This window comes from Camellia sinensis, chromosome 10 (assembly GCF_055761805.1).
Source record: "Camellia sinensis isolate YWXY chromosome 10, ASM5576180v1, whole genome shotgun sequence".
In the NCBI taxonomy this organism is placed as follows: Eukaryota; Viridiplantae; Streptophyta; class Magnoliopsida; order Ericales; family Theaceae; genus Camellia; species Camellia sinensis.
In genome coordinates, this window is record NC_138970.1 from 166,113,675 (window position 1) to 166,179,546 (window position 65,872).

Genomic DNA, 65,872 nt, shown 5'->3' on the forward strand with positions numbered 1-65,872 from the left:
GGCTCACCCTGAACAACCGGTGTTAACCATCAACTCTTAATCCCGTACAGTCTTTAAACCAAGACTCACCCCGAACAACTGGTATTAACCATCAATTGTTAACTTTGTATATGCCGTTAATCATTTCAGTTAATTTTGATATTAATCACAAATAATTCCAAATTTTTAATCACAAGTAATGTTATACCAACTCATTAAAATTCCCAATCATAAAATATTGCATGTGTCACACAATACTAAATAAAAGTACAGAATTTAAATAAACAATTTATTTAAACCATGGTATGAAATAATAACTTAGATACAAGAATTAAACCCTAAATACACACATGCACAAATTTTTGATTTACAAAATTAGACTAGCATAATATTATTGTGGTGATTTTATCCTGTCTAGAAAATTTTTCAGAATATATATCTTGCAAATAAAATTATAAATACATTACTTATACAACTCTAAAATTCATATCAATCTACAGGATACTCAATAAACATGTTATGGTTATTTTTCAGAAAGTATTTTCCAAAAATAACTTATAAATAATTCTAAACAAATTCCAAGGGTGTTTATGACACAGCTTTGTCACATTTCCTTACATTAATTCCGTGCTTAAATTTATAGATCAAACCCATAATCTAAAAATTTATCATGAAACTAGACTTCTCAAATTTCATCTTTTAGTTAGAAATTACCAGATTTGGCTTAGTATAGAATTTTAAATAAATTTTCAAATACATGGTAAAATCTGTCTCACAGTTTCAGATTTAGTTAGAAATTTGTATAAATTCGTAGAAAGCTTAAAAAGTGTTTCCAAAAATTTTTGGATAAACTAGACATCATTATCAACAATTTTGTAGAAGAAATCATCTCGAAATTTTGAGTATAAAATTATCTAAAAATTCGGGTAAACATGATGGCAGATTCAAAACAGATTATTCTCAACACAGTTTCAGATTTAGTTAAAAATTTGTATAAATTCGTAGAAAGCTCAAAAATTGTTTCCAAAAATTTTTGGATAAACTAGACATCATTATCAACAACTTTGTAGAAGAAATCATCTCGAAATTTTGAGTATAAAATTATCTAAAAATTCAGGTAAACATGCTGACAGATTCAAAACAGATTATTCTCAACACAGTTTTCCTACACATACATATAAAATTTCTATTTATGAGTAGTCATTTTAATCACAAGGAAGTAATCTGAAAGTTTCACTAATAAAAAGATATGAGAGGGTTGAAAAGGTTTTCTTACTTAGTTGTAGGGTGACAAAATGGTTGAGAATTTTGGCTTCCTTAATCTCCTACTCTTCTTCCTCTCATATCACTAAGCTTGGTTGCTTCAGGGATTTCTCTCTTCTTCTTTTTTTTTCTCTCCGAATGCTTGCATGCACCCTATAGACAATGAAGACTTGCATGCATATATATATATACAATGCTTGTTGCACAAATCTCTCTCTCTCTCTCTCTCTCTCTTTCTCTCTCTTCATTCTAAGTTTTCTTTCTCTCAATTCCAAGAGTATCATTAGCTCTTCTTCCCTAAACAAGCATGCAAATCAACACGTGGAAAGCATCCACCAAATTTCTGCAAAGGTTTGATTCCCTTTTTTTTTTTTTTTTGTATTTGTATTTGTGTGGGTTTCTGAAAATTGATACACTAAGATTTTTAACTAAGGTATTTAGTAAGAATAATTATTATATTGAATCCTAATTAAAATAATTTATAAACAACAAATATTGAACACTCACAAAATTATTATTCTTAATAATGCCTTTGTTAGTGATTGAATTGAGTTAATTTAAAACTAACTTTTACACTAAAATACAATTCAGATAGACTGTAGACAAAATTAATTAATTAATTAATTTTCTTTTAAGAATAATTAAATGATGGGTTTTCACAATCTACCCTCCTAAAAGAAAATTTCGTCCTCGAAATTAATTCGTACCTTTAGACTCGAAAAGTTGAGGGTAATTGACACGTATCATATCTTCTCGCTCCCACGTTGACTCTTCCGCCCCACGATGTCTCCAGAGAACTCGAACCAATGGTATAGTTTTGCCTCGTAATTTCTTCTCGCGACGATCTAAAATCTTGACAGGCTTTTCTTCAAAGGTCACGTCTTCATCAAGATTAATTTCCTCCCAATTGATGATGTGAGAAAGGTGTGGCTCGTATTTCCGTAGCATAGAGACGTGGAAAACATTATGTACTCCAGCCAGTTGAGGCGGCAGAGCCAAACAGTACGCCACTTCTCCTATTTTGTCCAAAATTTCGAAAGGCCCTATGAAGCGAGGTGACAACTTTCCCTTCTTTCCGAAACGAACAATTCCTCGGCGAGGCTGTATTTTCAGAAACACATGATCTCCAACTTTAAATGTTAAAGGTCTTCTCCTTTGATCTGCATAGCTTTTCTGCCTACTCTGAGCGGTCTCAAGCCTTTGCCTAATTAGTTTCACCTTCTCGGTAGTTTCTTGAACTAACGCTGGCCTTAAAAGAGGTGCTTCTCCGACTTCTGTCCAACATATTAGTGATCGGCAAGGCCGTCCGTACAAAGCTTCATACGGTGCCATACCAATACTTGCTTGAAAACTGTTATTGTAAGAAAATTCGACTAGTGGCAAATATTTCTCCCAACTACCTTTAAAGTCCATCACACAAGCTCGAAGCATGTCTTCTAAAGTCTGAATTGTTCTTTCTGATTGACCGTCAGTTTGAGGGTGAAAAGCTGTACTAAAACACAACTCTGTACCCAAGGCCTTTTGCAGACTTTGCCAGAACTGTGACGTAAAACGAGAATCACGATCTGACACTATTGAGACTGGTACTCCATGCAATCTAATGATTTCTCGAATAAATAATCGACTTAAAGATTCAAGTGTGCCTGCTGGTCCTATTGGTAGGAAATGTGCCGTCTTAGTTAATCGATCAACCACCACCTAAATGGCATCATGGCCTTGCGGCGACCGGGGTAATCCCGTTACAAAGTCCATTGTTATGTGTTCCCATTTCCACTTAGGTATTGGTAAGGGTTAGAGTTTCTCTGCCGGTCTTTGATGTTCTGCCTTCACTTTCTGACACGTCAAACACTTAGATACGAATTGAGCAACATCCTTCTTCATTCCACTCCACCAATACTGTCGCTTAAGATCCTGGTACATCTTATTTCCTCCCGGATTAACCGCAAAAATCGAATGGTGAAATTCTTTAAGTACTTCCTCTCTTAATTGTTCGATGTTTGGCACAAAAATTCTACCTAAATACCTTAAACTACTATCTTGATGGAGTGTCCAATCCGGTGAAGATTCCTCGGTCACTAATCGGGCCTTGATGAAGTCGGTCTCCTGATCAAATCTTTGGGCTTCCAACACTTTGGTAAGAAGTTGGGGTGTTGTAACTATTGTAAACAACCTACCCTTCCCATTCTGAGTCTCTGGTTATAACTTAAACCCATTCACAGTGCTTACCATTTCCCATTCTTTAATTGATATGTTGGCTACAATCTCCCTTGTCTTTCGACTTAGTGCATCTGCTACAACATTAGCCTTTCCGGGATGATAAGACGAGGTAAATTGGTAATCTTCAAGGTACTCCATCCAGCGTCTCTGCCTCATGTTCAAATCTCTTTGTGTGAACAAGTACTTCAAGATTTTGTGATCGGTAAATATCTCAAATTTTTTTCCATAAAGGTAATGTCGCCAAGTCTTAAGTGCATAGACAACAGCTACCAACTCCAGATCGTGAGTAGGATAATTTTTCTCATGATTCTTCAATTGTCTTGATCCGTAAGCCACTACCTTCCCGTTTTGCATTAACACACTACCTAACCCTTCTTTAGAGTCATCACAGTAAACAGTGTACCCAACGTCGCGTTCGGGTATGATTAATATTGGAGCGCTTGTCAGTCTCTTCTTAAGTTCTTGAAATGACTGCTCACACGCTTCGTTCCATTCAAACTTTACTCCTTTTTGCGTTAGGCGTGTCATCGGCTTGGCTAATTTGGAGAAATCCTAAATGAATCTCCTATAATAACCTGCTAATCCCAAGAAACTACGAATCTCAAACGTATTCTTAGGTTGTTTCCACCCCATTACTGCTTCTACTTTAGCAGGATCCACTGATATCCCTGATTCAGACACAACATGACCTAAGAACTTTACTTCCTTCAGCCAAAATTCACATTTGCTAGCTTTAGCATACAATTGGTTTTCTCTTAGAATTTGCAAAACGGTTCTCAGATGTTGCTCGTGGTCTTCCTCTGATCGTGAGTATATCAAAATATCGTCAATGAATACTACCACAAATTGGTCCAAATAGGGGGTAAAAATTTTGTTCATTAAACTCATGAATACCCCAGGCGCATTCGTCAAACCAAATGGCATTACCACAAACTCATAGTGGCCATAACGGGTTCGAAACGCAGTTTTGGGTATATCTTCTCCTCTGACACGAAGTTGGTGATATCCCGACCTAAGGTCAATTTTGGAAAAACATTTTGAGCCTCTTAATTGATCGAACAAGTCATCAATTCTGGGTAAGGGATATCGATTTTTAATGGTGGCTCGATTTAGTTGTCGATAATCGATGCACGATCTTAAGGTTCCGTCCTTCTTCTTCGCAAATAATGTTGGCACTCCTCAAGGGGACGTGCTTGGTCTGATGAACTTTTTATTCAACAGTTCTTGCAACTGTTCCTTCAATTCTCGAAGTTCAGCTGGCGCCATACGATGTGGTGTTATTGAAATCGGCGAAGTCCCAGGTTGAAGCTCAATCGTGAAATCTACGTCTCGTTTTAGGGGTAATCCCGGCAATTCGTCAGGGAAAACGTCAGCGTACTCGCACACCACATGGGGTAATCCTGGATCCTCTCGATTTTCGTCTACCAAAATTAGGCTTGCCAACCATCCGTTCAGTTGATCATGCCATCGCGACTTGCGACACGTTTGAGTTAGAGAATCTTGTCTATCTCCTTTAAATTGAACTTTCGTGCCGTTAAGGGGGGATACTGTCACTGTCTTACAGTAACAATCAATAATGGCTCGATGAACTGACAACCAATCCATTCCTAGGATGACATCAAAATCAGACATATCCATAACTCTTAGATCACAGATCAGAAATGAACCGGAGATTTCTAGCTCACAAGATTTACATACTAGATTTACTCGGGTTTGACCTCCTAAGGGTGAAGCGACACTCATAGCTATCTCTAACGCTTCTGGTTCTAAACCCAAACTTGTCACACATGCAGTGGATATAAAAGAATGCGAAGCTCCAGAATCAAACAATACTTTAACCCAGGAATTCATAAGGATTAACATACCTTGAATCACTGATGGGTTATCAACATCTTCTTCTTCTTGGAGAGCATACATTCTCCCTACTGCTTGTTGGTTAGCCTCTCCTGGTTTCTTCCCATTTCCAGCTCCTTGTGGTTGTGTTCTTGGTCGGCCTGCATTCCTAGAGGCTTGTGGCTGCCCTTTGTTGGTCTGAGTATTTTGAGTAGGCTTAGAACCTTGCCCAGGTTGGCATCTGTAGTATCGTTGTGCCCCTCGCTGATCCATAAAATACTCCCCACCTTGAGGACACTCACTTCGACGATGCCCCTGTTGACCACATCTGAAACATCTTCATTTCCACTCATTTACAAAGTTTTCTCCTTGTTGGTTTCCTCGATTCTGCCTTTGTTGCTGTTGCATTCCTCCGGCATAGAGTGCTGGCATAAGATGGTTTCTGGTGTTACGGACTGGGCCTCCTCCGCGTGGTTGGTTGTTGTTCCTTGATCGCTGATTTCGAATGCGTTCAGAATCTGCTAACTCTCGTTCCACAATTAAAGCTCGATCCACCATTTGGGCATAAGTGGAGAGTTGCACTGCGATCAATATTCCTGTAATGTCTGTGTCCAAGCCCCATTCAAATCGCCTAACCTTATCCTCTTTATTTGCTACTATGGCTGAAGCGTACCGTGAAAGAGCTTCAAAACGGTTCGCATATTGAGCGACTGACATTTTTCCTTGTTTCAGTTGAAGGAACTCTTGAATCATTTCTTGTCTTAGCAAGTTAGGAAAATACTTTTCCATGAACAGGTCTTCGAACTGTCTCCAAGTTAATGTCTCTACATGTCGAGTACTTTTGATCATTTCCCACCAATGATCTGCTTCCCCTTCCATTTGAAATGACGCCATGGTCACTCTATCTTGTTCATTTCGGATATCGGAAGTATCTAGCAACTTCTTAATTTGTCTTAACCAAGCTTCAGTTTCATGGGGGTTTGATCCACCAAGGAATTTGTGGGGACGTAGCTTTTCAAATTTTGCTATCATCTCCGATTTGTTTTGATCTTGGTTTCGGGGTGGTATATTGCCTACCCTATCAGTAATCGCGCGTATAATTCGAGCAACATCGCCATCAGGCACTCCATCACCATTACTGTTGTTATTATTTCTTATTCGTCCAGCCATTCTGCATGATGGGATTTTCTTGTGATTTATTCATTTATTTATTATCATTATTATTATTATACTTATGTGCAAGGATAGTTAAAAAAAAGACTTCATTAATTAGATTAGATAAGCTATAATTAGCAAATACAAATAAAATAAAGGAAAAGATTAAATAACATACTATGGGCAAAAGATAGTCCCTACAATTCGAGTTGACTTTTACACTCACAATTCTAAACTAGGAAATTTTTACATGTGAGCATACAAAACAATCAATTAGCCTAGCTTATAGTTCCCTTAAGACCCCTTAAAATAGCCAAGGAAAGTCTCTCCACACCAGGGCTTCCGGCTCCCATGTGGCTTGGAAAAGTCCCATGAATCGCCACAGCACCCTTACGAAGATAGCAGTTTCGCACACACGATGCCCTAGTAGCATCACCGGCTCCTCCCGATAGATCCTCCAGTCCCTGAAGTCCACTAACCCATCTCTCCTCACAATTCTGCTTGGGTCGGGCATGATATACTGAAGGCTCCAAAAGTCAAAAAGGTCGCCCACTCTTTCGGTGAAACCGTTCGGAAAGGGGCCTAGTTGATATACCTAGGGAGTCTCTTGTCTTAGAATCTGGATAGGTCCGATATAGGTGCCCACCCAACTCTCATTTTTCCAAGCACAACCTCCGAGGGGATAAAGTCTGACATTTACAAAAGAGCCAATCTGCAACCCGTTTTGCACATCCCAACCCTCAAACGTGGCTCCTATATCTCCAGGGTTGCCTTCGGTATTGCCTTCCATAGACTCATCCTCAATGTCTGACTCAATCACAATAACCTCCGGGGGGTGGTATATTGGTACAACTTCTTCAACTTCTTCAGACTCAGGTTCAGGCTCAAGTTCAGGATCAGGTTCAGGGTCAAGCTCAGGCTCAGATTCATAGTCTTCTATAGGCATTTCCACTTCTTCACTTGGGTCGGATTCTATGGATTCATAGTCTTCTATAGGCATCTCCACTTCTTCACTTAGGTCAGATTCTATGTCATAGTTTTCCACCGAATTTTCCTCGTTAGAGTTAATGTCTGATGACCCTGGCATCCTACAATAAAAAGATTCTAACTTAGTTAAGTCACCGAGAATTACAAATTAACTTAAGGTTTTTTTTTTTTTTTGTAAAAATAATAAACTACTACCCATGGCCCAAAGGTTCAAACCTAGGCTCTGATACCAAGCTGTGACGCCCCAAATTTTTTTCTGAAACGTCATAAGATTTAAATAACGATAACTTGCTAGATAAAGTTTTAACTACTAATTAGGAACTTTTAAGTTCTTACATAGTCAAAGTCCAACAACAAAATAAAACTACAAATTCACACCCAACGTCACAACATAGTTAAATCCTAATACAAGGGATAACAGGATTTTATTTCGATAAAATCTTGACTCTAAGTCAGCCAAGGTTCGATATTGGCAGCAGCTCCAATTTCAGCCTCAGTCCCTTCTTCAACATAATCTGGCATGAAACGCCAGAGCAACAAAATATATGCCATGAGTTTTGCAACACAGTAAGAAAACGTAACCAACCTACTATTCTTTTTAAGAGAAAAATAATATTCTAAACATGAGATAACAATATAATTATACACAGAAATTACAACCATTAGAATAATTTCAGTAATTTTTATAAATTAGGTGACACTCGAAATCTCACCAAAGAGATTTAACTTACCAACCACTAAGCATGGCAACGGTTAATTTGAAACCCTCTCTTGGTCAAATATTTAAGTGTTACCAACTGTAACTACTAGGGATGCCCACATCCGGAGTTATATACCCAAGTAGTGGCATCCGTGGTCTGCCCCAAGGAAACGGTCTGCCAGGGGTAAGTAACCTCCCTATGTGCCACCTGCACATCCACCCTTATTCCAAAACCGAATACCGAAAAGGGGTCAAATAAGTCCCGTGCCATCTTAGAGTTTCGCAACACAATCTACGTGAGAATTCTCAAAACCAGGGCTGTCACGACCCAAACCCGGCCCTATGGGTTTAGCACCGTAACCGGCCAGTAATCCGAGATTACCGAAGGCCTGCTTAACAGTAATACAGTAAAACAGAGTACAGGGCCTGGCGGAAGCCAATACAGTAATTAAACAATGTCCAATGAGCTGTGACAGTCTGTATGCCAAAAAGATTTTTCATGCATTCATACATATACAAACAGTACAGTCTATACAAAATTTACAGCCACACAGTACAGGGACCTAATCCCTTGATAACAGTACAGTAAACATTCAGTCTATACAGAACAGTTAGACAGTATGAAGACAGGCGGGGGGAAAACAAACAAAACACCCCCAAGCCATAGCATGGCAACTCGGAACCTCGCAGTGAGGCACAAAGGCTGGCTTGACAAAACTGGAGTCTAACCCACGCTCCTAGCTCCGATCTGGTGGCTGAGCACCTACATATATATATATAAACAGTGAGCTAAAGCCCAGTGAATAACATAAAGCGTAAAGAGGTTTAGAATGAATGTCCTTACGGTAATGAAAACAGTTCAATTCAATCAGTATTTCAGTTGTTCAGTACAGTAAACAGTCATATGTGGTACATCCATTAGCATAACAGTGACAGTAGGTCTTAAAAGACCGAACAGTAATGATGGCCATCAGTCAGTAAACAGTAGTGGCTCCACGAGGGAACCGACAGAGATCTCTGTAACAGTAAACAGTAGGTACTAAGGATGCCACAGTACAGTTCAGAAATAAAGGACATACATTCATTCAGTAATACCAGTTCAGTAAACAGTTCAGTTCAGTATTCAAAAGATATCAGTTGAACATATCTTTATACAATTGTTACTCACAGAGTTCTGGGCTACAGTATGCTAGAGCGTGTCTCCCCAGTTGCCAACCCTACACAGTTCACAGGTTGAACACACACTAAGCTACACAGTTGGGAAATATCGTAACTTAATCCCTAATTTGCCTTGGTGTGTTCTACAACGATATCCTCATCTAAATGTCTTAAACTAGGCCTAAGAATGCCTAGGATGGGATGAGGATGCAAAAATACACTTAGAAAACATTTTGCAAACTTTGCTGAAAATAGGAGCCTCGCTCGAGCGAGACTTTCTTCGCTCGAGCGGGCTTCCAAAATCAAAGGATTCGCTCGAGCGAGGAATCCTTCGCTCGAGCGGTCTGCAAAACAGTAAAAATACTGGATGTTGAGATTTTGCGCGCGATGGTCGCTCGATGGTCGCTCGAGCGGAGCCCTGGACAAAGGTGCTCGCTCGAGCGGGGAATCCTTCGCTCGAGCGAGGAAGCCAAATCTGGAATTTCCAGATCTGCCTCCCAAGCTCAAACCAAGCATTCTACCACTCCAAACTCGACCTCTTGGGCCCAAATTCTGGAAAACATAACTAAATTCAATGTATAACAAGTTTCAAAGCTCAATTTATGAATTCAAGCCCCAAAGGTGAGTCAATTAAAACCATATTCAAACCCATTTTCAAGAATATGAAGAACATGCAAACATGCATGAATTCAAATCAATTCAAAGCTTCAATTTGATGCTCTAAGGAGCCAAATCTTTCAAAACATGATGAGTTCATGGTCTCTTGTAAAAATATGAGCATGCATGTAACATTTTTGCCATGAAAACAACTCAAAACTCAACCAAGAACACATGCAAGCATGGAATGAGCTTCAATTCAACATGTATGCACCAAAACATGGCTTAACTCTACAATTAAAGCATGAATTGTGCAAGAATGGATTCTAAGACAACAACAAGAAGATGAATGTCCTACCTTAGTCTTGTGTTCAAGGTCTAGGAGCTCGAAGTAGCAATCAACACTTCAATTCCTTCAATTTCCAAGCAAAACCAAGCCAAAAGAGGTGAAATCTAACTCTCTCCCTTAACTCTCTCCCTCTAGTCGGCAAAAGCAAGAAATGAGCTGAGCAAAATGTTTGATTCAAGCATACCAAGGCTCTAACATGTTATAATAAGGGCCCACTAACAATGGCAAAAGTGTAATTACGTCAAACTCTTTAATTAGCTTATTTTAATCTAATTTAATCGTACCCAATCAATTTTCAGATAATTATACCATAAAATCACATTAATTCTGAGGATCATGGAACATCAATCGGTTTCTAATTCGGCCGCCGATATGGCCTTCAATTAGCAGTTTAAACATATAAGCATGAACAGATAATCATACAGTCAAACAGATAGAATGCAATTTAACTAACATATACTCAATCAATTCGGTTTCCAATTTCAGTCAGTCAGTTCAGTACTTTAATCAGTTCAATTATCAGTCATAATCAATTCAGTTTAACGGTAATCGATGGTTATCGGTAATCAATCAGTCATCAGTCGGTAAACAGTATGAGGGTTGTTACAAGGGCTCACCCTGAACAACCGGTGTTAACCGTCAACTCTTAATCCCGTACAGTCTTTAAACCAAGACTCACCCCGAACAACTGGTATTAACCATCAATTGTTAACTTTGTATATGCCGTTAATCATTTCAGTTAATTTTGATATTAATCACAAATAATTCCAAATTTTTAATCACAAGTAATGTTATACCAACTCATTAAAATTCCCAATCATAAAATATTGCATGTGTCACACAATACTAAATAAAAGTACAGAATTTAAATAAACAATTTATTTAAACCATGGTATGAAATAATAACTTAGATACAAGAATTAAACCCTAAATACACACATGCACAAATTTTTGATTTACAAAATTAGACTAGCATAATATTATTGTGGTGATTTTATCCTGTCCAGAAAAATTTTCAGAGTATATATCTTGCAAATAAAATTATAAATACATTACTTATACAACTCTAAAATTCATATCAATCTACAGGATACTCAATAAACATGTTATGGTTATTTTTCAGAAAGTATTTTCCAAAAATAACTTATAAATAATTCTAAACAAATTCCAAGGGTGTTTATGACACAGCTTTGTCACATTTCCTTACATTAATTCCGTGCTTAAATTTATAGATCAAACCCATAATCTAAAAATTTATCATGAAATTAGACTTCTCAAATTTCATATTTTAGTTAGAAATTACCAGATTTGGCTTAGTAAAGAATTTTAAATAAATTTTCAAATACATGGTAAAATCTGTCTCACAGTTTCAGATTTAGTTAGAAATTTGTATAAATTCGTAGAAAGCTTAAAAAGTGTTTCCAAAAATTTTTGGATAAACTAGACATCATTATCAACAATTTTGTAGAAGAAATCATCTCGAAATTTTGAGTATAAAATTATCTAAAAATTCGGGTAAACATGATGGCAGATTCAAAACAGATTATTCTCAACACAGTTTCAGATTTAGTTAAAAATTTGTATAAATTCGTAGAAAGCTCAAAAATTGTTTCCAAAAATTTCTGGATAAACTAGACATCATTATCAACAACTTTGTAGAAGAAATCATCTCGAAAGTTTGAGTATAAAATTATCTAAAAATTCGAGTAAACATGCTGACAGATTCAAAACAGATTATTCTCAACACAGTTTTCCTACACATACATATAAAATTTCTATTTATGAGTAGTCATTTTAATCACAAGGAAGTAATCTGAAAGTTTCACTAATAAAAAGATATGAGAGGGTTGAGAATGTTTTCTTACTTAGTTGTAGGGTGACAAAATGGTTGAGAATTTTGGCTTCCTTAATCTCCTACTCTTCTTCCTCTCATATCACTAAGCTTGGTTGCTTCAGGGATTTCTCTCTTCTTCTTTTTTTTTTTTCTCTCCGAATGCTTGCATGCACCCTATAGACAATGAAGACTTGCATACATATATATACAATGCTTGTTGCACAAATCTCTCTCTCTCTCTCTTCATTCTAAGTTTTCTTTCTCTCAATTCCAAGAGCATCATTAGCTCTTCTTCCCTAAACAAGCATGCAAATCAACACGTGGAAAGCATCCACCAAATTTCTACAAAGGTTTGATTCCTTTTTTTTTTTTTTTTGTATTTGTATTTGTGTGGGTTTCTGAAAATTGATACACTAAGAACTTTAACTAAGGTATTTAGTAAGAATAATTATTATATTGAATCCTAATTAAAATAATTTATAAACAACAAATATTGAACACTCACAAAATTATTATTCTTAATAATGCCTTTGTTAGTGATTGAATTGAGTCAATTTAAAACTAACTTTTACACTAAAATACAATTCAGATAGACTGTAGACAAAATTAATTAATTAATTAATTTTCTTTTAAGAATAATTAAATGATGGGTTTTCACATCAGCATCTATCTCCCGAAGAGTTTGATCAAGGCTCTTCTCAGCGATTGGCACCTCGGAGTTTGAAGGCAAGGATTGAAAGCAAGAATCTGGAAAAAAACACAGAAAACAGAAACAAGAATGTAATTCGTAATCAAGAATGGTGATGAAGCTATCAGGAAATTAAGACAAAAAGATTGCACAAGTGTGTCAAGCCAAGAACAGTGGTAGAAATCAACAGATGTGTGAACAGTGTGTATTCAAGAAGATGATTTGGAAACAACAGGTAAAACAACAATGGTGATTAATAATGAAGCAGAGCTTCTTGGAAAGCTACAAAAAATAAAACCAGGAGGAACAGTAGCTTACCAAAACGAGGGAAGCCGGAATGAGAATTGCCGAAGTCTGACGACAATGACAGAATGACGTAAGCTTCACCGGAGGAGAGGAACGAAGACAGTTGGAGAAGCTTGAAAGCTTGGAACAATGACGGATTTAAGCAAAAGAGCTAGAAAGAGAAAAAGCCAGAGGATTGAATGAAAAAAGAGAAAAATAGTCAAGAAGACGACAAAGTTCAAGAATAAAGCTAAGTGCATAGGCACTAAGTAAGTATGTGAAGAACAAGGAAGTAATGACCCAGACACGATGCTAGTAACAGAAAGCGGATATGACAAGAACAGTGCCAGGCATTCAAACAATTCAAAACTTGAAGACAGACGAAAATAAAAGACAACAGATGGCAAGTAAACAGATTCAGAAGAGTTATGAAAGATTGAGCTTAATAACAAGTAAAGAGTTTATGAACCTACAAAGTGAAATGAACGCCGATATGAAAATCGCCGGAGTCAAATAGATGACTGGAAATCGGAAACTGCTCACTTAGGATGAGTTCTTCTATACTTGAATGCCTGGCACTGTTCTTGGAAATATTAACTATGTTCAACTAAAACCAATTCTACTGTCACTAACAACTCACTGGCACTGTTCTTCTATACTTGAATGCCTGGCACTGTTCTTAGAAATATTAACTATGTTCAACTGAAACCAATTCTACCGTCACTAACAACTCAATGGTAAAGCTGAATTTGACAAAAACCTAGATAATATATATATGTGTTCAACTGAAACTGTAAACTTACAAATTGTTCTTGTTTACTTCTTTATTTTGTTTTATTTTTTTCTAATAAGTCTTCACTAAGAAGACCTAAAAGAAGGAAACAAAAATATAATCTTATATAAATGGGGGGTGCTACTAAATACACCAATCAAAGTTGGGATGATTTTGCTAGCTATAATACATTTTGCACTCGCCCTCTATTTGTTGATGTTTATCTTTGTATCTTTTATTTTTATTTTCATCAATACAGATTTTTTACTCCTCAAAAAAAAAAGAAAAAAATAGACCAATCAAAGTTCTCTCTACGCCAATTAATGTGAGACCACAATTTTTAATGCATATGGGAGGGAGGTGAGTGTATGACCTCCAATACGGACTATATTAATTAGTCAAAACTCATGTATCTCAATAAAAATTTAAAAGTGAGTCTAGTTAAAAATATGACTTTCCTTATAAGTTTCAGCTTTCAATTTACTAAAAATAAATAAACAAAAATTGTCATCATTTTTAAGTGCCATTACATTTTTTGGATAAATTACACTCACCACTTTTAAAGAATGAAAAAAAAAAAAAAAAATACAGTTAACACCACAATTTTAACATAATTGCTCCATGATTTCTTAAAATAAAAATCTCACATCACTTTGGCTCTTGTGGCTCTTGGTTATCCGTTGCCTTTCATTATCAATAAACTTGTTTGGTTTCATAACTCAAGATTCACTTTTCAGATAATTAAAATTTTTTATTTTCTGTATGTTTTTGTTTTTATTGAATTTTTTTAATATTTTAAGTAATTTTTTTAATATTTTAAGTAATTTTTTTAATTTTTAGATACACCTAACATAAATATACTCAAAAAATATAATATTTGTAAAAAAAATATTTAAAAAATTCATTAAATACCTAAAATATAAATAAAAAAATGTAAAAATTTAGTATATTTTTCATATTCTTATGTATTATTGATTTTTTAAAATATTTTTTACAAATATTTTATTTTTTAAATACATCTAAGTAAGGTGCACATAAAAAAGTAAAAAAAAATTGCTTAAAATTTTAAAAATATTCACGAAAAGAAGAAAAAACACGAAAAATAAAAAAGTCAATTTCTAAAAAATTGAATTCAAAAAATTAAAATCAAACATAGTGAATTTTTTTTTTTAATATTAGGGGGACTAACATATAGGTCGTAATAGGTGGGCTTATTGTACAATAGGTTCTGTGAGAACTAATAGCATTTTTCATCAAACACTTTAAAAAATATCATTAATTGTTAATTTTCAGTGACAGTTTAAAAATTGTCACAAAAAAGTCACTAATTATAAGTTCTAGTGATAGTTTAAAAAAAGTTACTAATTATAAGTTTTAGCCATAATTTATAAAAATTGTGACAAAAAATCAACTAATTGTCAATTTTCAGCGATATATATAAAAAATTATCACAAAAAATTATTTTTAGCGACTGTTTTACTAGGACTTGTTTCTAATAGGATTTGATAGGAATTAAATCTAACTATTAAGAACTATTAATAATTTACCCTATATATTACACACCGTTGAATTAACGAGGGTAGTTAGGTAAATTAACTAGGTAAGAGATAGTGTAATTATGTCATTTGAAATCAATATATATTTAAACACAACATATCTAAGTGTAATATAGCAATTTCATCACATCCATTAGCACTTTTAAAATTACCAGTATTGTAAGAGAGGTCAATATAATTCCTTAAAGCTGTGAGAAAAGAAAAAAAAATGTGAGATCTCAGATTGGCTATACTTTTTCATTACTTGAGGGATGTCAATATAATTTATTTTTATTTTTTTTTGGTAAATTACATATAACTCCTAATTGTTAGACTTAATTCATATCAAGTCCTATTGAAAATTAGTCTTAGTAAAATCGTCGCTACAAATAATTTTTTGTGACGATTTTTACATATATCACCAAAAATTAACAATTTGTTACCTCACAATTTTTATAGATTGTAACTAAAACTTACGAGTAGTGATATTTTTATGTGACGAATTTTTTAAATTATCGCTGAAAGTTGAAAATTAGTGACTTTTTTTAGCCCATTTTTTTAAACTGTCGTTAAAACTAATAATTAGTGACATTTTTTGTGATAATTTTCAAACTATCGTTGAAAATTAACAAGTAGTGATGTTTTTAATAGTGTTTGATGAAAAATGTCATTAATTATCATAGGATCCATTGGATAATAAATCTATCTATTAGAACCTACACATAATTTTTTTATTATTTATTTTTTAATTTTTTTATTTTATTTTATTTTTTTTTTTTTGGGTCTTACACCTTTTCTAATAAAAAGCCAAATTTAAGGTCACTATTTTGTCACAAAACTCAGAGCTTGAAGTTTCCTTTCCCCACAATAGTTTATCGGTTTGTATCAAACAAGCAATCTTTTGAGACAAAACCATGCCAATGTCAAAAGCTAAAGGACATAAAAAGCCATGGCCTACAATCCAGGCTTCATTTGCAGCCAAACATGCACTCCATGTTTGATATATATATATATATATATATATATATATATATATATATATATATATATGTTTCTGCCAATTTATTGAGTGTGCCCACAGGATTAGCTGGCCTTGTATACGTATCTACATGTTGATTATACGGTAAATGCGTTTTTAATCCCAAAAACAAAAACAAAAACAAAAACAAAAAAAGATTTGTGTTATTTTGAGGTAGTTCTATGAGAGAAATAGAAAAGTTATTTTTTTCAAAGGATTTTGTTTGGAAAGTTAAGCAAAATGCAAAAAAAGGAAAATCAATATGAAAAAATTCTTTGTATGCCTTTTGTTATTCGATTCCTTAAATTGCAATCATGGATGGCAAAGTCTTAAACTACCTGTGAATAAAATCAATACGTGCTAGATTAAAAATTTGGAATCGTTAACACTATGAAAATTAATACAGACAATTTTCAACTCTTAAATGAATTTTCAACAATAGTTACATACGCTATTAGAGTTATTGGAGCAAGCTCAAAAAACATTATTATGGTACAAATTGTGTCTACTTTAGTTTCAAAAACTGAAACTTGAGTTCCTCAACCTTGTCATATTCAATTTCTCTATCTTTCATCTTGTCCAAACCTCATCTCAAAGAAAGTTTACTAGTAGCAGACAAAGCAAAAGAACTGCTCCAAATGCTTAAAGACAAAATAAAAAAATAATAATAATAATAATAATAATAATAATGAAGTGCTAGATATCTCTTCAATTCTTTAGGAGCCGTATAAGATCAAGAGAAATGTCCGTATCCCTTACAATTCAATGTAAGAAATGAACATATGCACCTTTGGAAAATAGGACATGAATCTTGCAAGTGGATGAGATGCAAAGTAGCTAACTTATGGAAAAAGCCAAAAAGGTGGGCATACCCACTAAAAATGGATTAAACATAGTAGAGATTTCACTACAAAATTAAGTTTGTCTTTTAGTTTCACTTATATTTGTGTGTATTTTAATTTCAAATTTGAAATCTGATCTTTACCTATTAATTATACTGTAAATGCAGAGTCAAAACCAAGTCTTATTTAACAATATTCAACTCTTTTTTTTTTTCTTGTAATCTATCAGCTATATTTAATTTTCTAGAGATCTAACAATAATAATATAAGTAAAGTAATATTCACTGAGTGAAGAATTATGCTTACTGTTTACTAGTTGAAAGGCAAACAACCATGGCATCCATATCAAAAGCAAACAACCAACCAACAAATACAAATTTTTGTCCGACTAATTAAAGCACAAAGTTTATTTTCTTATGATTGCAATATTAAAACTATTGTGCTAATAGTGGTATTAATGGATCTGTCAACTGCTGAAGCCATGACAGCTTGAGAAAAAATATTTTCTCACGATTGCCTATCTTTCTCTTTTTTCGTTCATAAATTCTACCTCTTGTGTTTAACCCATAAAACAAAAACAAAAACAAAAACAAAAACAAAAGTTAAAAAAAAAAAAACAAGAGAGCTAAAAAAAAATCTTTCAATCACTCCAAGAGCCTTCATGCATTTTCTGCAATTGTGTACAAAGTCAACTTGAAAATTACAATTCAAATTTGATGCATATATTACATTTTTGCCATATAATTTGAATATATAGCAAAAATAAAGGTATTGAGTTAAAAAATTGCCGACTTTTACCAAAAAGAGAGCTCCTCAAGTTTCCAATATGTACCTCAAAAGAAAAATTGTAATTTCCGTATACCAAATATCTAATCATAATGTACACTAACCACCCTCAAACCAAAGAAAATAAGTTGCAAGATGAAGCATCGGATGTATCACATGCTCAAAATCACCCAAAATCCTAACCGCTACAAGCCACATTGCCCACCAGACAATAGAATCAAAATAAAAAAGATTGCTGCACTAACACTACAGACAGGGAGAAGACACTTCTCCTGGAAAAATAAAGAGCTCATACATCATCATCCTTCACAACTTTGAGGGCCAATCAACCTCACAATTCACTAGGGAAATTCTTGATTTGTCCTTCCTCCGAAACATCTTTGTTATTCGTCTTGTAACCTAACCGTATGCGCATGACAAGGGATTTCTGAAAATTAAAACAAAAAAAAATAATAATTATACAGTATACAAACCAAACCAAACCAAACCAAACTAAGCCTTGTGCCCCAATCGAGTGGGGTTGATTATATGAATCCTTTCTCGCTATTCAACTCTAAAGGGATGCTCAGTTAAATCATCAAGTTCATAAGAGATCTGACTGAAATTTTTATGTGCTGGCTGTAAGGCTACCTAACACACAACCAAAGACGTTTACTTTCTATACACAAATCCTGAGCCTATCATTATCAATCAGTGAAGTATGCTGAGCATCTAACAAGCGCTGAAAATCTTATGGCCAGAAACTCGTTTTATCAAGTTTATAAAATATTTGTGAAAGAAAAAACCAATGAAGAAGGCCAGTGGTGGCATCACATCAAAAGAATGAAAGCACTTCTAAGAAGCAATTAAGTTTATATACAATAGCATATGATGACAAATATCTGTTCAAGAGAAATGCATAAAGGTGAGGAATTGTAAAACCTACCTTGCCATGTTGACTGTTCGTAACTCGCATATTTTGTGTAATTAACCCATCACCACTTGCAGGCAGGGTATTACTGCTAGCTGGATCTAATTGCAGTTGAAGAAACTGTTGATTGAAAACATCAGAAAATAACACAACAGCATGTTGATTCAAACTTTTCTTTTTTTAATTTTTCTCTTTATGGAACATGTGGACTAAACTTGTTACTATGCCAATTGAATGACAAAATAGAAAACACTAAAGGAGCAAATACTAAATTGAAAGTCTACTTATGAATTGAAATTTGAAGTGTAAAAGGTAGTTCAGATGATGGCTTTCATATGGGCTAACCTTCGGAACAGCTGCCTGGAAAATAAAATCTGTATAGACATTAGGCGATTTGTTTATAAAATTTGCCTCAATAAGTGTTGTTTGTGGGTTTCCAGGAGGCTTTGAGATGTTGAACATTATCTTCAAGGAGTTGCTCTCGAATGCAACTATTGATGGAGAAGCAGGACCATTGTCTTCTGTTTATTGAGAAAAAGGTTACCAATATTTTAAGAATAAAATATAACTACGAGCAAAATTCAAGTATGAGTAGAGGCTATACCAAGTTTTTCGGGGATGGAAGCAAAGCCATCCAACAAATCCATCATAGAACCACCTGCAGGAGAAGAGGCTTGCGCAGAAGGTGATGACAGACTCACTAATGCACCATCATCAGAAGTACCGTTACCGTGATTACAGGATAAAATGTCCGATGTAGATGAGCTGCTTAGAGCTGGAGTCCCAACTGACAAAAGATCCAATAAAACATCTGTGCCACTTTTTTGAGCATTACCGGTACCTAGCAATGAAGAAAGAAAACAACTTAATATGCACTGTTGAAGAATGCATTGATCGAGTTATTGACAAGAAATCTAAGAAAAAAGAAAAAATTTGAAAACAAAAATATTACATAAAACTTAACTTTCATGGACAAAGACACGTGACGCGACATGGACACGACACAGACACACCGACAAGAAAATAAAAATAGAAAAACGTAAGAGGCGACACGTGGGGAACGCATGTAAAATATATAATTTTATATATTTATTATATGGATATATAAGCATATTATTTTATATATATGAATATTTAATTCAATGATAAAAATTTACATTTTAAAGAAGGAGAATAGATATAAATTTAATTTTTTTTTCTTTTATCATTGAATTTCAAGTTATTTTATTCAAACTTGTGATGCGTCTATAAGTGATAAACCCGTGTTTCGCAAGTGTGTTAAGCATGTCAATCACCCAAATTCAATTTATCACCAATTCTTAATGGCAAATGTTTGATTAATGAGTTCATCTCATAATAACACACGTCAAAGCAATAAAAAATAGAAGAATCAGATTTTTTTTAAAGATGCCATGATTTTAAGGAAGGCTAAGTCTTTCCATAATGTAGTATTAAAACATAGAACAAATTATTAAAGCTAACATATTTTGGAAACAAAAGTAGTAGACAAAAAGTAAGTTTCACTGGTATTCATAAAATTGTTATACCTTGTGCATCCCAAAACTAACCTGGTTGTGATGAAGCTGGTGATAAGTCAACACCAAGAAGATCGTGAAGAAAATTGCCATCGGAAGAGCTAGGTGCTGGTGCATCATCTGAACTTAGATCTAGTAAATCAACAAGAGGGGCAGTTGTTGATTTTGTAACTCCATTTGGAAGATCAAGTGAAGCTCCAGTCGAAGTTGAAACAGTTCTTGGCAAAAAACCAACCCTCTTTACACTGTAAGTCGCCTCATCTAGAACTGGCATCCTTTCAACAAGGACAGACCTGCACACACTCAGCCAGCTTCTCTGTAAGATACAGAAGGGAACTAAATTCATAAACTATCAAAAAAAAAAAAAGAGGAAAAGTAAAAGATTAAAAGCTAGTCATTTTAGTAATGTAAATGAAAGCATACCTGATATTCTGATGCTTCTCGATGATTGAACAAAATTCAATTGATCTCTGCTGCAGTTCAAGCACAAAGCTTCCTTTATATTGAACAATTATATCCTTTATCCTCCTAGAGAGAATATTTAATGTACAATCATATCTCAATTCATAAAAAGCCATGAAAATACTAAGAGAAAGATTACACAATGGATTAAAAATACCAAACTGAAAGAAAGAAAGAAATTATAGTGGTAGTAAAAAGTTTTAACACACATTAATTCTTTTGGGTGGCAAAATAGAAGACGTTATAATAAATGAAGTTTTCAAAAAGTGAACATAGAGCTGATATAAGCAGAAATTGTACAACATCAAATCAAACCTTTTTTTCTTGAATACGAAAAACAGAGACCCAAAAAAGTGACTTCTTATTGTACCAATCTTGTCAGATAGAAAAATAGGAAATAGTCTTTCCTCAACAGAATATGGATGTTCATTAAATTTCCTCCATTTAGAACAAACAGTAATGATGGTTAGAAGGCCCTGAATAAATAGAATCGCAAAGAGTTTTGCTTAATTAATAAGGATTCACTTTTACAAAAGAATTACATTAACTCAGATGATTCACACCTGGAAATTTTCAAAAATGTTAAAGCCCTTAATTTTGAAGAGTTAGTTTCTAATTATCACCCATGAAAATTCTTTAGTGATATACTCTTAAAAGTGAGCTAAACTAGTATAAGTTTGTTAATAAATACAAATGGAGTAGGTGAAGAGCAATCTAGGAAACGAAATGCGGAACCTATTTAAACAAAATGGAAAAACTGGACTTATTAGACTCAGGATGATATTTCAAGAAGAGAAGTCAAAGCCTTTTCATAGAGAAAGAACTGACAAAAACTTACAAACAATAGATAAGTATTACAAAAGGAACTTGTTAGAATTTACCATCACCTACCACCACTACCACCTCACCTACTCCACTAAACCTAACCCACTACACCACTACCACCATCCACTACACCTACATCTATATAAGGAACCATTTGTAATAGACAGAATATCAATCAATTCATCAATCAATAATACATAAATTCTTACATGGTATCAGAGCAGGTTTAGAACCTAATATTTTTTCTTCACCGGCGGGCGGCAACTTCGCCTTGGCTGCCCGCCGGACATCAACCTAGTCCGCTAAAATTGTCTACACATACCTTGGTTCCGCTGCCATCTTGGTCACCTTCAAGATCAGAGCATCATCCATCTTGGTCACCTACACCAAACACACAGCTCTAAATGAAGCACTAAAGCAAGAAGTTGAGAGGCTGAAGATTGCAAATGGGAAATAACAACTCCAACTGAGTCCTTTAGCTCGAGAACGCCGCCCGTGCCACGCAGCCCATTAGACCCGTGCCTTACAGCATCCTCTGCCCCATGGAACTTTGTCTGACCTCGTCCACATTATTCCGATCACCGGAACTCCCTCTTCTACGCCGGAAATCTGAGACACCGACCATTGTTCTCCGGCCGGCTCGGCTGACGATCTCGGCGAAGAAAAGGACAGTGATCGAAGGAGTGAGCGACGAGATGAATGCGATCGCATCTCAGAACTTGGACTTCGCTCCCGCTCGAAGGCGCGTTCGATCGGCCTTCAAGGATGCTCAACAACAGCTCGATCATTGCTTGTTTAAGATGGCTCCTTCTGGGATCAGAGAAGATGAGTGGTATGAGAGGAATTCAAAAGGTTTGGAAATTTTCTGCAAAAGCTGGTTGCCAAAACCAGGTGTTCGAATTAAAGGGGCTTTGTGTTTTTGTCATGGATATGGTGATACATGCACCTTCAGTAATAATTTCAATGACATGGTCCATTGTGCTGCTGACCCACACCACCCACCTTTCTTTTTATTATTTTATTTCATCTTTCAATTCACGCTTTACACAACACCTCCTGAGCATCTCTCTCTAATTTTTCAAACCCATTTTCCTTTTCTTCTTTTATTTCTTTCTTCTTTCTCTTCATCCAACTATCCACCAACTTTTGTCCCCTTCTTTTCCTTTCTTTTATTTTATTTAAACACAATGCCTCTCACATGTTTTCATCCACCGCCCACATCCCTCACTTTCTTTAATATATATTTTTTTTATAATATATTTTTTCTATCCCTACTTTTATTTTATTTTATTTTATTTTATTTTTTTCTATCTTTTGTATAATAATGAAACATTGCTAAAAAAAAAAAAAAAAAAAAAAAAAAAACAACCATCTCAGTTTTCATTCCACAAACTTATCATTTTTGTTATGACGGGATCAACCCCGATCACAATTTTACTTCACAATTTTACACAAAAAAAAAAAAAAAAAAACAACAACAACAACAACAACACAACAAAAACAACAAACAACAAACAAACAAACACAACCACACCCACAGTGGGATTTTCTTTTCCCTTCTCTACTCTGCCGCCGGTTTCTTCTTCTTGCCTCCGTCCTGGACGGCCCTTGCCGGTGTTGCCTCCGGATTTCCCACGCCACCGAGCACATTTACTCCCTGCTCCTCCACTGCAGCATATGGCGGCCCTCCAAATCGGAACATCACGGTGGCCTTCCGCTTCAGCTCCTTATTTTCTGCTTTCAGCACACTTATCTCTGCTCGCGCATCCTTATACATGCGTTGGAGCAGAGCCAGTTGGGCGTTTAAATGCTGCACCTCATTTGTCCTACTCTGCAGCCGGTTCGACAAGTTTGTGACCACCGTCATGGTTTCCACACATGACTTCAAAGTATACTGATTGGCCTCCACATCCGATTGCACTGCCATTCTTTGCTCCACAGACCGCATCGGAAAGTTCAGCGGAGCAAACTCCGGGGCGCTTGGTTGAGGTTCCAGTGCCACCGCACCAGTTATCTCTCTTGTTGACTCGTTGAGGTCGGGAAAGAGAGTGAGCAGACTCCGAGACGAAGAGGCCATTTTTCTGGGCTACAAAGTGTTCCAAAGTTTCTCTCTCCGAAGAGGCAGAGTTTTTTCAGAGAAGGGAGGTTTCAGACTGGTATGCACAGCCTCCGCCTCAACCTTGGTTTAAATAGCCAGGGCCGATTCCAAAGTTTCTCTCTCCGAAGAGGCAGAGTTTTTTCAGAGAAGGGAGGTTTCAGACTGGTATGCACAGCCTCCGCCTCAACCTTGGTTTAAATAGCCAGGGCCGATCCGCGCATCGCGCGCCACTTGCCGACAGACGACAAAACGGGCGCGCAAGCCAAGGCGCTCACGTGCCTCGCCATCATGTCCGGCACATCTTTTTATGACTTGGGCTCGCCTTTTGATGGCACGCCTTTTTATGGATTGGGCACGCCTTTTGATGGCACGCCTTTTGAAAAATTGGGCACACCTTTTGAGGGTGCGACTTTTTAAGGGTCCGACAAGACTCTGTAAACTGTCCCGACATTGATTCCGGTTAGCTCCTTTATGGGTCCGACAAGACTCTGTAAACTGTCCCGACATTGATTCCGGTTAGTTTCTACAAGGGTCCAGCAAGACTCTGTAAACTGTCACAACAACTGTCACAACATTGTCTGCTACAACGGTCCGACATGACCCCATAAACTGTCTTCTACATCGGTCTGACACCGCCATACAGTGTCCTCTACAACGTTATGACACCACCATACAGTGTCTTCACCATCGGTCTGACACGACCATACAGTGTCTCCTATCCTCTTTTCTTTTATGTATTCGTCTATTTTCTTGTTTTGTTACTCTCTCCAAACTCAAGTTGGTTAGTTTCTATCCTCCTTGAGTTTGCGGGGGGCTGTTAGAATTTACCATCACCTACCACCACTACCACCTCACCTACTCCACTAAACCTAACCCACTACACCACTACCACCATCCACTACACCTACATCTATATAAGGAACCATTTGTAATAGACAGAATATCAATCAATTCATCAATCAATAATACATAAATTCTTACAGAACTTTTAGCTGCTCAGCAGCCAACTATATTTACAAACTATGACAGATAAAGCCTAAATAAGAGAATGGTAAACAATGACATATGGGAATTATAGATCCAAATTGAATTACATGACCAAAATAAACCAAAGAGCTCTTGATATTCTATCTCATGTCTGGCATTTTCTAAAACTTCACAAATTCTGGGGATATATGAAAAGTCACAAGTAATATATACATATGGAAAATTGCACAGAATAGATACACTAATAAGAAATGAAAGAATATAAAACATACTGTGAACAAGCAGCAAAGCGACAAGACAACTTTAACAAAGCAATCAAACACATCGCTCGAGTGGTGAGATCCAAGCTATGGCACTTTATAGCTATCTCTATGACATCCACTGCATCAGACTCTGATACCTGCAAAGAACATCTAGGTTCTTCAAAAGAAAGAAAAATACAGATGCGACAAAGAAAATACAACAAAACTAATAACACAAGCTAACCAGTCAAAGCATTGAGATTTTGCTAAGAAACAATTCCATTATCATGCCACAAATTATTAGATTGATTTGACATTGGAAACAACATACTTGTCAACTATCAACATGTTGTCTTAGTCAGCTCCTTTGTCATACACAAAGGAGATGGCACTGTGGAACGAGGATAGAGTGATTCAAGAGAAATTCTCAATAAATTCTCATCCAGAACCCATACATTACTTAAGAACAATACCAGGAGCAAGAACCATTCAAAGTCACTTGAATTAATGTTTGATTGTCAAACAATTTCAGGAGAAATTAATAAAAACTATTTCATCATGATGTCTCCCCAAGTCATGTCACATGCTTGCAGAGCCTCCCATCAAACATTCAAAGAAATGTAGTAAACAAGGCAAAAGATACAAATGGAACTAAGGAATCATCAAAAAAGCACCAAGAAATAAGAGCTAAAAAGTAGCAGCATGTGATGGAGGATGGTTGGCACACATGACAACCAGAGGATCAACATTGAAGATGAGACTTTAATAAGAGGATGCAATGACATTCGAAGATGTTCAAGGGGAGCGAATCTTACTAATTGAAGATCACAATTGAAGATGTTCTATGTTCAACTGTTCAAGATGACAAGAGGATGCAATGACAATTGAAGAAATTTGAATGGCTAGCAGAAGATGTTCTAATGGACCGTAGGCTAAGGAAATGTAGTATTAAAGTGAGAGGTTTAAACAGCAATTACAACAAACAGAGAATGTTGCATAGCTTGTGACATATATAAAGAGAGCAAACCTTTGGAAGATGTTCATATAAGGAGATGCAAGTACTGCATTCACACCTTACCTCGTTAAGACTAGTTCCCCAATATCATTCCTCATTATTTGTGGTTTCCTAGAGCAGTCACCCTTGTTTGAATTCATCAATACATTCACATTCTTATAATTACTCAATTAATTAGATTTTTTTTTTTTTTTTCATTTTTCGATTAGACTCCTAATCAATATTATGATAAGGTCTATTGTGGCAAGCAGGAATTCATGTCTTAGAATTCTTATAACAAACAACACAGCATGACAGTCAAAACACAAACGAAGGCTAATCCTTGCAGGATGGTAGGAGCATAAATTTATGCCACACCCGAAGACAATGAGTAGGACAAAATTTAAGGCATATGCTAAAGTACTTTATTGTAATAGAAAATCACAAAGAAAGTGAAGATAAGGTTTGCCTTGTGCTTCTGATCATCAACCAAATCTCCAACAGGACTAGGGAAAGTGAAGATAAGGTTTGCCTTGTGCTTCTGATCATGAACCAAATCTCCAACAGGACTAGGGAAAATAATGAAAACAAAGCTCGAAATTTTCATTATAAGTCAATAGGAAAAGTCTAACCCTCCCAACATGTTTGCAGTAACTCTTACAACAAAATTCAAATGGATACTTCTTAACTCAGTTAAAGAACTCGTAACCAAAATGTTTAGGTTGTAGAATCCAAAAGAGGAAAAAAATAAATAAATAATTTAACAGGTAGCAAGGAGTTGTATGTTCAACATGTTACTACATTTTTGTTTATGATCAAATGACTCAGAACACATCAGACAGAACCAGAAAATGTGACAGAAATGTATATTCAATTTCGTGCAATATGCTAACTGTAGACACAAATTTTAAAACATGAAATGTTTCAACACATTTCAAAATTTTATGTTACAAATGTCCACTGTTTAGTTTTTGGACTAAACAGTGTTGATTATTTGAATAGCAGGTTCCTATTTCCGATCTGTATTTCAGATCGTTAATTACACATTTTATAAATGAAACCCCCGATTAATGAAGAACAAATTAAACAACAAAAGACAATTTAAGAAAAATAAATAAATATTTTATTGAAATTGTTATGGGTTTTGAACCCTTGAATACAAAGTACAATTCTTGAATTTGGAACCCTTTACCAATTCATCGCCATTCTACGTTTGTAGCGTAGGCTCTCAAGTTCTCTAGGCTTCTTTTCTTCTAGCTCTTGATTTCTTTCTCTCTCTCTCTGATATTCTCACTTTTGATTTTTTGATCCTTGGTCTTGTGTGATGGTCCTCATATTTATAGAAGGCCATCTACGTGATAAGAATGCTTCATCCTCAATTTGAATTTCAAATTTAATGATAGCGCTATTTGAATTTTGAATGATAGCGATGATTAACTAGATTAATCTTTGAGGTTTCATCCTGTGTAGTGTCCTTACTGTAGGCTCCACAAGTGTCATCTTTCATAGGCTCCACGTGTCACTTGAGCATCTTGAATAACGTCGTTGAGATACGACGTTGTTTTATTTATGTACTTCAACAGATCATATTGATCCTTTTTAGGAAGTGATTACCTACAACATTACTATCATAGGCTCTATGTGTGTCATTGACTGTATTTGAATTTTAAACATAAATTTGGTTGAAATTTATGTGCCAACACTAGCCAATCAGTTACTAGAAGCTATCAACATTTCATGTTTTCCCAATTATCTAATCATCAAAAAATAGCTTAATATTAGTTCCTATAAATTAATCATATTAGTCGTTTACAAATTCCAATCCAAATTTTGAAGATTGTATTGTGAAAAGGTTTGACAATTGAAAACTTCACATAATGCATGCCTATCGCTGACTTGTTATAGCATATGATACAATCAGATTAAATGAGAACCAATCACAAAGAAATCCAAGTCGAGAAAAATTTGTACAAGCAAACTTACAGTCATTGGTTCTTCTATATCAAGCATTCCAGCATTATTGACCAACATTTCACCATATTCTCCAATGCACCAAACTGCCACTCGGACAAGACTTTCCTGATGAAAATATCAAAATCATTTTTCACTAATTACTCAAGATGATAGAACTTCCATACCAAATCTTATCCTAAGAAAGAAAAAAAGCGAAGTACCTGTTCACCTGATGTTTGGACTGCTCTGTATAGAAACCGTACTGTATATCCATGGAGGTTCGAAGCATTGCTTATCACAACAATAAGGGCATGCCAAACTTCATCCTTTACAAAATTTCCTGCCTACTAATAATAGTGTCAGGATCAGAATTTTACCAAATGTGCCATTACCTACATCAAAGAAAGCTAAAAGAAAGATTTAAAAAACAAAATAAAAAATTGTCATAACGACACTTTCCAGGCATGGCATGAGAGAATTTTCAGATAAGAAAGAAAACTATTGAGCAGCAGCAGCAGCACGACTGGTGAGTTGTAGCATTATATGCGAGCAACAGTACAAATCCGCAGGTTCAATGTGAACTCATACGGAAATTAAAAAAAAAAAAATGCTTGGATCTACAAGATGACATGAACAATTTCAAAAGACATGATCATTGACAATGGCATATACTCTCATACACAGGGTGGTGTTTGTTCAGAAGGGTTGGAATGTACAGTGATTGATGATGCTGGTGGGTTTCAAGGTGCAGTGGATGAAGGAATCTCTGGAGGAATCTTACACTTAACAGAGAAAGGGTGGAAATCTGTCTTTGGGTAGGTTGAGTAGGAGATCTCAGTGGGTGAGTGTAGATGCCTACAAATATACTTTTTCACACGAAAAATGTACCAGATTAGCAATTTCATGCATACCTCAGAGAGAACCTTAATCATCTGATCAACGTACCAAATCTTTTCCGCGGAAAACCTACAGCAGAAAATGAAAATAAAACAGACTAAACTTTAAAAAAAAAAAAATTTGGAAGACGGGGGGGGGGGGGGGGGGGAGGCAAACCAGGGCACAACGTTCCTACTAAAGTGGGCTCTAAGGAGGGCAATATATGTTCAGTATACTCTAATGACTTATCATCTCAACCAACCATATTGCAATGCCTTAGATTACAATTGATGCTGTTGCCAAAATACATATTTACAAAAACAAACACTCTGCCATTTGTCATAAAGGAAGGGAAGCTAGATCTATAGCGATAATAAGGAAGAGCAAAAGGAAAAGAATATCATCTGAAAAAAGTAAAAGGCAATAACAATAATCTAAATTCCTACAGAGTATGAAATTGCCTTGTTTGCAGGGTCTTTTGTGTTCAGATGATTGGATAGATACATATTAAAGAGTCCATTATATGGCATTTATTCATAACCACTCTGCAAATTCTCAACAAGGAGACTTCAAATTTGAAATTAAATATTTATCTACTTACTTTTCGACAATGGAACAAATTTTGGCTGTAAGATCTCCTTTGAACTCTTGATCACTCACTTCCAGACATTCAATAAGATCTTTTGTCAAAGGCTTTACATTGCTTTCATTCACAAGAAGAAACACAAGTTCGAGGGCCCTTTTACGAATAGTAGCATCCGAATCCTGAAAAATGAATAAGAAAAGGTATGAGCTTCTTGGTTTACCCATTAAGAAGATATGCATCCTGTTAATAAGAATACACCAGAGAGAGACAACATATATGCATCAAATTTACAGCCCGAACTCCACATTGGATATCGCTTAAAATCATTAGTTTAACCTTTTTCATTTCTAATGAAATAGCATATAAACAAATGCCAAAATGTTTGCCAAGTTAATGAATTCCCAAAAGCTAAAGTTGTATATCAAGCTATCCAACACGCCATTCACATGCGACCCCAGCTTGCATGTGGAGAAGAGAACAAACTGAACTGCATAGAGTGCATGATAAAAATAAAATAAAAAGAATTCATGAGACTAGAACCCAAGGCCTCTTAGAATCAAAACTTTGATACGATGTTAAAGACCAAAGAGAGAAAAGAAGATGAGGAGAAGCGTATGTAGTACCCTAGGCATTACCCTTTCCTTTTTTCTTTTTTCTTTTTTCTTTTTTCTTTTTTTATTTTGATTTGCAAAAGTCAATTGTTAGTTATTAGATTAGCTCCTAGGGGGAGTTGAATGCCCAACCTCTCCCTTGCAAGCACCTAAGTGTTGCCTCAATGCCACAAGGCCATGAGCCCCTTTTCATGGTATTTGAGTGTTTTCATTTTTCTTTATATTTCGTAGGTCCACCCCTGCTTCATTGTCAATGTAATTATGTGTTTATGGGTTGACATGAGGTGTTGTATGAAGATATTCTCACGTAAATGCAGAAGGAATTTTTAAAGGTAAAATGTAAATTTTCTTAGTTACTAAATGATTATGTTAATCATGTTTAATCAAAAATTAATTAAGGAATTGAATATATTTAAGTGTACGTCCCACTAAGTTTAGCTATTGTTTGGTTTCAACTTCCACCTTAAATTAATATTAATTGTGTGTGTAAATTTGTAGTCTTTCCAAACATGGCATAAGAGGTGATGAGACAACATTAAGTGACTTAATGAAGCAATTCGTCAAACCTTAACGACTTGGATTAAGCTTCATGGATAAGGTCAAACCACAAGAAGACACCTCATGCTTGGTAGAGTTAGTGGGAAAATCCAACATCCACCATCCACACCTCCTGCTTGAATTCCTCATGCTTGGATTGTAAAGAAAAAAATTGCAGAAGAGAAAATTAAGACAAGCCTCCCATTCTGCTCCCCCAAATTCTATTTGAGAGAGGGTTAAAAAGTGAGAAAGAGTATAGGGAGAGAGATAAGAAGAAGAAAAAACTGAATAAAATAAAGAAAATTCAAGAAAAAATTGGAAAAGATTGTTTACAAGGTAAGAATTTATTTTTCTACGTTCTTTTCAGGTTCTCCATCTAATCTTCATTTACATGAAAATTCACTAGCACCACACAGATGGCATAGAATAGTTGATTTGGGCCTAAATCCGGTATATAAATGAAAAAGAATCAACTTAAAGAAACTTAAATTGAGTTGTGTATTTGAGATTTGAAACTCGAGACTAGTAGTTTGAGAACTTCGGACCTAGATATAGATTGCACTCGATAATTTGAAATCTTATGTAGAAATTTAATGTATAAAGAGAAATGCTTGTATTATTGATTGATTTTTATTGATATCTATTACAATGATTCATGATTCCTATATATAGAAGAGGGTGAGTGTGTAGTAGGTAAGGAGTAGGTGAAGTGGAGGTGGTAGTGGTATAGTGGGTTAGGTTTAGTGGAGTAGGTGAGGTGGTAGTGGTGTAGTGGGTTAGGTTTAGTGGAGTAGGTTTAAGTGGGTGAAGTAGGTGGAGAGTAGGTGGATTTTAACAGCCCCCCGCAAACTCAAGGGGGATAGGAACTAACCAACTTGAGTTTGGAGAGAGTAACAAAACAAGAAAATACATAAAAATAAAAGAGGATAAGAGACACTGTATGGTCGTGTCAGACCATTGGTGAAGACACTGGATGGTGGTGTCATAACGTTGTAGAGGATACTGTATGGGGGTGTCATAACCATGTAGAGGACACTGTATGGTGGTGTCATAACGGTGTAGAAGACAGTTTATGGGGTCATGTCGGACCGTTGTAGAAGACAGTTTACGGGGTCATGTCGGACCGTTGTAGCACGACACTGTTGTGACAGTTGTTGTGACAGTTTACGGAGTCTTGCTGGACCCTTGTAGAAACTAACCGGAATCAATGTCGGGACAGTTTACAGAGTCTTGTCGGACCCTTAAAAAGTCGCACCCTCAAAAGGTGTGCCTAATTTTTCAAAAAGGCGTGCCATCAAAAGGCGTGCCCACTTTATCAAAAGATGTGCCATGAAAAGGCGTGCCAGTTTGTCGGGCGTCAAGAGGCGCGCGATGCGCGTGGCTGCCTCGGCTATTTAACCAAGACGGAGCCTGAGGCCGAGGCAGAGGCAAAAAAAAAACCTGCGAAATCCTCTGAAAAATTCTGCCGTTTGCTGAGAGAGATACTCTGTTCGTTTGCTGAGAGAGATACTCTGTAACACTCTGTAACCAATCCTTCTCTGAAAGTACCAGTCGGAAATCGCTGCTTCGCTGAAACACTCAGCAACCCAAAAAACATGGCCTCTTCTTCCCGTTCAGCTACCCAGAACATGGCCTCTTCTTCCCGTGGTCTGCTCACTCTCTTTCCCGACCTCAACGAGTCAACAGGAGAGATAACTGGTGCGGTGGCCCGTGAACCTCAACCAAACACCTCTGGTTTTGCTCCGTTGAACTTTCCGATGCGGTCGGTGGAGCAAAAAATGGCAGTACAAACAGATATAGAAGCCAATCAGTATACATTGAAGTCATGTGTGGAGACCATGACTGCGGTCACAAACTTGTCGCACCGGCTTCAGAGTAGGACAAATGAGGTGCAGCAGTTAAACGCCCAACTGGCTCTGCTCCAGCGCATGTATAAGGATGCGCGAGCAGAGATAAGTGTGCTAAAGGCAGAAAATAAGGAGCTGAAGCGGAAGGCCACCGTTATGTTCCGATTTGGAGGGCCGCCATATGCTGCAGTGGAGGAGCAGGGAGGAGTGATCATGCCCAGTGGAGTGGGAAACACGGAGGCAACACCGGCAAGGGCCGCCCAGGACGGAGGCAAGAAGAAAAGACCGGCGGCAGAGTAGAGAAGAAAAAAACCCGACTGTGGATGTGGTTGTTTGGGTTTTGTTTGTGTTTTTTTTTTTTTTTTTTTTTTTTTGTGGTGTAAAATGGTGATCGGGGTTGATCCCGAGATGAATAAAATATGATTTGGTGTGCAAAGCTATATGGTATGAATGGAATTTGAAAAAGATTAAAAATAATGTGAAAGAAAAATAAAGAAAGAAATAATAAAAATATATTTGAAATCAAAATGAAAGATTGGGGAAATAAGGAAAGTGGTTTGGAGAAAATAAATAAAAATAATGGATTTTGAAATCAAACGGAGGAAAGAGAGGGGACAAGCCCATGTGAGGGAAAGAGGGGTTTAAAGAAAGTGAGGGAGTGGGTTGATTAAAAAAAAAAAAAAAAAAAGGATTGTGGGTTTGAAAGTGGAAAGATGAGAGAGAGAGAGAGTGGGGTACATGATGAAGAGAGAGGGATGTCGTGCATGTGTGTGTATGTGGCAGTGTGAATGAGAAAAAGAGAGAGAGAGAGAGCTGTGTTGGGTGACATTACTGCAATTGCTTGGGCTACAGCATTGATCTCTGAGCTGTCCCATTTCAAGAAGGATAAGAATGTTGAGAAGGCTAACAAGGCTGAAAGTACAATCACCTGCAGCTTATGGATGACTTCCTGATTCAGATTTCCACTCTAAAGAACAGCCTGAGTTGGATTCGTTGGCAAAGCAGGTGCCTTCTAATCTGGAATTGTCTGTAATGGATCCACAATCTGATGCTGATTCACTATCCTTGACAAAGCTTCGATCAAGAATCTCTACATTGTTTGAGTGTATGTCTAAGGAGCCTAACATGGAAAAGATTTTGGATGACACCAGACTTGTTGTGCAGGAAACACATGATAGTCTGCATCAGCACTCCATGGGTTGTGTTTTGGAGGAAAGTCACAGTTCTGATGCCACATGTGATAGATAGGCTTGTCCTGAGGGGTCTGAAGAACCGGCAGCGAAGGAAATCTCTATGTCCAAAGATTGTAAGCCAGATGGAGCAACAGTACATACCATTAGCGAAGATTCCCCACTGGGCTCCAGTGAGAGTTCCGATCATGACAATACGGATGGGTAAAGAGATTTTGGGTTTGCGTCGGCGAGGTGGTGAAGAAGAGTGAAGGTATGTGTAGAAAATGCTAGTGGACTAGGTTGAGGTCCGGCAGGCGGCCAAGGCGAAGTTGCCGCCCGCCGGTGAAGCAAAAATACTAGGTTCTAAACCTACTCTGATACCATGTAGAAATTTAATGTATAAAGAGAAATGCTTGTATTATTGATTGATTTTTATTGATATCTATTACAATGATTCATGATTCCTATATATAGAAGAGGGTGAGTGTGTAGTAGGTAAGGAGTAGGTGAAGTGGAGGTGGTAGTGGTGTAGTGGGTTAGGTTTAGTGGAGTAGGTGAGGTGGTAGTGGTGTAGTGGGTTAGGTTTAGTGGAGTAGGTTTAAGTGGGTAAAGTAGGTGGAGAGTAGGTGGATTTTAACATCTTAAATACCTGGACTTGTGTTTTGGAGCCTTTTGGATTTGTAACTTTTGGGTTAGGTTATGGATTTCTGGACTGAGAAACCCAGTTTCAAGTCTGCGGACATTGCTTTTAGCATTCATTGTGACGACTGGACGTGACCATAGATGTCCGGTGTGACATCCAAATGTCCACAGCTGACGTCGTGGGATAACAGTATTTGTTGTCTCCCAATTTAGACGTCCTATGACCCTTGGCGAGCGTCCACTAGGTTGCAGAGCAGGTAACTACTATCTGGATCTCTCACTCCGGATGTTCAAAAGTGATGGCGGAAGCCTGGTTCTGGCCATTCTTCCAGCACTGTTGCACTCTCTTTCCCTAGCTTGAGTTGGACCCGAACCACTACTTTAGACATTGTGAAGAGACCAATAAGACTTGACTTCATGCACATGATACATAAAGGCATATGAGTAATAGAACTAATCAAAATATGTGTGCCTTGACTATAGCATCCTCAAAAAAATAGACACGCCAAAAATAGGGATTGAGGTGAACAACTAGATATTGGAGCATCATGTTTATGAAACTGACATGCTTACGAAACTGTATCTACTTATATGTTGAAATGGGAATTGCCTCCTCTTAGGTTCATATTTGTACTTGAATTCCATAGACACTTGCTTTGAAACCTATATTATATGCTGGAAAGTCTCCGAACACCAGAGAACTACAAGCTCAACCAGCTTGACTGTGTGATATTAGAGACATCTCACTCCGCTTAGTCACTTATGTGGCCCTTCACTAGTCACGTTGCATGACCCTTATTCACCCAAAAAAAAAAAACCTTGCATGACCCTCTGTGAGGAGTCCGGGTTGACACAAATCTTCCCTCCATTACAGCTGTGATGAGCATATTATCTTAACATATTGTGTATGGCAAACTCAACTTCTAAATTTTGAGATTTGTGTATGTTGCTCAATGAGATCATCTTGATCACATGATATGTATGTAATAATTTAAAACTTGTTCTTGTTTGCTTTCAAATATCTTATAATGCTATCCATGGATAAAATTTGCTCCAGTATCATGTTATTCATGGTTCTTATGTTATATTAGTAATTAACAAAAAATAAAACCAATTTAAGTGTAAATATGCATTTTCCTAAATTCAATTGAAGTGTAAATATTCTTTTTCCTAAATTTTCTCGGGAACAAGGTTAAATAAAAATATGTTCATCTTTTTTATGCATGGACAGCATGTAGGGTTTTGACTTATAAAACCTTATAAAGCCACACCTAGTATGAAAATTTAACAAAATATATATATTGATGGGTTATCACATAATTTTAGGAGAGTCCCTCTGATAAACCGGGTATAGGGTTTTTTAAAAGTCAGTTGAGCCATGTTCTCCCCCCTCTTGGCCCTCGTGTCCCCCTGCCACCAGGTGTAGAAATGATAACAACTAAGAATGCATACAACTGGAGATCTTTAGACTGTTAAATGAACTAGATATCAAGCCTTCCTACACAATACCTTCACACATTCCAAGATTGTTGCTCGATGCCTCTGCACTGCTTGTGTATCTACTGTAGCTTTCATCAGCATGTTCAGAGCAACATATCTGACAGAAAAGTTGAGAATCAACTGTGTCAGATTCAATACAAACTAACCAGTATGAAATAGCCAGAAAACAACCATAAGGGCACATCTAGATTACATGAACTAACAGAATAGAAGTACAGAATACAAAGATTGAAACAATTGCAAAGGTCAATGTAGAAAGGACCACGTCACTACTATTTGGTTCCCAAAAGATCCCAGAGAACAATAGAAAACGTAAACGTATCAGTAGTCACTTTAGGAGGCTGTGAAAAGTCCATGCACTGAAATAATCAAACTTAAACAAAATTGCGCTTCTGTTTAACAAATTATGTAAGCCAATGCTCAGATTTTTATCAACCATGGAGACATTAGCCAATACCCAGTGATGTTTCTACTATTCAGTATGCTAGGTAGGTAGACTGGGTACAAACTAAACTCCAGATTTCATATTACACAAATTGGCTTTAATCTCGAATCCGCATTTTTATGCTTTTCAACTCGAGCTTCTGTAGATCAATCAAGCCACGGCCCCCCGGATATAAAATTTTTCTAACCAATCTTTAACAAAAGTCCATTTTGCATTAATGCAAACGGTAGCTACACATCAAGTATACATTTTGTGGTTCCTCAAAGACCAGATATCAATCACAAAGATCATGCCCTAGAATAAGGTAGGACTAGCGCAAAATGAACAAAGAATTACCTGATATTGTTGTCACGGTTTGACAGGAATTTTCCCAAGATAGTGACAGCAAGCACCCGCAAACCGCCACTATCTTCAATGCTCATGATAGTTTCGACACATTCATACAGAATGGCATTTCCGGCATTTTTGTTTGACTCAGTTTTTGTCGCAACCTGGGGATGGAATACAGAATGTCACGAGTATCATTAGGATTTGTCTTATGAACACATTACATTCTCTAAACATTCATATTCAAGAACTTTCAGCACTAAGTTCCATCAGTCAAGAATTATAAAGAGCAATCATAATAAAATATGCTTATTCACTTAAACACTGATAAAAGGAATAATGAAAACAATGCTACATATATATAACTGATTAGAGCATGCACCATCAGAACAAAAAGATAGTATCTATTAATCGAATGGAGACTTGGAGCATAAAAACATAGTATGTAAGACTGCAAAGCATTTAAGGAGATTGTGGAACAAGGTGATTTTTATTATTGAGTATGTGAGAGCAATGAGCATTTTAAAAAACACATGTATACAGCAGCACAACACAATACAGAAGATTGCCAAGGTAGTTTTTCTCATTAAGTACATACTAATTGCAGATCAAGGTATTAGGCAGATGAGGGAACATTGAATGCAGGTAATAATTTGGACAGTTACAAAATCAGAGAATATGAAGAGAAATAAGAAATAAGAAAAGAAAATATTAAAAAAAGTAATCTAGATTTCATTCACTGAACATGACATGGAAGCCAATTGCCACCTCAGTTGGAAAAGAATTTTAGGTTAAATAATAATAATCGTAATTACAACAATAATAAATAATAAAATAGTTTGAACAGACTGCCAATAATTTAATTTACATTTTTCAACAAATATTACATGAATGATAGCAGGAGATAAAGTAGGACAAAGCAGCTGACCTGAGCAAGGATGTCATTCATCCGTTCACTAGCATCTGCATCTCCTTGGCCTAATATTCGCAAAAACTTGAGCAATCTGATATGGAGAAAAGGATCTGCAATCCCAGAGACGTCATATTCAGGTGCATATGGACTGCTCACAATGTCCTTTAGGGCTTTGACCACACTCTCTGTGCATTTCTACAATCATATAGAAGTGTAAATCTTGTGCATTAAAAATCTGACCAGAGAATTGGAACTTGGCAACCTTGTTTTTTCTCTCCCTTTAAAATGCACTAAAACAGTACAGTCAAATTATTTCTACAAACAAACTTGCCTTTGTGACAGTTTATCCACCATCAAAATTAAGTCAATGACTCTGCTGACACAAAAAATTACCTTCTTTCATGGCAAAGAGATTTCCTAATAAACTTTACCAAGAATCCCGCAATAATACTTATAATGCTGTTATAATTTATAAAGTAGTTTTAGAGCCATTAATAACCAAAATTCCTATCTTCAACGCGGGGAACCTGGTCCAAGACTATAGGCAGTCAAATAAGTAAGTAAATCCAGATACTGTCCATCACCTGTAATAGACAAACAAGGAATTCCAAAAAAAAAAAATCTTCCTCAATAATTATAAGCCTCAGAACAATTTTAAGCCTTGGTATCATAATTCTTTATCGGGATTCCAATTTTGATGCCTCCTACAGAAGGGTAGGCTACAGTTCCCTTTTGCTCTCATGATTTTCATACTTGTACTTGTTTTCTTTGATTATGCTCCTCGTGCCAATTATAACATTGGGCTTGTAGGATGATCCGCATCTCATTAGTCATAATTTTATCAAAATGTGTAGCAGTTTGATTTCAAATAACAACACCGAACTGTATGAAAAAACAAAAAAGGTAAAATAAAAAGTACATATGCATTGATGGCACAACCCAATAAGTGCCTTCATAACACACCAGCATGTGCCAAGACATCAATCAAGGCTAGTTTAAAAAGAAAAAGCAATTGAAAACCTAAGCTGTTAAAATTTACCTACACCTACCATCACCTACTACCACACCTACTACACCTACCACCAATTTACCCTCACCTACTCCTCACCTACTACCCAAATCCTCTTCTATATAATAGGAATCCTTGTAATAATATCAATCAATAACAATCAATATTACATAAATTTCAACATGGTATCAGAGCAGGTTTAGCACCTAATATTTTTTTTTGCTTCACCGGCGGGCGGCAACCTCACCTTAGCCGTCCGCCGGACCTCAACCTATTCCGCTCATTTTTATACACATACCTTCCCATCACTTGCCATGTCTGCAGTGCTTGCTACTTGTTTCTTTGTTCGAAGGCATCGCATAAGACGAGAAAGGCCTCGAGCTTCACATGTTCGTGAATTCCACGGGATGAGTAGTCGTCTAGTGAAGGCAATGCCAAGCCTAATTTTTACAGCTGTAGTAGAGGATAATTGTACTTCAGCAACGTGCGCTATATGTCTTGAAGACTACAACGTTGGAGAGAGGCTTAGAGTACTGCCATGTCGACATAAATTTCATGCGTTTTGTGTTGATGCTTGGCTAACCACATGGAGAACCTTTTGCCCTGTCTGCAAACGTGATGCCAGAACTAGCACAGGCGATCCACCGGCATCAGAACGCACACCGTTGCTTTCGTCAAGCCCGGCTTCTGTTGCTTCATCTTCGGTATTGTCATCCGTAAGATCATCTTTAGCATCATCTTCAGCAATTCCAACGGCTGATGCTTCTGCAACGCCCCTACATGTGAAACAAGACAATGAAGAAGAAGAACAAGATCAAGAAAACTCCAAAACCCATAAACGAATTTGCGATTTCTGTGGAGAATCTCAAGCTCTCTTGTACTGCAGAGCCGACTCTGCAAAGCTCTGTTTCTCTTGTGACCAACAAGTCCACTCCACCAATCAGCTCTTCACAAAACACACTCACTCTCTTTTTTTTAATATTTCAACCCACTCTTTCACCCCGTGCTTTGAGCAGTGATTGATTTTTTTATTTTTTATTTTCCTCTTTTTTTTTTAAAACAAACATCATCATCTCATTTTTTTAAAAACCACTCTCTACGCACTAGCATCTTAATATTCTTTCTTTCTTCTGTTTTTTATTTTTCTTTCCCTTTCACATGCCCCACGATATTTCCCTTAAAAAAAAAAAAAAAAAACAACCCCAACACAATTTACAAATTTGCACAACCACCCATATTTTATTCATCTCAGGGATCCACCCCGATCACAATCTTACACACACACCCAAAAAAAAAAAAAAAAAAAAAAAAAAAACAAACCAAACCAAAACAAACCAAACAACCACATCCACAGGCGGGATTTTTCTTCTCTACTCTGCCGCCGGTCTCTTCTTCTTGCCTCCGTCCTGGGCGGCCCTTGACGGTGCTGCCTCCGTGTTTTCCACGCCACCGAGCACGTTCACTCCCCCATACTCCTCCACTGCAGCATATGGAGGACCTCCAAATCGGAACATCACGGTGGCCTTCCGCTTCAGCTCCTTGTTTTCTGCCCTTAGCACGCTTATCTCTGCTCGCGCATCCTTACACATGCGTTGGAGCAGAGCCAGCTGGGAGTTTAAATGCTGCACCTCATTTGTCCTACTCTGCAGCCGGTTCGACAAGTTTGTGACCGCCGTCATGCTTTCCACACATGCCTTCAGAGTATACTGATTGGCCTCCACATCCGACTGCACTGCCATTCTTTGCTCCACCGACCGCATCGGAAAGTTCAACGGAGCAAACTCCGGGGCGCTTGGTTGAGTTTCCAGTGCCACCGCACCAGTTCTCTCTCTCGTTGACTCGTTGAGGTCGGGAAAGAGGGTGAGCAGCCCGCGGGAAGACGATGAAGCCATTTTCTAGGCAACAGAGTGTCACACAGTATATCTCTCAGAACTCTCTCTCAGAAAACAGAGTGTTACAGAATCTCTCTCAGAAATCTCTCTCAGACTATCGCTCGCAGGTTTTTTTTTTTGCCTCAGCCTCAGCCTCCGTCTTATAGCCGAGGCAGCCACGCGCATCGCGTGCCTCTTCCCACCAGCCGACAAATGGGCGCGCCAACCAAGGCACTCACGTGCCTCGCCATGATGAATCCGGCACACCTTTTGATGAATTGGGCTCGCCTTTTGATGGCACGCCTTTTGATGGCACGTCTTTTGACAAAATTGGGCACACCTTTTGAGGGTGCAACTTTTACAACGGTCCGACATGACCCTATAAACTGTCCCGACATTTGATTCCGGTTAGCATCTCCAACGGTCCGACATGACCCTATAAACTGTCCCGACATTTGATTCCGGTTAGCTCCTTTATGGGTCCGACAAGACTCTGTAAACTGTCCCGACATTGATTCCGGTTAGCTCCTTCAAGGGTCCGACAAGACTCTGTAAACTGTCCCGACATTGATTCCGGTTAGCTCCTTCATGGGTCCGACAAGACTCTGTAAACTGTCCAGACATTGATTCCGGTTAGTTTCTACAAGGGTCCAGCAAGACTCCGTAAACTGTCACAACAACTGTCACAACATTGTCTGCTACAACGGTCCGACATGACCCCATAAACTGTCTTCTACATCGGTCTGACACCGCCATCCAGTGTCCTCTATACCGTTATGACACCACCATACAGTGTCCTCTACCACGTTATGACACCCCCATACAGTGTCCTCTACCACGTTATGACACCACCATACAGTGTCTTCACCAACGGTCTGACACGACCATACAGTGTTTCCTATCCTCTTTTATTTTTATGTATTTTCTTGTTTTGTAACTCTCTCCAAACTCAAGTTGGTTAGTTCCTATCCTCCTTGAGTTTGCGGGAGGCTGTTAAAATTTACCTACACCTACCATCACCTACTACCACACCTACTACACCTACCACCAATTTACCCTCACCTACTCCTCACCTACTACCCAAATCCTCTTCTATATAATAGGAATCCTTGTAATAATATCAATCAATAACAATCAATATTACATAAATTTCAACATAAGCTACATTGAACTGCCATCTTGTGTGGATATCTGATGCGTTTGCCATTGAAGTAGCTCAATATCTTCTTTAAACAATAATGGATGCTCCAATACTTTACATGCACTAGAATAAGGGTTCTCATAGGCCACAAGTCAACAAGTGAGAAGCTTACAAACAGAACTACCCCTTGCAGTAGTCCAACACTTGGAGTTTTAACCATGAAGTAGAGAAGGATATATTCATTACTGTTGTATTCCAATAGTTAGAACATGGCCTCACAAGTGTAAGTTGCTGAGAAGACATATGCATTAACAAATGAAAAGATACCAAATATAATAGCAGGAGTACAGCAAACAAAAATCTAAAATTTCCAGCAATCACATCAACAGTTAGAATGGCATTGTAAGCAGCACTTTGCTGCCTGTCCAAGAGGAGGTACAAAGGAACAAACATTGAAGCCCTAGTTGGAGCTATAACAAAGGTGGGGTGGCAGCCTAACCATGGCATCTCAGGATTGGCCAAAAAAAAAAATGCTAAGTTGTAGTTTATATTAACCTCATCAATCGTGGGTAATCAATCTTTGACGAAAAAATGAGTTTGTTAACCAAGTCACAAAACAACCTTAACTCTAAATCTCAATTCAAAGGTTCAATCACATAGAGATGTAAGTTCTAGCAAACATGGCACAAAATATATATTGATTTGTTTCCAGCATGGACCATAAACAAAAAGAAGAACAGCATTTTATAATTATCTTGTTAGTTTCATTAATACTAGACAAACAAAGACTCGTGTAAAGCTCATATGGCATAACTATGCTCGCCTTATTTTAGTTATATAGACAACATATTGGTTCGGTGTTGGCTGTGTTGCAGAGTTGGTCTGGGGGGAGGGTTGGGAAGAGGCGTCATAAGGAATGGTTGCTTGCAGGGCATTGTTTGATGTGGTTGATAGGGTTGGAGCGAAATAGGCGTATTTTTCATGGTGTGTCTCGGCCGGTCCCGTGATTGGAGTGGCGGTTGCTCACTGTGCTTCATAGTTGGGTTACGGTTACGGTAGATCCGGATGTGTTACCTTTTGTTGATTTTGTAGATGCTTTGATTAGTTAGGCTTTGGGCTGTTCTAGGCTTCATTTTTGTATTATTTGCATCATCTTGATGCTTTTCTAATAAAATTTGTTTATTTATCAAAAAATGAAAAAACATATTGCCATGATCAAGTTACCTTTCTAAAACATTCGAGAGCTTCTGAACTGACTTTACATAGATCTGTGCAGAGCTGGAGTCCGGTTATTAAAACTCCGTGGTGCTTTTCCTTAAGTAAAGCAGCAGCAGGGTTTATAAAAATTTCTGCCAGGTCCGGGACTTTCTTTATAATCCTTATAGAGCACAATGCTGCCTGCATTACACAGAAAACAAGTAAACACAGTTACAAGAAATATCAAAGATAGGCCCGTGACCTGATAGTTGACAATGAAAAAACATTAAATCATCAAGCATTACATAATTTCCTACGGTCAACTCTACTAATTATGTAAAGAAACTCAAGCTTCCAAATTACAATCTTTTAACTTCACTTTCACCAAAGAAAACAGCCAAAGCAGAGCATATTGCAAAGAAAAAGAAACAGAATCAAGACTCTAACAGAAGAAAGAAGTTCAAAATTATCAACCATCCTATCCTGAATCACTTCCAAAGGTGGGACTCTGGTGATAAAAGACATGAGCATTACAGCAGTTGTAAAGAAAGCAAATTGCACCAGCGTCTGCATTCAGTTGCCCAGCATGAAAACTCATATCACCATAACATTTATTAGTGAGGGGAGCATCCGTTGGTGATGTAGCTGTCACCAATGGACCAAACATTATAACAGTAATAAGAACAACAAAATAACAACATTAAAATAAAAAATAAAACCTCATATCACCAGGACATTTATTAGCAAAGGGAGCAATAACCCCATCTCCCGGTTGTGTAGATATCTATCACCAATGGACAACAACAACATAAACAACAAATAAAAAGAACAATACAAAAAATAAAAATAAAAAAACAAGCATGCCCCCCGGTTGTGGAGAGAAAATTTAAAAAAAAAAACTTAAATTAATTTTAAGTATTAAGATAAAAATAAAATAAAAATTTATGAGCAAAATTTATAAGAATACTTATATTAATATTAAATTTACAACAAATATAAATAGAAAAATAAAATAAATTAATGAAATTTTATTTGATATATTATAAAAATAAATATTAATTTATTTATTTTATGTTTACAAGCTTTTATCGAGCTAAGCATAGAGCTACTTTCCGTTTTCCAAGGGACTGAAACGAAATACTAGTGGAATAATGAAATTCTAGTGTTTCCATTGGAACGCAGCAGAACATAGCTAAACACACCGTACTATCTAATTAAATTTGTAGACTTTATTTTGTTGGGACCTTAACACACTTTTAGAATAATTTACACTAGTGCTTAACAAAATTTAGTTATTTGAAATTGAAAATACTTGAAATTTTTGGTTCATAACAACATTGGTTTTTTTATTTTACATTTGTTCTTGTATGGGAATAAGTAATGAGTAAAGTAATAAAGCATTTATATTAAAATAAAAGTAAACAACATACAAAAATTTGTTCTTGTATGTGAATGAGTATATAAATCTCAATACGTTCACTTAATCAATCCAATTATTAGACTTCTATATATTATTTCAATTTACATTTTCAAAATTTCTATATATTTTCAAATTCTTTATCTTGCTTCTAAAATGTTTTTGAAATGTTTACAAAAAGTTTCCATTTCTGTGCTAAATGAAACAATAACCTAAAATGAAATCTTGATCTTTGATCACTCCTCCCATCATTCCTAGCCAAAATCTTGTGAGACTCTTCCTTTGGAGAAATGAGATATAGAAATAGATCCCTACTCAACTCCATAACCTTCACCCCTACTATATTACCCCTAGGCAACAATATACCTTGGCTTCAATTCTCCCCTTCTCCAGCACCAATAAACCCCCAAACCCCAAGGAAGTCGATTGTCTCTAAGAATGAAACAAGAGAAGAAAAAAAAGTCAAACGTAAATTTATTGTTCTTTTGTTAGAAAGAATAAGTTTTTAATGGAATTGACGTTTTGAAATAAGATAATCTCATCCAAGATTATAAAAAATTTGATGTTCAGGAAAGATTAAGTCTTAAATGGAATTTACCTTTTGAAATAAGATGATCTCATCCAAGACCATAAAAAATTTTGATGTTATCAAAGACAATAAAAAATTTTGATTAATAAAATAAATAAACTTCAAAATTTATTATGTTTGCTACATTAACACTATGTTTGGTTCAAGGATTTGGATAGGGATTCGGAAAAGGAGAGGGAAAGGAAAAACGTAGGTGAAATGTAAATGAATTCACGCACTTTTTCCTTTTTCCTTTTTCCTTTTCAAATCACTTCCCAAATCCATGAACCAAACATAGCCTAAAAGGGAAAATGCTAGGAATGTGAATATTTTTGGGTTCCAAAAAAAGGTAGCCATAGGTAGAATAAAGGTGCGACTCTTTTCCTTGAAAGCAATCAAAAGGGAATTACAATATTTCCATCATGCTAATTGAGTCAAATAGTTGCATCTTCTGAATTAATTTATGCAGTTTCAAAATACATACACCAAATTCCTCTTTGTTCTCATGTACAAGTGTTTCTCCCAAAGGTACAAGGTGAGCTCCCATTAAATTGTCTTCAGGCAAAGTTCATAAGAAGAATGCTAGAATAATTGTAATTACTTCTAATCATCAGAAATTTTTCAAGTGCTCCTGCCATGACCCTTCCGCAATGAAATCCAAATGTGTAAATTCAATTTATGCATTTGTGGAGTTAATAAAGTTCTTGACAAATGGCTATAAAAGGATCCCATTATAAAAACTTACTTTCTTCCGAATATTTGGATCTCGAAATTGTAGCAATCTTTCAACTTCAGGTGCAAGATCACGAGCCATTTCCGCAGAACATATATTCCCCAAAGCACAAAGAGCTAGTCCAACGATGTACTGGTTGAAGTGATTAAGATCTCTGTGCATAAGTCAAGGTTTTGGAGGGGTGTACTTAAAAACCCGTAAGGATGGTAATTGTTGATAAATTTATTCACCATAAATAGACAGGGACAAGAAACCGAATAATTAAGTCACACAATAAAAAAGTAGAACGCGCATGGACTGGATACTGCTTCAATGAGTTTGTGACCAACATCAGTACCTCTTGCCTTTCATCAAGAAGCAACATAAGGCCAAGATATCCTATCCTCTTCTCTGGAAATCCAGTAGATGCAATTAACTTCAGGCATTCCATTTGACCAAAATGTGTGGGGTAACCAAGCATGTGAATGAACATGAGCTTCGCAATATTACGATGACTATAATCTTGATCATTATCATCAACTGCTGCACGAATTGCAGCACACTCTTTTCTTACAACAGCTCGCTCCTCTGCTGCAGTTTTGCAATCACGTATAGCCCGAATCATGTCCCTGCATTGGAACAGTAAGCACCTCCAACATGATTAAATTAACAGTTTCAAACTAATGATATAGCAGCAATACACAACACCGATAAAAAAATATATATATATATTAAAATAAGAAATAAATAAATAAAAACACAACCTCAGCAAAATTTGATTTACACATTAGCAATCTAATTAATTGCCTGGAGATAAATGCCAATATCAGAAGAACAACCTGATATTAAAAGGAAATTATATTTTTTTCAAATCTGTAAGGAGACATTGTATGTAATAAGAATTAAAAAATTGTAAAGAAGAGAAAGCCAAATCAATAATAACAAGCTTCCAAATCAATAATAACAAGCTTCTTTAATTAATTTAATATGCCAACTTTTACCCTTATTCTTGGAATGGCTTTTCGCTGGGCGATGTAATCATATGAGACCTGACTTACTATAATTGATAAATTCTTGTGCTATGCGGGGTGTAGAGAGATGGCGGTGTAAGTTTTCTTAATGAAACTGTATATTCAATTGTATATAAAACAGAAGAATACATTGGTTTATATAGCAAGTTAACCCTAGCACTAAAAAAGGAAACAAAAACCCTAATATATACAAAATATATAAACTATCAGATATACATGAAATGTAATACGCTCACACCCCCGCTTAAACTCAAGGTGTTTTAGCGGAAAACACTGAGAGTTTGCCAAGAAGAAGCCAAAACCAAACAGTGGTGTAAGTCTTGGTAAAGAAATTAGCAAGTTGCAAAGCCGAAGAGACGAAAGGAAGCAAGATATAGCCAGACTACAAATGGTGACAAACACAGTGGCAATCAATCTTAATGTGCTTTGTCCGCTCATGGAAGACAGTGTTGTGGGCAATCTAAATAGCATTCTTAACGTCCATTTGATAGAGAGGCCAATGTCGAATAGCGGCAACAGAAATCAAGGTACAGACAGCAGTTATCTTGGCAACAAAGGCAAAGGTGGGGATGTTCAAAAATCCGATCAAACCGGTAATCCGGACAGAACCAGACCGAATCGTACGGTTTGGTTCAGTTCTATTAAGAATTGGTTCGGTTTCAGTTTAAGAAATATGAGAACCGTAAAAACGGTTCAGTTAATGAATTTTATGAAAAAAATCACGGTTCGAACCAAACCGAACCGAACCGAACCGAACCGAATTTTAAAAGATATATATATATATATAATATCAAGTTTTGTTTTTATTAATTGGTTTTTTGTAATTTTAATGATATTAGGATGATATAGATATATAATGTTGAGTAATGCTTTAATATTATTAGTTTTTATCATGAGTCAAATGTAATCAGTTTGAGTAATTATTTTGCTAATATTAACAATTTATTCTTGTAAATAGAAATTTTTGGAACCGTGAACCAAACCGAAACCGAACCGTTATTTCGGTTTGATTCTGGTCTGGTTTTACAAATGTAATAGTCTGGTCTGGTTCTCAAAATCACATAACCGTTAGGATCGGTTCGGTTCTTGGATTTTCTCAGAACCGAACCAATCCGAACCGTGTACAGGGCAAAGATCTCCTCATAATCAATATCATACTCCTGCAAGAAACCCTTGGCAACCAGGCGAGCTTTGTATTGCTCGAGAGAACCATCAGAATGAGTCTTGACTTTATAAACCCATTTGCAACTAACCAGATTCTTGCCAGCAAGCAACGGAACGAATGCCCAAGTGTTAGTCTTCTGTACGACAAACAACTCCTCATCCATAGCTCGAATCCAAGTGGGATCCTGACAGGCCTCCTTGTAAGACTGAGGTTCTGAAAAAGAATGAATAGCAGACAAAAAAGTACGATAAGAAACAGAAAAACATGTATTAGACCAACCCAACCTATTTGGAGGATGATGCTCTCGAGTAGGCTATCGGTGTGCAGCAGGATCAGAGTCGTCAAAAGCAGGAGGATCTATTGGCATATTATAATCACCGAAAGTCACTTAGCATATTATATTAGCCGAAAGAGTCTGTAATCATTTTTTATGCACTCAGGGATCATCTTGTAATTGTCTACCTTGTAAACCCTAATCTTTATTTATAAATAAGGGATGATATCTCATCATACCCTAAGCTGTTACTCAAGCTTCATGGTATCAGAGCTGAACCTATAGGGTTTCGGTTCACCCTCGTTGGTAGACCTTCTTCACCAACAACACTCTAGGGTTCGAAGCTTACCTGGGTGGATCGTCTTCCTCAGCCGTCTTCCTCAGTCGATCTCCGCAACTCAGTCGATCTCCTCAGCCGTCTTCCTCAGTCGACCTCCTCGCCTTCCTCTGTCGATCATCACTCAGCCGTCAGCTCCTCAGCCTCGGCGATCTCCTCCACCCATTTCGTCCCTCGTCTTCCTCGTCACTCGTCTTCCTCAGACTCTGATCTCACTGTGGTATATATAAATATATATATATATATACATATATATCCTAATATATATATAAATAGCCTGATATAGAGATATTTATATATATAAAGACATGTATCCATAAATAACTCAATTTAAAAATAAAAAAAATTAATTAATTAATTAATTAATTAATTAATTAATTAATTCCAAAAACAACAAAAAAAAAAAACAAAAAAAACAAAAAAAACAAAAATTAAATGGTTTCGTAATTTTATTATGTCTTTATAGTGGTCATTGTACCTGATATCTCACTTCCACCTTCTGTGTTTGTGATTTCCACTAGTTTGTTGCGGGTTTGGTAGTATTGTATCCATGACAGATTCCACTAGGTGTCCTCTTCGTCTCAAACACCAAAAAGTGAGAGTCTCATTCTACCTACTACCATGACTGAGAACTCCAACCCTAGTCTGAAAATCACCACCTCTCTATTTAATGGTCAGAACTACCTAGCATGGTCTCAAAGTTTGACTTTGTTTTTGAAAAGCAGAGGGAAGATGGGGTATGTTGATGGCAGGATACAGGCACCTAGTACCACTGACTCCGGTTATGACCAATGGGAGATTACTAACTCTTTGATTATGAGTTGGCTTATCCATTCAATGGTTCCAGAACTTGGTGAGGGCTACTTGTCTATGGAGACTGCCCAGGACATTTGGGAGGCTGTGGCTGTTACCTATTCCTGCAAAGGAAATTTTTCACAGGCATTTGAGTTGCGTCGCTCTATTGAAAGCACACTTCAGGGGGAGCAGACTGTTCTTCAGTACTTCACTTTCCTCACCAACGGCTGGAAATGCCTTGACCACCTGGAAGACTATAAGCCCGTTTGCCCTACTGATTCTGTCGGGTACAAGAAGTTCATCGCACGGGAACGGGTCTTTAAATTTTTGGCCGGCCTAAATATGGAGTATGATCCAGTTAGGGGTCGAGTTCTGAGTATGGACACTCTTCCTTCACTACAGGAGGCATTTGCCTATGTACAAAATGAGGAGAGTCGTCGATCTGCTATGATGTTCCCTGTCTCTACTGACCGTTCCGCATTACTGTCTACTCCCCGAGATGGCCTCAGCCTGCCTCCTCCTGCTGCTAAGGAGTCTGTATTCTGTGATTATTGCAAGAAGCCGCGGCATACTCGTGAGACATGTTGGAAACTTCATGGAACTCCATCTGGGAGTCGCGGTGATCGGTCTGGTTCTCGAGGAGGTCGGTCAGGCCACTCTCGAGGACGTGGTTCCTATTCCCGGGCTCATCAGTCTAGTGCCGTTGATACCCTTGATTCTAATTCCACTTCTGTTACCCAGGCTTCTGATACTGAGCTGGAGGATGCTTTGCGCCAATTGTTGGACCGCCGATCTTCTACTACTCTCAGTACCGCTTCCTCGTCCTTTGCCCGCTCAGGTAACTTAGCATCTTCTCCTTGTACTTTCCTGTGTCATACATCTTTGCCTTGGATTATTGATTCTGGTGCCTCAGATCATATGTCTGACTCCTCTGATCTTTTCTCTGCCTATAAGCCCTCTTCAGGTCAGGACAAAGTTAGGATTGCCGATGGAACTGTTTCTTCCATTTCTGGAAAAGGTTTAGTCCAAGTCACTCCTACCATGCATCTATCTTCTGTTCTCCATGTTCCCAAGTTTTCTGTTAATATGTTATCCTTAAGTCGTCTTACCCAGGATTTGAATTGTTGTGTGACGTTTTTTCCTGATCATTGTCTTTTTCAGGACCTTGTCACGGGGAGGACGATTGGCAGTGGTAGTGCAGAAAATGGTCTTTACTTCCTAGATCAACCGGACAAACTTGCTTATTCTTCCACCACGTCTTCTACTACCCCCGCTGATGTATGGCTGTGGCATCGGCGTCTTGGGCATCCCTCATTTCATTTACTTAAGCATTTATTTCCTTCTAGTTTCGCAAATCATCATGTGTCTGACTTTCTTTGTGAGTCTTGTCAACTTGGAAAACAACATAGAGCTTCTTTTGCTCCCAGTTTGAATAAAAGCTTAGTTCCTTTTTCATTAATACATTCTGATGTTTGGGGTCCCTCTCGTGTTCTGTCTGTGAAAGGTCATCGCTGGTTTGTTACATTTATTGATGATTTTTCTCGTGCTACTTGGGTGTATCTCATGAAAGATAAGAGTGAAGTTTTCTCTGTGTTTCGCACTTTTCATAAGATGATTTGTACTCAGTTTGGGGCCACTATCAAAATATTTCGTTCTGATAATGGCGGGGAATACATAGATTCTGGGTTAGGACAATATTTCTCTACTCATGGCATTATCCATCAGACCTCTTGTACCAATACCCCTCAACAAAATGGGGTGGCTGAACGCAAGAATCGGCATCTTCTTGACATAGCTCGGTGCATGTGTTTTTTTATGAACGTGCATCGACCCTATTGGGGCGATGCCGTTCTCACCGCTGCCCATCTTATTAATCGTCTCCCTACCCAGGTCTTGGACAAACAGGCTCCACTTCACGTCCTCCTCGGTTCTCAGTCCTTGTTTTCTATTCCTCCCAAAATATTTGGTTGTGTCTGTTTTGTCCATAATCACTCTCCCTCTCGTGGTAAGTTGGACCCTCGCTCCCTCAAGTGTGTTTTCCTTGGTTATTCTCCTACTCAAAAGGGGTATAAATGTTACCACCCTTCTTCTCGTAAGTGGTTTGTGTCCATGGATGTCACTTTCTTTGAGTCCCAGTCCTATTTCTTGTCCTCTCCGGTGTCACCGTCCTCACTTCCGGGGGAGCCTTGGTGTGAAGTGAGTCCTGTGCCTCCTATGGTAGAAGTGAGTCCTGTGCCTCCTATGATAGAACCAGTTGTTCTTGCACCCCCCTCTTCTACTGGAACTCCCTCTTCTACTGGAACTATAGAACCCACTGTCACCAAGAATAAGGATGGCCATGTTTATGTCCGGGACATCGACAGAAAACAAGTTAACTGGATACACGGGACCATTTCTGCTACTCCACTGCCATCTCCTGCTTCTGATGAGAGTGAGTCCATTGATCTTGATGTTCCTATTGCCAAAAGGAAGGGTGTGAGATCTTGTACTCAACATCCTATCTCCCAGTTTGTATCATACTCTCATTTGTCATCCTCATATAGAGCGTTTGTGTCCAATATTTCCTCTGTTAGCATTCCTAACCATTTTCAGGATGCTCTTGCTATCTCTGAGTGGAAACTAGCCATGATTGAGGAAATGAAAGCACTTAGGAAGAATGGCACTTGGGAATTGACTAAGTTACCTACAGGCAAACGACCTGTGGGCTGTAAATGGGTATATACTGTGAAACACAAAGCAGATGGGTCTATTGAGCGTTACAAGGCAAGACTTGTGGCTAAAGGGTTTACTCAGACATATGGCATTGATTATCAGGAGACCTTCGCACCCGTGGCTAAAATGAATTCAGTCAGAGTACTTCTCTCTCTAGCAGCTAATCTAGATTGGCCGCTTTATCAGTTTGATGTCAAGAATGCTTTTCTCCATGGTGACCTCGAAGAAGAAGTATATATGGACATTCCTCCGGGTTTTGAGGATCATCAAACAGAAGGGAAAGTATGCAAACTTCGGAAGTCATTATATGGTCTCAAACAGTCTCTAAGGGCTTGGTTCGAGAGATTCACTCAGGCTATGTTTAAATATGGCTTCAAACAAAGTCAGGCAGATCACACATTATTTGTGAAACATTCCTCATGCGGTAAGACTACAGCACTTATTGTTTATGTAGATGACATAGTTCTTACAGGCAATGATAGTGGGGAAATACCTCTGTTGAAGAAATATTTAGCTAAAGAATTTGAAATCAAAGACTTGGGAAGCTTGAAGTATTTTCTGGAAATTGAAGTTGCTCGCTCTAAGGATGGGATATTTATCTCACAGAGAAAATATGTGCTTGACCTGTTGAAGGAAACTGGGATGCTTGGCTGCAAGGCATGTGCCACCCCACTGGAACCTAATCAGAAATTGGGGGATGATGAAGGAGGAGAAGTTGTGGATAGGGGGAGCTATCAACGTTTAGTGGGTAAGCTCATTTACCTATCTCACTCCCGTCCTGATATTGCTGTTGCTGTCAGTGTAGTTAGTCAGTTTATGCATGCTCCTCATCAGATTCACCTTGAGGCTGTCATGAGAATCTTGAGGTATTTGAAGTCTGCTCCTGGTAAGGGTCTGTATTTTTCAAAGTATGATCATCTTCGTGTAGAAGCCTATACAGATGCTGACTGGGCTGGGTCAGTAACTGATAGGAGATCAACTTCAGGGTATTGTACATTTGTCGGCGGCAACCTAGTTACTTGGAGGAGTAAGAAACAGAATGTGGTTGCTAGGTCAAGTGCAGAAGCTGAGTTTAGAGCTATGGCACAAGGTGTGTGTGAACTTTTATGGATCAAATTATTGTTGAGTGATCTAGGTATTGCTCAGACGGACTCCATGCGGTTATACTGTGATAATAAGGCCGCCATCAACATTGCTCACAATCCAGTTCAACATGACAGGACAAAACATGTTGAGATTGATCGCCACTTCATTAAGGAGAAACTCACTAGTGGTACCATTTGTACTCCTTTTGTTCAGTCTGGTGACCAACTTGCTGACATTCTCACCAAGGGAGTTGGGAATAAACCGTTTCATGACATATTAGGCAAGCTGGGCATGAGAGATATCTTCGCACCAGCTTGAGGGGGAGTGTTGGCATATTATAATCACCGAAAGTCACTTAGCATATTATATTAGCCGAAAGAGTCTGTAATCATTTTTTATGCACTCAGGGATCATCTTGTAATTGTCTACCTTGTAAACCCTAATCTTTATTTATAAATAAGGGATGATATCTCATCATACCCTAAGCTGTTACTCAAGCTTCAGGATCAACAGTAAGGGCAGAGACAACTGGGGGAGGGAGAGCCTGGTGACGAGAATAAACTAACAACGAAGGAAGAGAATGAGCAGGATAGGGAGAAGGAGGAGAAGGAGGAGAAGAGGGAACAAGTTCATGGGGAACAGTAGAGACGTACTCATCAGTAGGGACCTCAGAAGGAAATGGAACAATGTAAGCCAAATCCTCTTTGGAAACCGGAGCAGTGATAGGAGGAAGCTGAAAGTAAGGCAGACGTTCGAGAAAAGAAATATGGCGGGAGACATAAAGACGATGGGAAACAGGGTTGTAATACCGATAGCCTTTCTGCGTAAGACGATAACCCAAAAATACACATGGGACAAACTGGGAACTAAGTTTGGTCCGATCTTTGCGGAGAAGGACAAAATAGGAAAACCCAAACACACGAAGGAGGGAGTAATTAGAAATTTGGGAGAACAAAGTCTCATAAGAAGCCTGACCAGAAAGACGGAGAGTAGGCATGCGGTTGAGAAGAAAAGCGACAGTAAGAACTGCCTCCTCCTAAAACGGAGCCAGAACTAAGGCAGAGAGAAGAAAAGACCTAGTTGTCTCAAGGAGATGACGGTGTTTACACTCAGCTTGACCATTTTGGGCAAGTGTATCTGTACAGGAAGTTTGGTGAATGGTACCCAAATTGGCCAAATACTCACAGAACTCATTTTTAAAATATTCCCCACCCAAGTCATACTGTAATACTTTAATGGTAGACCTAAACTGAGTAGTAATCATAGACTGAAAGGTACGGTATAGCTGATAGAAATCGGACTTATGCCTCATAAGATAAACCCAAGTGTAACGGGTGCAGTCATCAACAAATGACACATGGTATGCAGAACCCCCTTTGGTGAGAATAGGAGAAGGGCCCCAAACATCAATGTAAACTAAAAAAAACGGTGTATCAGAGATAGAACAACTTTTACGAAAGGTAAGGCCGTCATTTTGGCAAGTTTACACCTCGACATTCACTAAGTTCACTAGGAGAAACTTTACCCAATATACCTGACTGAGCTAAAGATCGTAAGCAGTCAACAGACAAGTGCCCTAATCTAGAATGCCACAAGTAGAAAGGACTGAACAGAGAATCTCATTGAAAAGAGGAAAAAACAATTGGAGAGGTTGTCATAGGCAGATGTAAGCTCTCCACCACATAAAGGTCTCCAACTCTACGACTCGTCCCAATCTGCTACTTGGACATCCGATCCTGCACAGAACAGATAGAAGAAGAAAAGATAACATCAAAACCGGAGGCATCAAGCTAACTGATAGATAATAAATTGACAGATAATTAAGGAACGTAAAGGACAAATGGAATAGAGACAATAGACATAGTAGACGGTAAGATAGACCTAACAGTTATAATAGATATACCAGACTCATTAGCAGCATTAACAGTAATAGGAGAGGGGAGGGGAGTACAATTTTGAAGTAAGAAAAGATGGAGAGTCATATGATGAGAGGCACAAGAGTCAAAAATTCAGACAGCGAAAAGATACCTGAAAAACCTGAATGAGAAGAGGAAACAATGGAGGCAGACGGAAATGGCTAGGAGGTAAACAGTGTATGCTGAAACTGACTAATCTGAGCACTTAAGGAAGTCAAGTCAAGATCAAGAGCTGAAGCAGATACAGTAGAACCAACAGGAGCCTGAAAATTACTTGGAGAAATAGAGTAAAACTAGGTTCGAAACTGCTGAGAAGACGAGCCAGACATACATCCCTTCTTGGGACATTGATACTTCCAATGGCCCCTCTGATGGCAGAAGGCACACTCATCTAATGCCAATGACCCCCTCTTGTTCACGAATACACTCATAATATTGGAAGTCAAATGGGTCCAACCCAAACCAGTGATAGAAACTGTGGTCAAAACGTAATAAAGAAGAAACTCCAAAACATGGTCAAACTGTAATAAGAGATATTTCAGAACACCCAAGCAAACAGTACCAAATGGAACAAAAACACACAATGGGTCAGATACAATCAAACCTGAATCAAGTTCCAAAATAGTGAAACAGAGATCCCGATGGGTCGAACTGAGAGAAGAGGCGAGTCACTTTGGTCAAACCCTTCGGCGTAAGAGGCGACTACGCAAACGATGACCTACGAATGGAACCAATGATCAAAGATCAGCAAACACGAACAGATGATGAACCCAACCACGTCGAAGGCAACCAACGATGGACAAGAGAAAGAGATATATGTCGCGAGGTCCAGGATGAACAATGAACCAGAGAGGGTCGAAGCAAATGACTGAAGACGACAGAATGACCAGATGAACTAGAGAGACGGCTAAAGCAGAAGAACCAGAGAATCGTGATCTTGGGAGTGTAATTCGAACTCAGATGATTCGCAACTTGATAGGTTGCGATTCAAGCTCAAATGGGTTACACAAATTCAAAAAAGAAGAACCAAAGAATTCAAACAAACCAGAAAAGATTTGAGGGAGGCTAGGGTTTCAGACCTTGCTCTGATACCATATAAGTTTTCTTAATGAAACTGTATATTCAATTGTATATAAAACAGAAAAATACATTGGTTTATATAGCAAGCTAACCCTAGAACTGAAAAAGGAAACAAAAACCCTAATATATACAAAGTATATAAACTACCATATATACATGAAACGTAATATGCTCACAGGCAGACCCTCTCATTATTGTTTAGAAAATTTGCAAATTAGACTTAACCTCTATCAGGCTAGTCTGTTTGCTAGATTAATAAGATGAATAGGGATTTAAAACCATGTGGTCGTCACATGTCTCCCCTTATCCCCATGTCCATTGTTTGGTGTAACAAAGCTAATCATAGGATCAACTCTTATCTCCCAGATTAGTTCATCACTCCTCTCCAGATTGTCCTTCATTCTCGTCCAATAGTAAAAAATAATCATGTCTCATTATCCTACGCTAACTGAACATAATATAACTAATCCGATAGTACATAAAATCTCATCCATTATTCTATGGTATTACTTATGTCCTCTTATCCTATTATATTCAATCCCCTCCAAAATAATACAAAAATCAAACATAGACTATAGGTTAAGAGTACCAAACCAAACCAAACCAAGCCTTATGTTCCCATCAAGTGGCTACATGAATCATTTTTCACCATTCAGCTCTACCAAGGCCTATGTGCTCAATTAAATCGAATAAGTCATATATTTTTTCATTGTTGCATCCCAATTTGCTTAGGTCTTCAACTCCCCTAACATCTCCATTTATGGTAACCATGTCACTCTTCCTTATCATTGCATCTATAAGTCTTCAGTGTACGTGTCCCAATCACTATCCATCTCATATCAATCAAAAATAATAATAATAATAATAATAATAATAATAATAATAAAGGATCCTTTCAAGTTGGAATATGCCATTTCATGATAGTGATTTCATCAGCAAGTTGAATGAGTGGCAATGTTCAATCCATTTCTCACAAGTCCATGACTTTGTTTTGGGCAAAAAGCTGGAGGATTAAAAGGGGATTTTGAAGTTCAAAGCAGTGAGATGAAGAGAAGAAAAGAAAATGTTGCATGAGGGAGAAAAAAAAAACACTTTTCATGGAAAGACATCACTTACCTGCAAAATGAGATATACCTGACTCTTGATAGATGGAAATTGAAAATGAAAACGAGACAAAAAGGTTAACTGGGACAAAGCCCAACTAAGGGAGATGAAAGCATCATATTATTTCATTACATGCCAAATGCAAGAAGGATATACCATGCCAAGTACTAACCAACTATATTTCGCAACTCATTCTCATTTAATAATTTTTTATTTTATATTTTTTATTTATTTTATATTTTTTTTGATAAACATTCTCATTTAATAATTTTACAATATACAAAATGGAGGCAGATTGCCCCAGTCCATAACCTAGACACAAGAGCGCTGTTTGGGCTCTTGAGGCCCATCACAGGTTTTGTTTCAATAATTTGAACCTTCATTTTGTCAAGCACTTCGAGTATTTTATCCACACAAAAAATTAAGTCGATCTGATAATCGAAACTTATTTATTTTCTCGTGTTTATCACCAAAAAAATGAATGGTTTATTTTTAAAAATACAATTGTCGTCTACTTTTTTGCTAACAAACGCGACAAATTAAATATGCTACGATTATCGGATTTACCTTTTTTTGTGGATAAAATATACGAAATTTCCAACAAAATAAACAGTTCTGATAATCGAAAGGCGACTTGTGGTGTGGCCAAACAGCGTCCTCTAGTCTAGACTGAAGGGGACTCACCTCCATACAAAATAGTCTTAGGCATATGAGTAAATCTAAGAATGTTATGTTAGAACTTATGAGACTTAAAACAAAACTGCCGAGTATTGCAAAAATGGCAGTTAAGAATGAGGAACCTTCCACTATATCACTTTAAAGCACCCTTTCAAGGCTAACTCTGTGAAGAGCCAAACGTGAAAAATAATTTTTGCAACTTGTTACAAGCAGGGATTCTAAACTTAAGTTGGCATGCTTCATCTAGTTTCTTCAATTCTCTCCCTCATTCATTTCATGTTTGCTAGGAGGCCTATGAAAAATCAAAACAATTTTTATATGCATGCCAACCTCCAAGGCATACAAAACACATGCCAATATTAGCTGAATATGACCTTTGTCTTAACATGTACATGGGTTCGTTTGGCAAGAACTTTTTTAGTTGGCTTTTTGGCTTTTTTGACTTTTTTAGCCTGGGACTTTTTTTGTTTGTTTGGTTTTCTTGTTTGGCTTTTTTGCATTGGAAATGATATTCCCAAAGTGAAATGATAAAATTGCCCTCCACTTGGAAATGATGTTTTTTTTACTTTTTGTTTGTATATGGGACAATTTGATAATTTTGCATCCCAACTCAAGTGTTTTGGCATTTTATGATTTTGTAGCTTTTTTTTGTCCATATGTGATTATTCCCCACAACAAATGCCAAACATGGGCTAAGTTACATACTAAATAGCTAAAGAACAAGAGACAATGTTAAGTTAGTACATTGAAAGAAATGACAACGGGGAGATTCGGAACTTTTCCTCATCTATAAAATAATCAAATCAGGTCGTTCAGTCTCTAAGGCAACTAGCTAAAGTTTGTAATATCAAATGAAATGAAACAAGAAGAAGAAAACAAAAAAGAATATACACAAAATTAGGGATATCAAGTAGAAAAACCCAACACCTTTTCTGTCCGCATCAGTACTAGATCTGATGCTACCCAATTAAGGACTACATATAGCAGATACACTAGTTGATACTAAATATTCTTACTTGTGTTGTTAATGTTATGCGTACGTACCATAATGTTTAGTTGTTGCCATTGTCAGTAACTTTGTTTTTGTTGTTTCCTTGTTTTGGTAATTTTATTTCAAAAGTTGTATATTTCTTATGAGCATAGCAAGAAGAATAAAAACACATTTCCACTACAAAATGAAATTGCAATTTGCAACCCAAACTTTAAAACACAAAATATATATATATATATATATAGGGAAAGGCTACATGGGCACCCCTTTTTGGGCGTATGTGTGTGCACCTTATGCAAAAAGCATAAGTTTTATCACAAAAATACAACTTTTTGCTTCTCACAAAATATATAACTTTTATCACAAAAAGTATAACTTTAGTTAACATAACTTTTTAGCTGGACATCATAACTTCATCATTCATAGCTTTCATCACAAAAATTGGAACTTTCATCATAAAAAAATTCATAACTTTTATCACAAAAACCGTAACTTTTCTTATTATGTTCAAGTGCACATTGTAGCATTTCCCATATATATATATATATATACACACATATAACCAATTGAATGCACAAGCCCCCCAAAAGATTGAGATAAAAAAAAAATTCAAATTCATATTTTTGCAATGATACACTATAATCTCACACGTTATGCTAATTCCTTACAACAAATGCATTCCAAGTTTCCTCCCCATACAATTACACAAACGCGCACACGTTTAAATCTATTTTTGGACATAATGTCTTCAATTTCAACAATTCTAATATCCAATCCCATCAATTTCATTAGTTTTCCACCTCCATTTGAAATTTCACCTACTTCGATCACGAAATGACACCATAAATCAAAATTTTCGTACTTGTTCTCACGCATGTATGTATAAACAACAATGTGGAGCAAGATTTGTGCTAACCTTAGTCGCGTAACGGACGAGAAGGGATTCATGATTGGGTCTGTTTTGAAGGTTCGTGTTACCTCAATCAGATCCAATTGTGAAGACGAACAATCAAAAAAATTCAATCAATCACAGGTGATATACAATGTCTATGTATATAATAAAGATCTGAAGTATTGAATTGAAGAATTCGATTGGGAATTGCAGATAGATTTGGATCTGCGAAGACAGAGAGATAAATTACCACTACGCAACTTTGCCTTCGTAAAATATTGAGACAGGCAACACCCGAGGGGGCTTTTCCCATATTAAAGCCTATTTTGTATCTTAATTCTCAAATTTAGTGTAGACGAAATTCTCAAATTATGTTAAAAGCATTATTACGAATTGATAAATAATAAAAGCGCTATTGTAAATCACATTTTTAATTAAGAAATGGTGGTTACAAATCACGTTTTTAACATAAAAATTTTTTTTAAAAAAAATGTTATTTGAAATCGTGCTTTCATTCTGTATTTGTTTTCTTAAAAAAACGCTATTTAAAATCGCGCTTTCACATATAATTTTTTTTTTTTTGTAAGAAAATGCTATTTAAAATCACGCTTTAACTGTTTATTTTTTTTTTTTTTTAATATTTTATTTTTTTCCCTGTTCTCATTATTTTTGTGATAATGTAATTTATAAAAAAAAAAATTGGCTTTACTAAAGCCATTGTTATATTGAATTTTTTTTTTTTCTTTTGTCTTTGTTTTGGTTTAAATGGTGTAATTCAAAAATTTTACATAATATAGGAAAAACCTCTTCTTTTCATATATTAATTTGTGTTACATCATATGAGAAAAGCCTCTTCTTTATATATTAATTTTACATAATATTTTTAACTAATTACCAAACATTTGGGAATTAGGCCAATTTATATATCATTTAAATTTTTATGGGAAAAGCCTATTTTCATATATTAATTTTACATAATATTTTCATATATATAATTTTAAAATCATATTCATTTAGATATTATTAAGCCAATCATGTTCATTTACAAAATTCATGCTTTCACTGTTCATTACAGTAAGCATGGATTGAAACCACGCTTTCACTGTTCATTTAAATTATATTTTTTTTTTTTTCTGTTGTCATTATTTTGGTGATAATGTAATTCATAAATTTTTTTTGGTTTTACTGAAGCCGTTCTCATGTTAAAATATTTTTTTTTCTTTTGTCTTTGTTTTGGTTTAGAAAGTGTAATTCAGAAATTTTTTTGGTCTTTACTAAAGCCGTTTTCATGTAAATTTTTTTTGTTTATTATTTTGTGTTTGTTTTGGGTTAGAAGGTGATAATGTAATTAATAATTTTTTTTTTTGCTTTACTAAAACCGTTTTTATATAACTTTTTTTTTTTTTTTGTCTTTGTTTTGGGTTGGAAGGTGTTATTTAAAAAATTATTTTGGCTTTACTAAAGCCGTTTTCATTTAAATATATATATTTATTCTTTTGTCTTTGTTTTGGATTACAATGTGAGAATGTAATTCAGAAAACCAGTTTAGTAAAACCGTTTTGCATGCTCTACAGTTCGAAGCACACCCACACACTGTGCAGTTCGATGAGCAACGACGAAGGGTGAGACGCGAAGAGCACCGCAGAGTAGGCCAAGAAGACGATGGCTACCGCGAGAGCTCCTAAAATAAATTTTGTCAACATTTTTGTAATAAAACTTAATACATAATATATGAAGTCACCAATTTACTAAATACTCATACATGCATGAAAACAGCATAACTGAAGTTGCAAATGTAATGGTTTTCAGTTACATAAGTAGTACAGACATAAGTCTCCCACAAAAATACATTCTGGATACCATGAACTGAACACATATTACATACGTCCCGGACACCCTAAACTGAATACACAATACATAAACATGACAGTTAGACAAACAAACACCTAATTCATGACCTAATATTGCATATTAATAGCCGCAACATTTGACAAATACAATACATAAACATAAACATAACATAACATAACAGTTAAACTTAGTGTAACACAGACATTACATATTAATACATGACCTAATATTGCCGAAGTGTAGACATTAACACCTAATTCGCGCTTAAATCGGCAGGTGGCTCAAAGTCTGAATAATCCGAAAGCTCAGCGTCAGAGACAAGTTCAGGATCCTCCATGATACCCTTGATAGCCGCAACATTTGGTTCTGTTTTGTTATTCTGGGCATCCTTCTTAACTATGTATAGCTGCATATCGCGGGCTAACCTACGGCGCATTTGAGAAATCTCACGTTGTAGTCTTTCACATAGTCGATCAACATTATTAGGATCTTTCTTTTGGATCTCAACAGAACGTGCTTTTGGCACCTTAAGTTGATTTTCCCGACTTAAAGTTTCCAGCTATACCCACTCTATAAATAGTGCGGGTCACTTGAGACTAGTAGCGTCAGATAAGCCATATCCTGTTTGATTGTCAGATGGCTCCATACATGAACCTCCTTGAACTGGATAATACTTGGGCATCAAAAAATGTCGCTTCCCAAACCTATCACGATAACCACAAGCATAATCTAAAACAGGTATTCCCACTTCCTCCCATGAATCGTCTTCAGCATCGCCACGGCCCCTTCCCCCTCCTCGTCGTGAACTGTCACCCCTTTGCAAGTTCCTACCACCTCTGCAATTCTCATTCCCTCCAATGAATCGTGTAGCCATGCTAATTTTTTAAAACAAATGAATGATAATTTCGTAGGGCGAAATAAGTTGTAAGGTTGTGTCTTCACCTTTAGTCGTTCATATAGTTAGTTATGAACGGCTTTAGAAAGATGCCTCTGCATGACAATCCCACATATATGAACATGGTATGAGTTGTCACTAGACTGAAAAAATAGAGAAAAGCAAATACTGTGTACCAAGTCACGTGACTTGACAATCCATCTGCATATATGGACAAAATAAAGGCATGCTTACTGTAAGGTAAATCAGTGAATTCACTGTTGCCATGTGACTTTCTGAATTGAGAATCCCACATATATCAATAAGAGATGAGTTGTCACTGTATATCAAATAATCGAGCAAAACATCGAGAAAACCAAAGCCCGGTGTGCACTAGGTCACATGACTTCACAATCCATCTGCATATACTGACAAGTCTCTCCACAATTTGACTACTCAATGTGTGAAAAAATGAAGCTTCTGTGGGCAATGTTGTGTTTCACTTAGCTATGCAGCATTCGTTGTTATGACATACTATTTGTATTTCATTGAAAAGTATGACTATTTGAATTTTTGTTGTCATTTGGAATTATTTTAAAATCACCTTTTGAATATTCAATTTGTAATACTTTGGGAAACATTTACAATCTCAACTTTTGAAATCAACTTTAAAATAATGGTTGATTTTGTGAGTGAAATGTGGGTTACATAGGAGTACTTGGCCACCAATGTTTGTGAATATCATGGTGCATTCAAATTTGTCCAGAAAACTGGTGCATTCAAATCTGTCCAGAAAACTGGTGTTACACAGTAATTTCGGAAGTGTTGTTCTCTTTGGGTATAAATCCGAAAAATAACAAATCAGCGTCATTAGAACTGGTTACAATTCTAGTTTCTATACTAAAAGAATCGTCAATTTCTTTAAAAAAGTGCAGAAAACAATCTGTTTGGGTATAATTAATTGTAAATAGTGATTCATCCCAACCAAATCAAGTAAAACCAATTGGGTTTTAAACTTAGTCCCCCAACTGGACCAACCACTTGGCTTTGAGCTTGTTTGTTCAGCCCCCGAAGTTTAGTTTTCTGTCAACCCCCTATTCCTTACCAGAGTCATCATTTTTACTGGACTTCCAAGAATTTGAATGCGACTCTTTCTTCTTTCCTGATGGAGATTGAAATTCTTTACGTAGAGGATCCCTATTTCACAAGCCCCAGTTAAAGGAAGCTTTTCACCAACCTACCTGTTTTGTTTTATGTGTTATTGAAGGCGGTAGTTCGTTTTACCTAGTTTAGTCTTCTGTCAACCCCTCATTCGTTACTAGAGTCATCATTTTTACTGGACTTCTAGGAATTAGAAGGTGACTCTTTCTTTTTTCCTGATGGAGATTGAAATTCTTTGTAAATTGATCCCTATTTCACGAGCCCCAGTTAAGGGAAGCTTTTCACCGAACTACCTGTTCTGTTTTATGTGTTTTAAGTATTCACATAATTCAACATACATTAATCCATTCATTAATCCAGAACATTCATTAAATCATTGCAATTCAATAAAGAAAGTCAAGAACTAATAAATGTGCAGTTATAAATGTAGTTATTTCATAAACTTCAGGTTCATAAAACAAATACTTGAAATACATCCGTATGTTAGATGAACAACAACATTGTCACACACTCCAGTAACGAAGATACGACACAACATACATACAAACATGTATGAAAGATAATGGTGTTTGATTTCTCATTCCTCATCTGACATGTAGTAGTCAGAGAGATATTTTTCATTGTTTAAGACATTATTTCGCTCAGTCACTGTCAAATCTCTGTTGCTTGCTTCTGCCATTTTGGTGGCTAGCTGAAGCATGAAATGTCGACATCTCCGCATCAACATTTTGTTGTTCTTCTTCTTAATTCTGCTAACTGCTTTTTCATAGTCATTCACATTTTGTCTAGCCATGGTCAATGAACGACGATGAGGTACCGGTGTCCCAAAGTTACGTAGATTATTAAACAATCCTTCTTGCTCCGGTACCCTGAACGCCCATTCTGCTCGGATACCAGCATAATAATCCTTCGGACTCGAGTACTTTTCCCTCTTGTAGTCATAGGTAAATAGAGGTAGCAACCACACTTTCGGATTTCTTTGCCGACGTGAATTTCCTGCATCTCTTGAAGACATTTTTCATAAAATAAAAAAATTAATAATAACAGTAATTGTAGATATATTATTATATAACAGGGCCTCCATCTCTGTAATTAGGGTTACAAAATTCCCCCCAAGCCCTTGCCTTATCTCTCTCTTTCTCCATACTTCCAAGCTCCAAACCTCTCAAACCCTACACCATTTCTTCACCAACCCATAGCCCCACCCTTCCATCCTTCATTCCAGCAGCTAGAGGTGATTCTTCAGAGCCTAGGAGTGCTGTAACTCAAGCCAAGAGGCTGTCAAGACTTGGTCTACAAGGGTGAGCTCATTTTTCCCTTTTTCTACCCTTTTCTTGATCTATTTGTAAGCCATACTTGCTTGCTGTTTTGGGCTCCGACCCTAACTGGAACTAGGCTTATTTTGAGCCATTTTTCATGTTTGATTAAGGGCCTTTACCTGTTTGAGGTCTCCTTGTTTCACTTACTTCATTATCCCTTTTGTATGCCTATTCCTTGTGTAGTATTTTTGGCCTACGTGTAGACTGTTTTGAGGCATGTCATAAACTGTTAAGTTGCTTATTTTGAGCCCTTCTTCAACATTGTTGAAGGGCTCATCACTGTTTGTGACTTCCATTTGTTACTTGTCTTTATATCTCTCTTTTGGCCATATTTTTGCATGATTTGTTAGCCTCTTTTTCTTCTGTTTTTGGGCTGTGGTCCGAACTAAAAATGACCTTATTTTGACCCCATATTCATATTTAATTAAGGGTATTTCACTGTTTAAGGCACCCTTTATACACTTTGTGTTATATCTCTCTTTTGGGCCTCATTTTGCATAGTATCTTAGGCTTGCATGCATACTGTTTTGGGTCCGGACATCAAGTGTAAAGTTCATTATTTTTTGCCTCTCTTCAACATTGTTGAAGGGTCCCTTTGTGTTTGAGGCCAGAAACCACCACTTGCTTCTTTGTCCCTCTTTTGGCCCATTTCTTGCATGAGAGCTTAGCCATACCTGTGCTGGTTTTTATGGTTTACCATAAACTGTAAAAGGTCATATTTTGGGTCCCTCTTCAACATTGTTGAAGGGCTCTGATCTGTTTGGGGTCAGAAGCTGTGAGTTGCTTCTTTATCTCACATTTAGGGCCATTTTTGCATGCTAGTTTTGCCCTATTTGTGTTTATTGTTTGACCTTGCTTAGAACTGAAAATGTGCTTATTTTTGGGCTGTCTTGACTCTGTCTTTACATTCCATGTTCAAATAATGTATGTTTTGTATAGCTATAGGCCAATGCATAGGCCTAATTTTGCATTTCGGTTTCATTTCATGCATCGGGTACTATTTTGCCATCTTTTGAGGCTGTTTTGCATCACTTATTGCCTCTGAAATTTGCATGCTTGTATGCCATATTCTATGCTTTGCCATATCTTGTTAGAGTGGCATTTTGTGCCTTAAGTTCGGTCCTCGGTTTGTGTGCATGTGTGCACGCATTCCGAGTTGTCTCATTTTCATCTCATAGCCTCTTATGTGAGTGTGGCTGAGGTCCACTCATGTTAGTGTAAGCCCATTTAT

The 65,872-nt window shown here is 36.9% G+C and overlaps 2 protein-coding genes across 8 annotated transcripts; both read right to left on the reverse strand.

The window, feature by feature from the left end:
• Positions 1 to 4,638: 4,638 nt before the first annotated feature.
• LOC145800839 (uncharacterized) lies at positions 4,639 to 6,462 on the reverse strand. The gene is made up of 2 exons (XM_082890587.1): positions 5,650 to 6,462; positions 4,639 to 5,607 (listed from the first exon to the last, which is right to left on the reverse strand). Exons 1-2 carry the CDS (start codon positions 6,460 to 6,462, stop codon positions 4,639 to 4,641), a joined length of 1,782 nt encoding a protein of 593 aa, XP_082746713.1.
• An 11,377-nt stretch (positions 6,463 to 17,839) lies between these two features.
• LOC114279052 (AP-1 complex subunit gamma-2) lies at positions 17,840 to 59,747 on the reverse strand. Of its 7 annotated transcripts, XM_082892793.1 has the most exons (19): positions 47,660 to 47,875; positions 45,702 to 46,004; positions 45,409 to 45,550; positions 42,706 to 42,879; positions 37,476 to 37,655; positions 36,643 to 36,711; positions 36,557 to 36,594; positions 35,785 to 35,872; positions 29,482 to 29,645; positions 28,916 to 28,970; positions 28,226 to 28,348; positions 28,035 to 28,130; positions 25,088 to 25,215; positions 20,867 to 20,971; positions 20,477 to 20,736; positions 19,513 to 19,749; positions 19,254 to 19,429; positions 18,924 to 19,028; positions 17,840 to 18,425 (listed from the first exon to the last, which is right to left on the reverse strand). In XM_082892793.1, exons 1-19 carry the CDS (start codon positions 47,728 to 47,730, stop codon positions 18,330 to 18,332), a joined length of 2,610 nt encoding a protein of 869 aa, XP_082748919.1. In that variant the 5' UTR covers positions 47,731 to 47,875; the 3' UTR covers positions 17,840 to 18,329. The 7 variants fall into 7 exon arrangements, with proteins under 7 accessions (XP_082748919.1, XP_082748920.1, XP_082748917.1 ...); XM_082892794.1 differs by lacking the exon at positions 47,660 to 47,875 and adding an exon at positions 59,687 to 59,747 and having other exon boundaries at positions 36,557 to 36,711; XM_082892791.1 differs by lacking the exon at positions 47,660 to 47,875 and adding an exon at positions 59,461 to 59,747 and having other exon boundaries at positions 36,557 to 36,711.
• Between the last annotated feature and the right edge of the window lie 6,125 nt (positions 59,748 to 65,872).

Excerpts from the sequence above, each read along its gene's own strand:
- LOC145800839 (XM_082890587.1), bottom strand. The coding sequence starts at position 6,462 with ATGGCTGGACGAATAAGAAATAATAACAACAGTAATGGTGATGGAGTG. Across the intron at positions 5,608-5,649 it reads ACCAACAAGGAGAAAACTTT|GGGCATCGTCGAAGTGAGTG; the intron begins GTAAATGAGTGG and ends TGTGGTCAACAG.
- LOC114279052 (XM_082892789.1), bottom strand. The coding sequence starts at position 47,730 with ATGAGGAGTTGTTTGTCGTACAGAAGACTAACACTTGGGCATTCGTTC. Across the intron at positions 42,880-45,408 it reads ATCCAAATATTCGGAAGAAA|GCAGCATTGTGCTCTATAAG; the intron begins GTAAGTTTTTAT and ends TGTGTAATGCAG. Across the intron at positions 28,349-28,915 it reads TGATTAAGGTTCTCTCTGAG|GCAGGAAATTTTGTAAAGGA; the intron begins GTATGCATGAAA and ends TATTATTAGTAG.